General features: G+C 37.5%; 1 protein-coding gene across 1 annotated transcript; it reads left to right on the forward strand.

Annotated features, from left to right (window-relative positions):
• The first annotated feature begins 16,146 nt into the window (after positions 1–16,146).
• Positions 16,147–59,063, forward strand: GALNT3 (polypeptide N-acetylgalactosaminyltransferase 3). The gene is made up of 12 exons (XM_032409084.1): positions 16,147–16,363; positions 32,506–32,548; positions 35,919–36,539; positions 40,437–40,609; positions 45,112–45,261; positions 47,306–47,540; positions 48,027–48,144; positions 49,617–49,817; positions 52,229–52,360; positions 52,549–52,650; positions 57,149–57,301; positions 58,174–59,063. The coding sequence occupies exons 3-12, from the start codon at positions 36,028–36,030 to the stop codon at positions 58,294–58,296; spliced, it is 1,899 nt and encodes a 632-aa protein (XP_032264975.1). The 5' UTR covers positions 16,147–16,363; positions 32,506–32,548; positions 35,919–36,027; the 3' UTR covers positions 58,297–59,063.
• The last annotated feature ends 13,026 nt before the right edge of the window (positions 59,064–72,089 follow it).

Raw genomic sequence — 72,089 nt, forward strand, 5'->3', positions numbered from 1 at the left:
GCTCGATCATGACCCACCCAGGCACCCAGGTATGGAGCTGTTTAAAGGAAACTAAACATCAGCATATTTAAATTCTTTTTAAAGTATGGCTGCAATCTGTTTTCTTATTCCTAATTAATCCTCGCTCACCACCACCTATCAGTTTGCGTCTCCATGTGGATTAGATTGTTTAGCAGTGCTTACCTTAAACTGCTATTTTCTATTGAGACACTATTATCCTAGAATAAATTCAGTAATCTTCTTTAGTTTTTCATTTTCAAAAATATCTGAGTTTTATGTTCCTGAGCCTATGAAAACTTTTAATACAAGCAGGTCTTACCACAAAAATTGTTTTCATAAAGGTGATTGATTATAGTTGGGCAATTAGCTTATATGTCTTTCCTGTGGACCCCTTTTGAAACTGGCTTTCCCATATTTGTGATACTTATTTGGTCACTACAAAATTCTCCAACTCAAATAGAACCTTGTAATTTGCTATATGGAGAGTAAATAGAGTCAAATTCAGAATTTCCGAAGACATCCCGCCAACATGGGTATCTATGGGAAGCAGTTTGTATTGTGCCAGGAACCAACCTGTAAAAAGTAGCCTTTGTCTTTTTGGAATTTATCCCACAGAGCTCTGACATGGAATGATAGGCCTTAAATGATCAAATAGCAATTTTAATAGTGATTGAGATGAATTTTGTAAATCACCTGTACTAGAAACTACTATCAAGAAAATGTTTCACAGGGGCGCCTGCGTGGCTCAGTTGGTTGAGCCTCTGCCTTTGGCTCAGGTCATGATCCTGGAGTCCAGGGATTGAGCCCCACGTTGGGGGGGGGGGGGTCCCTGCTCAGCAGGGGGTCTGCTTCTCCCTCTGACCCTCCCCCCTCTCATGCTCTCTCTCCACTCTCTTTCTCTCAAATAAATAATCTTAAAAAAAAAAAAAAAGACAAACAGGAGACTTCTGTTTAAAAAAAAAGAAAATGTTTTGCAGATCTGTAAACATAATCAGTGAAGTTCAGATTCATTATGTACTTTTTTTAAATAGAAAAAGGTCATTATTTAATACTATCTTAAAATAAATGTTAATAGAATATCAAATTATTCTAAAGCAAAATGTTTATTTCTGAAAAAAAAAAAAAATCAGGGAAAATAAACCAAAGCATCAAATTTCTTTTCTACACAGAGTTTTTGCCCCTGTTCTGTGTACAATCATCACTTTGTCACTGGTGATGAAAATTGGCCTCTTTCTCTGCCATCAGCCTGTAAGAGGTATGATGAGGGCAGGGAATGGACCGGCCCTGCTCACCCCAGCATCTAGCACAGTGCCTGGCACACACTGACACCCCATAAATATCTGTTGAATGAATGGTGTCACTCTGTACTTCAAAACCTTCAGTGGCTCCCTTTTGTCTAATAATTTAACACAAATTCTTCATCCCTAGCATCCAGGTCTTCTTTGTACATAAGCTGTCCTAGCTCAACCAGGTTGAAAGAGAACAAGTCATGCCTTACGTGCCTTGAGCTTTTGGCTGCGGGGCATGCTTTGTGAAAAATCCTGACTTTCCCTTTTACTCCCCTCAAAAGATTCATATCACCTGCTTTACAAAGAAAGACTCTTCATGTCCTTCTAGCCAAAAGTATTTCTTTCCTTGGTACATCACCACAGTATGTCTCATATGGCACTTGTCACATTTTGCTTTTGATTACATGTGTTTTATCCCCACCCCCCATCTACACTGTAAACTTCTTGGGGAGAGGGACTGTGAATGAGTCCTTGTATTACTCCGCATAGCACAATGTACACAGTAGTCATCTCATTCACACGTTAAGTGTATATACCTGGGTTTTGGACCATCAGAGTTCTTAGATGTGAGAAGGAAGTTACCAATAAAAAACTCATACTATTATTTAGAATTGCACAGTATGATTAAGGACATAAGCTTCTGTATCAGCCTGCATGAGCTGAATCCTCACTTTGCTGCACAATAGCTTTCTAGTCTGGAATAATTTACATAATCTTCTAAATCTCACTTTCCTCATCTGTAACATGGTAATACTGTTACTGACCTCATAGAGCTTTTGTGCAAATTAAATGAAATAAGGTATGTCAAATGCTTAGTACACATAATAAGCATTTGTTAATATTCACTCTTTAAAAAAAAAAAAAGATTTATGTATTTATTTGAGAGAGAGAGAAAGAGAGAGAGTGTGTGTGCCTGGTGGGGAGGGGCAGAGGGAGAGGGAGAGAGAGAGAGATAATCCCAAGCAGACTCCTAGCAGAGTGTGGAGCCTGCCTTGGGGATCAATCTCAGGACCCTGAGATCATAACCTGACCTGAAACCAAGAGCCAGACGCTTAACTGACTGTGCCACCCAGGCACCCCTCATTAATATTCACTCTTAATATCATTATTATTTTAACTTAAGATGTTTGCTTTTTTAGAGGCTGATACGTTTGCTTTGCAATATTGGATTGTAGATTAGAAAGCATCTCTGCACTGAGTAGCCCTCCATCAACAAAGCAATAACAATGACCAAATAATTTAGGAACCATATATTTTTTTCTTGGATATCTTAGAAAATTTCTGCAATTCTCCGTTTAATTTTTAGCAGAGACCTCTGATATATTTCTTATCATAGTATTCAATGCCAATAATTCCTCATGAGGTTAATAGCAATGATTTCTTATAAATAACTCAGGTTACTCGTTTAGTATTTATAAAACATTATCAGTGAATGCACTACCCCACTGGAATGAACACGTCATGAAATATCTAAGCTACTGTGCCACTAATCGCGAGATAGGATTTTACAGATTTCTGGTCCTAGTGCAAGAGATCAACAGGGCGCACACATTAATCAGTTGAACACATGAGCTGGGAGGGTACCACTCAAGGAATTTTCAAGATAATATCATCACTTGCTTGATTCTAATTTAAATAATTTGGAGTTCTTACAGCATTAGGAAGCTTTGAAAAGTAGGATGTTTACACAAAGGCAGTTAAAAAATAACCTTTTTTTGGCATTTTACAAAATGTTTCTTCTGAAGAACAACACATTTTTATAGGCCTGCACTGATTAAAGAAATCTTATTAGATATAAATGAGAAGCATGTGCTTCTGGTGGTATTGTACCCAGAGGATTTTAGTTAAGTAAAGTCTAAACTTTTAGAATATTTCAAATATACCCAGTTGGGCAGTTAAATGAACCCTCTTCAACTTAAAGTGGAGGATTGTTACAAGAGAAAATAAAATTTTTAAAAAAGTACAAAAAAATTATGGAGGAGACAAAAAGACATTGAAATCTTTTCCAGTACTCCCGTCCTGATGATTTTTAGGAGTTATAGCTAAAGAAGAGCAGCTTTCCCTTGATCCCTGAAATTGGTTTCTTGCATAACACATTATTTTGAATGTCAGCAATCAGCCCTTGGACTTCTTTAGAAGACCAAAGACCAAGATTGAGAATGGAGTAAATGCCTATTTCAGTCCTAGAAATGAAGACATCGGTAGTGTAATGGAAGGCAAGTGAAAGATAAATACATTTGCTTTTCCATCTGTTAAGACATAACTAAAACATTCTTCCCATTTTTTCGTTAATATTTTGTTTCCTGGCAACAAATAACAAAAATTCCCAATCAACCACATCTTTCACAATTCTTGGTTCTTTGAAAAAGCCTCACTAATACTATTATTTAGATTTCTAGCATATAAAATTATTTTCAGAAAAGAAATAATATTTTAAAAAGAGTAATATATATAATTATATGTCTGTGTATATATATGTATATCTCTCTATGTGTATATATACACATATATGGTATAGTTCAGTAAAGGAGCATGCCATCAAAACCATAAGGATGTATTATATAACTATAACCACTCTGGAAAATAACTGGCATTATCTGGTAAATTTGCTATAACCCAGCAATTTCACTCCTAGGTATTTATCCAAGAGAAGCTCTTTCACATGTACCAGAAGGCAAGTATAAGAATGTTCTTAGCAATATTGTTTGTAATCTCTTTCTCTCTCATACATGTACCTAGAAATTTTTCAAATGTTGATCAAGAGCAGAGTGGATAAAACCAATACAGTGTGAAATTAAATAGTAACAGCTACATGAGAAAACATGTATAAGTCTCATCTAAATAGTGAGCAAAAAAAAAATCAAGTAGTAGAATATTATACGTACATTTCTATAATATATAAAATGTAAAAATGTTCCGGGGGCACCTGGGTGGCTCAGTTGGTTAAGCTTCTTACTCTCGATTTTAGCTCAGGTCATGATCTCAGGGTGATAAGATCAAGTGCTCAGTGGGGAGTCTGCTTCAGATTCTTTCCCTCTCCCTCGACCTCTCCCCAACCCGCGCACTCTCTCTCTAAAATAAATAAATAAATCTTTTTAAAAAATGTAAAAATGTATGAAAGGAGGTGAGTGGGGAGATGGATGAAGTAGATAAAGGGGATTTAGAGTTCATTTATTGTGATGAGTACAATGTAATGTCTAGAACTGTTGAATTATTATATCGTACACCTGAAACTAATGTAACACTGTAGGTTAATCATACTTCAACTAAAAAAAGGAACTGACCTGGGGGAAAAATGTACACAATTAACCAGTATTTTGTTGTATACAAACATGTGTGGCAAACTCTGAAGAAAAGGAAAGGAATGATTAATATAAAATTCAAAGTTATATAAAATTCAAAATATAAAATTCAAAGGGTAGAATCAAAAGGGTCCCACAGAAGGTATCAGAATAATATTCTTTCTCTTGAAGTAGGCGGTAGGTACGCAGTTGTTTGTTGCATTATCATTCATTGTATATTATATGTTTTAAATGTTCTTTTGAAACTGCTCAGTATTTGGTAAAAACAATAAAAAGCAAAGACTGCTACACAACCATTACCATTATTATATTTAAGAAAAATATTTTGAAAATATAATTTTCAGTCCTTTATAACTCATCTACTTGTGTATGGCCTGGGACATTATTTCCTGATTTTTGTGAGATTATGATAAGGTTTAATTGCTGTTTAAAAAAAATGGCAAAACTAGTCAGTCCAGTTCATTATGGCCTGTGATGCTACCAAAGGTCAAATTCCATAAAACAAATTGACAGGCTGTCTCAGGTCTTTCGTGTTTGACAATTTTTAGAAATGAAGAGTTATTTTAAAAATTCTCTCATTGTGATGTTGTAAAACGTATTTATGCATGATGATTCTTTTTTTTTTTTTTAAGATTTTATTTATTTACTTGACAGAGAGAGACACAGTGAGAGAGGGAACACAAGCCGGGGGGAGAGGGAGAGGGAGAAGCAGGCTTCCCACCGAGCAGGGAGCCCGATGCGAGTAGGGAGCCCGATGCGAGTAGGGAGCCCGATGCGAGGCTCGACGCGGGGCTCGAGATCCCAGGGACCCCGGGATCATGACCTGAGCCGAAGGCAGACGCTTAACGACTGAGCCACCCAGGTGCCCCTATGCATGATGATTCTTACTTTAGTCTACCTTTCACTGAATAGCTTTATATCATATGCCTCTAGAATGATTTCTTTAGTACAGCCCACACACTGCAATTCTATACATCTATCTATTGTCTTTCTATGGGCTCTAATACAATTGAATTACAAAACTCACAATTCTATTTTTTATATTAATGAGTTTTATTGTATCTTCTCAATTCACATTTTTGCTTCTGTCAAGAGATTGGTTTAATCAAGAATTATTGGCCCAAAATTCTTCACAAGTGTTTCACTCTCAACTGAAATTTGTATATTACTGAAAAGTAGGAGAGACTCATATTTTTATGTCAAAATATCAATTTGGAGACATTTACATTTTTCTGGTTATAACTAGATGGTCCAAATTATACTATTAAATAGTACAAAGCATTACTTTGGAGGATTTTATGTTTTTAAATATAACATCACCAGTGATTATATAATTATGCCAGATTTTTAACTGCTTTGGGGGCAATCTTTGTTATACTTAAAGTTATACTTAAAATGCCCAAATGAACAACTTGTGTATCTATTGTTAAAATGGAAGGCTGTATTAAGATAGCTTTGGGCCCTCTTTTATCCTCCTGTGTTACCTAGAGATTCCTGTGATCCTCAGTGTTTTTTTTTTTTTAATTTTTTTAAAGATTTTATTTATTTATTTGACAGAGACAAAGCGAGAGAAGGAACACAAGCAGGGCGAGTGGGGGAGGGAGAAGCAGGCTTTCCACTGAGCAGGGAGCCCGATGCGTAACCAGACCCCAGGACCCCGGGATAATGACCTGAGCCGAAGGCAGACGCTTAACGATTGAGCCACCCAGGCGCCCCTCAGTGTTCTGATTGTAGAAATCAGTGTGTTTGTTTTTTGGTATGACTGTTTCATAGCATCTTATATTTAAAGGAATCTCTATATGAAACAAAATTAACAACTTTGGATTTAACGTATTTGAAGATATTGTAAGATATATGTGTGGGGAAAAAACCCGTATATTGCTTAACTCTTCCAGATGTTATCATTTACAAATGAAATAGAAACTGTGAAAATAGAATTTGTCAATGAATGCCTTAAAGACAAGCTGAAGATACAAAATCATTCACCGTGGGGTTCAGGGCAAAATAATCTTATAACTTTTATGACAGGATGGGCTTGACAGAGCATGGGTTTTGGGTCTGACAGACGTGCTTTCCCAGTCCCACTCCATGAGCCATACATCTTTGATTGAACTCCTCTTGGGGTCTCCTCACTTGAGAGATTATACAGGGATTTTGTGGAGGCTAAATGAAATAATGTAGGGAGAATTGCTGGGACAAAGTGAGTACTCAGTAAATGTTCTCCCTGCCCCACATCCCAGCTCAAAGCAGGAAGTAAAATTTTCTCAGTACAAGAACATAAAGTCATATCAACAGATTATAAGCAACTTCCTTTTCATCCAAAGCTCTCACCAGTGTTTTTTGTGACATAAACCACAGACCTCAGGATGCCTGCCCCACCGTCTCCTCCCACTCCCTTCATACATGTTTCCCAACCACCATTCTCTTTTACCTTTGAGGTTTGGAACAAGAGAATGGTTGTCTCAGGGAATTAAAAAAAAAAAACCTTACAATGGAGGGAAGGAATGCGCATCACCATCAACAGAGAAAGCTTATATAAGACATGAGTTGTCAGGGGCGCCTGGGTGGCTCAGTGGTTAAGCGTCTGCCTTTGGCTCAGGTCATGATCCCCGGGTCCTGGGATCAAGCCCCGCATTGGGTCCTGGGATCGAGCCCCGCATTGGGTCCTGGGATCGAGCCCCGCATCAGGTCCTGGGATCGAGCCCTGCATCGGGTCCTGGGATCGAGCCCCGCATCCCCGCATCGGGCTCCCTGCTCGGTGGGAGGCCTGCTTCTCCCTCTCCCACTTCCTCTGCTTGTGTTCCCTCTCTCGCTGTCTCTCTCTCTGTCAAATAAATAAATAAATAAAATCTTAAAAAAAAAAAAAAGACATGAGTTGTGACTACATACTTCCTATACAAAAAGGCAATACCATCATGCTGTTTTGTAAGGTAAGAGACCAAAGGAAATCCTACTGAGGCTGAACATTCAACATAGATTTCTTTTGCATCAGTTCTGTGCTTATTACTATGGAAGGCCTTGTAGTGGGTGCTAGTTTCTGAAGACAGAATCAGATATATGAGAAACTCAATATAAAATTATTTTTTGACATCTATACCTAAGTTTAATTTCTCTTTCAAATCCCTATAACACCCGGTGGTAATAACTATCAGTAAATCTGGGACTTCCCCTGTTTCATGAGGAACACAACTGCATTCCATAGGTTCTTCCTAGGATGTTCCAAGGTATGGGACGGGAGTCAGAAAATGTATTTGTGTGGGACACTTGGCATTAGGCCATCACAAGTATCCAGGCTGTCACCTGCTGATACGACATCCTGGTCCCAATGCCCCTTTTAGTCATGGTTAGCATTTCATTTTTGTTATGTGTTATTGCAGAAAATTTAGGTTTTCCCAGCTCTTTGTGCTTCATCTAAAACAAGGATCGGCAATTTTTTTTCAATAAAAGGCCAGATAGTAAGTATCTTGGGCTTGACAGACCATGCAGTTTCCGTCACAACCACTCAGCTCTGCCTTGGTAGCATCAAAGCAACCACAGCAATAGGTAAAGGAATGGCCATGCGTCTCTTCTGATAAAATTTAATTTACAAAGACATCCCGATCTAAATCATTCTCTCCTGCATTGGGAAACATTTGGGGGGCTCTTTGAATCTTCCTGGGGCACAAGAGACCTTGGGGCTATCCAATACCCTATTTGGAAATGTTTTCTGTTCTTACCATTCTTCAACATTGGGCAAGAAATAAACCCTGGGGTCTCACTGTTCTGCAGGGTAGCTTGTTTTTTGCTGTCAGAGTCTCCTCACAGCCTGTTTTTTAGGGTCAAGTGTGCATTGATGCAATATGGCATTCCTACATGGTGACGTTCCAGAGCTTCTGCTCAGGCATGCTGCCAATGTCCCCCATCTCTCATCCCCCCTCCGCCGACTCTCTTCTCTTTCCCCATTCTGTACAAATTTTATCAAGATTTGGGGTGGAAATAGAAAGCTGATTCAGACAGGGCATATATTCTTTAAAATGTATGGTTTATAGCACATATTTTACACAGAGTCATTCAAGGCTTAGACTTTGAAAATTCTAATAAATCCAAGCTTTTGCATCTCAAAACCTTTCTCCGGAGAGTACAGAGGGTGCACAAATGTAAAAGGTGCTTATCTTCTTGTTCTTGTTGAGACACCAAGTTTAGATGAAATAGTTAAATAAATTTAAAAAAAAATTCCCCCTTAACTTAGTGGCTTAAAACAGCAATGAATTAATATTTCTCATGGTTTTGTAGGTTAACCAGGCGGTCCTTCCGCTGGTATTTGCCTGGGATCAGTAACAAAGTTGCATTTAGCTGGTGGTTGGCTAGGGTCTGAGCTCAGCTTGAATGTCTGGGACAGCTGGGCCTCTCTCTCTACATGGTCTTTCACTCCAGGCTTCTTCATAGCATGGCAACATTCCAAGAGAATAGAAGCAGAGGGTAAAAAATCACTTAAAGTGTAGCCTTGGAAGTGACATAACATCACTTCTACCATATTCTATTGGTCAATGCAAGTGGCACAGACACTCCAGATACAAAGGGTGAAGAAACGGATTTCACCTGATTGGACACCAGGTTGTTATGCTATGCCCTGCATAAAAGTATCCTGCCAAAGGGCAAGTAGGGTTGACATGCAGTCTGGGTTCCATTCAGCTCACTGGATGCCCTGGAGTAGATTTGCATCTACTTCGAGGAAGGGGTCATCCACTTGCCAAGCCATGTACTCATGGACTCTCTCTGCTCATGGATGGCATTTTCTAATTCACACAGAACACTGTTTAGGCTAGTAGAGGTCCTGCTGGGTATTATCTTACTGTGAATCAAATATACACTCTATCTCGATGAATGCTAAGATCTTTACAACAGAGTTTAGCTAATCATTCCAAAGCTGTACAGAGTTTGCAGTGAGGGGGAAAAGGAAAGAGGGAAAGAAACTGGATGATATTCCTTGTTTACCTCCACTCCGTATTCACTCCCAGGAGTGAAGCCACAGTACCGGGCCTTGGGGGGATGTGTCCCCAAAGATTCTCCTTAAGCCTTAAGAGGATGTCCCACACGGGTGATTCCTCTGTCCTCTACTCTTCTCCTCCTCTGTCATTTCTAAGCCATTTAACCTCTTTCTATAATATCTACATTCCCACTCCCCTTTTCGCTGTTATTCACCAACTGCTCCAATTGAAATAAAGAAACTTCCTTCCTAACCGTGATTTTTTTGTGTGCAGCCCCAAATGTCAGTTGCATGTCAGGAATCCCTGTCCCTGAAGCTTTGTGGAAGTGAGGAATGCACTGTGCTCTTAGAGTCTGCTGAAACCATTGGGAGTGGAGAACAGGTACATTCCAATTTTGTGATTAAATGTAGAGAAGGAGGCAGGTACCTGGGTAGCTCAGTTGGTTAAGCACCCAACCCTTGATTCCGGCTCAGGTCATGATCTAGGGTAGTGGGATCAAGCCCTGAGTCGGGCTTCACAGTCAGTGGGAAGTGTGCTAGAGATTCTCTCCCTCTCCCCTCATTCATGTGCAGTGCGTGTGCATGCTCTCTCTCTCTCAAATATAAAAAAAAGGGGGGGGGGAGAAGGTGGTATGATGATGAGATACTACTTGGGCAGTAAATTACTTTTCTCTTAATAGATTAAAAATCAAAGACACTAAGGGGCACCTGGGTGGCTTAGTCGGTTAAGCTTCTGATTCTTGATTTCAATTCAGGTCATGATCTCAGGGCCATGAGATTGAGCCTGGCATTGAGCTCCATAGTCAGCCAGGAGTCTGCTTGAGATTCTCTCTCTCTCCCCCTCTCCCTCAGTCCCTCCCCCTGCTCTCTCTCTCTCTCTCTCTCTAAAATAAATAAATAAATCTTTAAAAAAAATCAAAGACGCTGAAAAAATATAATTTCTTTCAAAATTCCCCTTCTAATATGCATGAAAAATCAATATTTCTCTCTTGAATTTAGTCACAATGATGTTATTTCTTTTGGCCTAATATCTGAGAGCTATTATGCTAAAAGAATATCCCTATCTTCTATGACTTAAGTTATTTAACAAATTATCATAACTCATTTGGCAACAAATTATACCATTTGTAGTGTCTCTCCACAATTCTGCCTTCTTGAAATTGGAGTAAGGAGGGAGGCAAGGACCAAGGGAGGAGGGAAATTTACTTTATGCTACTGCACTGGAATTAAGAAATACCAAGGTGATTTGGGCTGGTCTAGGAGGTTCCATAGGAGACTAGGGCCTTCACTGGGCTGGAGGGGATTTGGAGAAGTGAAGAAAGACACACAGATTTTCAGAGGTGGGAAGCTTAGTGTGCTATGATCAGGAGAAGGTAAGAGATCTGACTTTTCCATATTAAGGGCATACTCTACTTTCCTATTTCTAAAATGATAAGGTTTTTAAAAAATATTTATTTAAGTAATCTTTATACCCAACGTGGGGCTGGAACTCATGACTCTGAAATCAAGAGTCTCACGTTCTTCCAACTAAGCCAGCCAGATGTCCTTCTGATAAGGTTTTAATTATAATTAGTATGCTTTACATAAAGTTTTGGTAACTAGAATTAATATTTTTACACATAGGAAGTGCTAAATCATTAATATATTTTCTTTGATTTGTCTTTGTGATGTGATTCTTCTAATATCATTGTTTAGGATCTTGGGTGGTTGATACAAAGTGGCTTAACAAAGTCAGAAGAAAGGCAGTGTAAATGTTTCCACAGATGAAGATAGTGAGCACTAAAGAATGTGAGCATCATGGCACGGTTTGAATAGCAAAATTTAGCAAAATTTGAAAACAATCTTCATTGTCCAATAAGTGACTGATTAAATATATTCATACAAAAAGAAACCATGCAATAATTAAAAACAATGCTGTAAAAAAATGAATTCATTGACATGGAAAGATATGTTAAGTAGAAAACTCTGGCTACAAAACAAGATCCCAATATGACCTAGTTTTTATTTTAAAAAAACGTCTCTGTCTCCTTCTATATCTTTCATTCCACTCTCCCTCGTTTTTCAAAAGTATCTGGAGAGATAAACAGTAGAAACAGGTCTGGTAGTTAGCACTGATTTATCTACATGGGAGGAATTTGGGGTGTTTCCAACTGATTCCTTTTAGTTTATCTGTATTTTCTGATTTTTCTAAAATAAATATGAATTGAATTACAATTTAAAAAGCCATTTTACAGAAAAAGAGAGATCAATTTAGGAAAGAGTGAGTAAGAGACACCTGGAGTACATATCTGAGGTCAACATCATGCAGGACTATCACCATCTTTTCCCAGAAGAAATGCTTTGATGCCACCGTCAGAATTTAGAGCTAGCTAGATTGAATATTAGCCTGACTCAGCATGGTATTTCTTTTTGCTCTTATGCTAATGCTTAAAAGCTTGAAACACTGCACTCTACTCAATCCATTTCATCAAATATTTATTGAGCACCTACTATGCGCCAAGCATTAAGGGTACAAGATTAACAAAACATAGTTCTGTTGCATTTTAAGTCAATAAGCGCAATCATAGAAATCTGTACCTCTTTGAAAGTCGCAGATGGTTGTTCTGTTGATATTCTTAGAGGGGAAAAAACCCTCATAAGCAATCCTCATACAAGACACTGTCCAAAAAAGTTCATACTAAAAATAATCTATTCATGGTTTTACTGTTTTAACTCTTATAATATTTTAAACACAATGTAGCATTATGCTGAATAGTTATAAAAAAAAATACCCACATATTTGTGGCTCTTCACTATGGTACCAGCACTATTCTCCTTTTAAATCAATAGCCTTTCAATTCTTTTAGTAGAAATTATTTCAGTCTGTTTAGTCTTTGAGCCAAACTCTCAGTTTGACTTTGAGATCTGACTGAAGACTCCAGTTTCCACATAAGGCAAAATTGTTTTTAAAGGCTAAGCCAGGCAGGCAGTTATGTTTCAAGCTAAAGTTGCTAAGCCCTGGGTAACCAACAAACAAATTAACAAACTAAAGACATTTAAAGTTGGACTTAGTGAATCTGAATAATTTTACTAGTTATATTATATATTATAATTAATTTTATGAATTAAAATTCCTATCTCAAGGGCGCCTGGGTGGCTCAGTCGTTAAGCGTCTGCCTTCGGCTCAGGTCATGATCCCAGGGTCCTGGGATCGAGCCCCGCATCAGGCTCCCTGCTCCGCGGGAAGCCTGCTTCTCCCTCTCCCACTCCCCCTGCTTGTGTTCCCTCTCTCGCTGTGTCTCTCTCTGTCAAATAAATAAATAAAATCTTTAAAAAAAAAAAAATTCTATCTCAGTTAAGTAATTCCCATTCCTTCATCTTTGGTTTCCATTAATTGCTATTCCCATATCCAGAGGATTTTTGTTTTTTTTTTTTTGCATTACCATTATCTTATCATGGAATTTACATGAATCAATGTGTAAAGGAACTTGGTAATCACCTTGTACCAGTGTTTTATTTTGAGGAAGAGGAAATTTAAGCCCAGAAGTAAACTAACTTGTAGGAGTATAAGTTGCTTTGCAGAGTGCCTTTTGAAACATCAGGACATGATAGCTGATAGCTATTGTTACTAGACGCTTGTCCCTCAAATTCTTAGTCCATTAGTCTACTTGCCTTAGATTATTTCTCCATACTATTTGGTTAAACCATTCTTTGGAGTTGTACTCAGCGTAAGACATTATGCATGATGGTTTTTTTTCATGGTATTTACTGGATCAATTTATTAATTTAACAAATATTTATTGAGTACTTACTCAGTGTTAGATACTGGTCTTGGCATTAATTTAAATGTTAACAAAAATTATGAAACAGTGAATATTATTTTAATTCTATATAAATAAGCATTTTATGGCTAGTTCTCTCCCCCACCCCCCGCCGTGTGTAGATAGATATGTTTCTTCTTTCCTATGTGAAATCTTTCTAATTTTCTATTTTAACTGCCATTACATGCCAAACATGCAGGACTGAAATAAGCTTGTTTCTGAGAAGCATGTCTACACTAAGTCTCCTGGGTTTTATTTTATAAAGAAATACTAATTTCCCCTTTATAACACAAATTCTGTATTTCATAATCTTGAATAGGATGATACTTTCAAAAACTCTTTATCTCATTGGATTTAGGGCATTAAAGATTGCAGCATAATACTTTTCTTCTGGGCCTGCAGCATTTTGATTTTATTGTTAAGTAAAAAACTTTTATTAATTTTAAGACTTTGCTTTCAGAATGAAATGAAATAGTACCCATAATGCTGGTAGGTATGCCAGATCCCAAAAAACTGTTTTCCTTGTTTAAATTGTCTGTCTCTATTGTAAAACTGGCAGTCAATTTTTAGTAACTTCTGATTTTTATATTTGTTCTGTTCTTTTTTCACCCCTCATGCAGCATTTTGGTCTTATTTGCTTGCTCTCTCTTTTTGCAGGTCTGCCCTAGCTTCTTTTTCCAATCATTATTTGACTTTACTTGTCTTGCTGTCAATGCATCTCAGTCCTTGGATTCCAAATTGCTATTCTATATCCATTTGCTCTGTTCTGCTTTTGTCAGCCAAAATTGTTGTTCTTTGCCTGGTGGGACCTCAAAACTCTGATAATCTTCGGTTCCTGCCTCATTCAGAGATGGGTGATGCAAGGCATGGGAAACAGACTCTGTGGTTATACACTTAGGATTTCTCCCAAATTTCCCGAAGACTGAGCCTCTAATCTCCATCTAGAGGCAAACAACAAAGAAAGTTGCAGAACCTCAAAAAAAGGGGCTGGGTAGGTGGACTTGGGTAGGTAGTATTTTCAGATTTGGACCTAAGGACAAATATTATCAAGTTAGTATGGTCATACACATAAGGAGCTCTTGAACTTTTTGCAGGGGAGAGAGGGAAAGCTTAAAAATTGTTTGTAGGTAGTGATATTAAAATGTCACAAACGCAAAAAGTTTCCTTGATGCTTGCAAAATAACTACAATACAAACAACTAACCGAAGTTTTAAATCTGATTCATAGGTGTGGTATGAAATAGCATTCTGGATGGGGACACCTGGGTGGCTCAGTTAGTTAAGCGTCTGCCTTTGGCTCAAGTCCTGATCTCAGAGTCCTGGGATGGAGCCCTGCATCAGGCTCCCTGCTCAGCACAAGTCTGCTTGTCCCTCTCCCTCTGCCCCTCCCCTCCACTTGTGTGCTTTCTCTCTTTCTCTCTCTCAAATAAATAAATAAAATCTTCCAAAAAAAAAAAAAAAAAGGAATAGTACTGTGGATGCTAAAACCAATGTCAGACTAGTCAAGTTCTAAAGTTACACCTATTGATACTATACTAACCAGTATTTCTAAATTTTAGTTTTAGGTCACACATAACACTAACATACCAATAAATAGAAACCGTAAGTATATGTGTCAAAATACAGGAGGAAGACCACAGCTAAACTTTATAGAAAAACCTACCACCATGTAATTTAACATGATACTAAAACATTTTTGGCTATTTTTCTATTTATATGTACATTAAAGATAGAGCCAAATAGTGAATGAGTTTATAGGAAGGCATAAAGGTCATTTTTAAGTCCTGCTTTTGGGTGTGTCAATGTTTGTCATAACAGCAGAAGGAAGGCTGAAACAAAGTTGTAAATATCATAAAAGGAAAAAATACTGTTAGACAAATTCTGTCTTTAAAAACAGTGGCAAAACCCCCTATCTCCCTAGAGTCTGCATTGTCACCCTCCCAATAGCTGGTGAGCTTTCAAGCAAACCTACAGTGGAAGGAAAACCTCTCCAGGAAGCCAGTGTCTTTCCAAACAAGGACAGCAGGTTTCTCTCTATTGTCGCTGCTTTCTCTCTCCTCTGGGAATTGGTTTGCCTTTCGATAGCAATCCAGGAAGGGTTGGTGCCCCCCAAGTTAGTAACGCTCTGCCAAATACCAGAGGCTCTTCCCTGGAAGAGGGAGGCTCCTCCTTTGGACGTGAGGCGCCCCTACCAGAGCGCGCGCTTACAGAAACGGAAACCACTAGCTGTGCCGAATGAGTCAAGTGATGAAATCAAGACTAGTATATGGGAAGGAAGCTCACCCAATAGCTCACGAACCTAACTGGTGACAGAAGCTGCTGAACCTTGCTCGAGTAAACCGTACGAGCCAACAGTTGCAGCCGTCATGAGGTGGTTCTCCGGGGCACTGGGCCCCCCAGTCTCCCGGCAGGGCACCCCTTCATTTTGGCGAACCGTGGAGAGGAGCAGAAGTGTGTGAGGGGAATACAGACCTTCTGGTTCCCCAAGGACCCAGACTGACTTCTGGTTACAAGGTGACCACTGCCACCAGGTCAGGGCAGGACTCCTCAAATGTAGACGGACAGAGACGCGCCTCGCTTGGAGAACCAGCCTCACGGTCCGCGGAGAGAAGGGGAGCGGCGGCTGCGCTCGGCGGGGACAGCGCCCCCACCCAGCGAGCGCGGCGCTCGATCCTCACCTGGCGCGCTCAGGTAGGGCTTGGGCGGGGCGGGAGCCTGGCGCGCAGGCGCGGGGCGGGGGCCTCGCCCCTGCCGACGTCGCAGGCTGGAGCTCACCTGGGAGACTCCGAGAGGAAGCGGAGCCTCGGTTCGGCCTCTCCTGGCAACGCAGGAGACCCAGCGGGAAGGCAGGAGGCGGCGGCGGCGGAGGCGGAGCTGGACTGAGCGGCAACTGTAGCGACAGCAACCGGAGGCGCCGCCGCCGCCACCACCTGCACCTGGCGCCCGGCCCAAGTCCAGCGCCCGCCCGGCCGCTGCTTCCCGCCGTCCTGCCGTGCCCACCCGCCAGGTAAGCGGGCGGACCGGCGCTCGGGCCAGGGGCGGGGGGACCAGTAGACCCTGGGCAGCGTCGGAAGGGGCGGTAGGACGGACTCGAAGGTTCACGTGGTGGGAAGAGGGGTACGGTCCCAGTGGCCGGTTGGAGGTGGTCTCGAGAGCAGTGTTTCAGTTGCCCCTCCCGAGACGCCGAAAGGGGCGCCTGAGGCCGGGGCAGGTGGCGCGCCGGGGGTTAGCCCTGTCGCCCCTGGCAGTCTCTGTAGGGAGGCTCCCGAGGAGCCGGACCCGGTCAGAAGTCCCGGTGGCCCGCAGCTTGACCCTGGGAGAGTCTCAGAGTTGGGGGTGGGGGGAGGTCTGAGGGGCTGGGCTAGGCGCGAGACGGCCGCGTTTGCACGCGTGCTAACAGGTTGCTGGGCTCCTCTCGTCCCGGTGCCGGGGCGGGCGGGGGTGGGGGGTGGGGAACAAGTCCGCGACGGGAAAGGGCATGGCTTTGCCGGGCAACTTTCCCAGCCGGACCCCAGACAGTCCTAGGCTGGAAACCGCGGCCGCCCTAGCCATTTAAATGGTTTCCGAGTGGTTTGGAAAGCGCTCTGTGGTCGGGACGCGGACATCTCTCTCTCTCCCTCTCTCTGGTCTGTACACTTTTCCGGGTGCACTCCCTAAGCCAGAGCTGCGCCCGCTTTCCGGTTTGATCGGGAAGAGTTATTTTCTTCGTGGCAGGAAGAAATCCAACTGCCACTCACCAACCGCACACTATCTCGTGAAAGGACCTGTTGACTTAAGCCCTGTATATCGCGGCTCCGGTTTGCCTGTGGCGTATGACTCAAAGGTTCAGAAAAACTTTGTTTCAGGATCCTGCCACGACTGAACCTGGGTGTGCCAGGCCCAAATTCCTTTCCCTGCCTAATTAGGCTTTTCTGAAGCTTAAGAATTGAGGGTGAAACGGGTGCTTACCTTAGCCTTTTATTTCCTTCTCTCTCAAAACTCATCAAAAACACTTCACTTCAAACTCATCAAATAACTATATTTGTTTTTAGAACCCCATAGAGTTAACAATTTTTCTGATTTTAGAAAATGTGATTAAGCCAGTGTAACTTGCTATAAAAGTTATACTACATAATGAAGACATTTAAATTCAAATTCTGTTGTTAAAAAATAAGAAAGTTGCTGTGTTTTCATTTGAGAATTTCCGGTTGTGAGAAAATCTGTTGCTGCTTTTACTGTATACATTTTCTTTGAGTCTGTGGCTAAAAGACATGAGGTTAAAGTCATACCCTACAATTAGAATTCTTTAAATTTAACTTTTACTTTTTAATATCTGAAGTCTAGCATACATATTAGTTTAAACATTCTGCAGCTTATTTGTACCAAGCATCTTTCTTTTTATATCGCTTTAACTATAGCATTTATACATAGAGATTTCTAATAATAAATGGCAATTCCAGTGCCTACATTTGTTTATGCTATATTTGCTGGTTTTTAAAAATATATTTTAAATTTGCACACTTAACAAAATACCTTAGGCAAATCCTATAGTTTGTTGTTGTTTTTATTAAATATTTTGTTTAAATTCAAATTAACAAATACTGTATTATTAGTTTCAGAGGTAGAGTTCAGTTGTATATAACACCCAGTGCTCATTCCGTCAAGTGCCCTCCTTAATGCCCATCACCCAGTTACCCTATCCCTCCACCCCCCTCCCCTCCAGGAACCCTCATTTTGTTTCCCATAGTTGAGTCTCTTACGGTTTGCCTCCCTCTCTCTCATTTTTGTTTTATTTATTATTATTTTTTTAACGTGCAGTTAAAGATAAAAAGTCAGCCACACAAACAGGACGTCATTATTAATGATATTTTCAAGCAATGCTTTCTGCTTTTGTCAAAAGAGCCTGGCTGGCCGTCCTAATCTCTCCATTCAGAGAAATACATATGTTAAATACTATTTAAAAATTAGAGGTAGGTGTTGTTCCTCAAGTTTAGAGTATTAATTTAAACTTCATTGATTATTGACCCAGATGTCATTAGACTATCTTTACTCTTAAGGGAGAAATGTAACATGTTTACATTAGCTAGAGTAACAGTGTGCCTCAGTTAAACTATCTGTAAAATAGAAAAAACAAACAAACAAACAAACTTCCCTAGATTAAGATAATGAGGCTTTAAATCAGGAATCTCCTCTTGTCCTAGCATTATCAGGATGCCCTTCTCACTTTGGATATTTAGTCAATCCATCCAGTTTGTGATAAACCAAAGCTGAGAGAGGTATTCTAACTTCAGCAAGTTAGCAAGTTAGTGGTAGACATGGCATTATTATTCCAGAGACTTGACTCAAGGCTCATGTTATCTTTTCACCACCTTTAATCCCACTTATCATAAGATGTTTATCTTTTTGTCTTTCATATAGTTTGTAAGGCCTTTATGAGTACAGAATAGTCCGTTGTTCTTTGTCCAGCTCTGATTTACCCTAATTTCTACTTGTCCAGATGATGCCTAACTCCAGGAAGAATGAGTGAGGATGTCATTCTTCTCTTACTGTGGATCACATGTGTATTGAAGATGCCATGTGGATTGAGATGTTTAATCCTTCCTTGGTATTTCAGAGCCACAGTTAATTTTTTAAGTCAACATGGACAACATAATTTAGTCTTCTGATCTTTTATTGTATTGGCTTAAAATATATTTTATGAGGCAGCAACCCAGGGTCATCCCTCCATTGGCAACACTCTAGATTTTGGGCTGGCAAGCACACTTCTTCAACATTAGTATTTTTAAAACTTCTTTTTGGACTGTAATCCTCAATAAGAAATGTATTCTATGCTTCAGTGCAGTACACTCTGTGTGTGTGTGTGTGTGTGTGTAACAAGGCTCACAAAACAATAATTAACCTCACAACGTGGATTTTCTCTATTATTTTAAAAATACTGGTTTCAACACACTGGATTGATTTTTATGACCACAAATGGCTGGAACCTACAATGCAAAAAATGGCATCCTATTGAATTTGCGTTTTTAAGGCTGATTTTTCTATTAGGATACTGTGTCATATACACACACATATTTGAAAGCAAGAAAACCAAACTGTACATTTTTAAAAATATAGAATTGTACTCTAATTCTCATTAAACATTTAGGACTTGAGACTCTAGGACCTGATGCTAGACTAAATCTCTCAAACATAGGAACTGTATGAAATTTCACTGTACATTACTGTGTTTTAAATGGATCCTTCAACATAGTGTAGTATGTTTGGGGACAGGCAAAACGAAAAGTTTTTCTGAGGGGATTTTGATGGTAACAATTACCAAGTGAAAGTTTGAGAGAGAAAAATAATTCTGTCCAGCTCTGTTCTAAGTTCTAAATTTTATGGCATGTTAATAGTGCTAGATGGGATGTTAAAAAAAATTATTAAAGTAAACATAAGCCAGTTTATTGTTGTAGTCTGTTCACATTTTATATATATTTTTCTTTTACTAAACAGATATAAGAGACAAATTCTAGGAATCAGACTCCTAGCCCCTAAAAAGACTAGATTGGGAGATTGAGAGGTTGGATGAGGTCCCTAAGTGACCTGTAGGGACATAGGCTTGGAAGCTCTGATGGGATGATTAAGCCTTCCATAGAAGCTTTTAATTTTCACTCCTGATAGAAAGAATTTTTCTCTAAAAGAAAATAAGTATATTTAATATTTTGCAAATGATCAATGCCCAAATCATCTTGAGAACATATTCAGTTCTCTGGTTCATAAAGTGTAGAAATGCATTTGTTATGACAGATCTTTTATGGTTAGAAAATCTGATAGAGAAGAACATATTTTCAATCACCTAATTATGCATCAGAATTATGCATCAATATCAGAATAATTCATTTTCTATAATTTGGGTAATTTTAACACAATTAATGTACTGCTAATAGCAACATTGAATTCAAATCGGTGCCAGCAATGGCAAGAGACCAGAATGCATTAATTTATGTGGTACAGCAGAGACAAGGAGGACTCTGAATACTGGGTCATTAGTGACTATTGACAGATGAAATTTCCTTGAGTCATTCTCTGAGTGGGGCTCATATTTTTGGCACCAAATAGAGTATTTCCCCGAGTTTACATTTTCCCTGTAATTGTTTTAGTTTCAAGCTGTCCCAACCAGTTTGTTCATCTATCCCAATCCCCGCTGGACATCTTTAAGATGTCATAATTATCTGAGATTATACCTGAGTAAACCAGAACCTTCATCCCATCAAAGACAAAAACAACCTGTTTTACTTCCTATATTTTATTTGTAGGTGTTACTACATTTAACATTTCTTATCCACAATTCCAGAACCAAAAAAAAAAGTCTCTGAAAACCAAAATGTTTTTGGTAACTCATTTGTCAGCAAAACTTGAACTCAATTTGCTACAAAACCTAAATGCACTGTCAGGAAGCTATTTATCATTTATTCCACTTGGTGGGATGTGTCTTCTACAGATATGCTGCTATATTTGATTACTTGGTATTGTTCCAGGAACTGCTGGGGGTACACTGTTATATTGGGTATGTAAACCATATCTCCTTTCTAACATCCAAAATACTCTGAATTTTTTTTCAAAATATTCTGAATTTTAAAACATATTTGGCTGCAGGGATTTTGGAGAATGGCTTATGGATCTGTACCACTATCCAACTATCATGGCAGAAATCCAGAAGTCATTTTTTTACTCTCTTTTCTTAGCCTCCACAACTATCAGATCACTGAATCTGTTAACGTTTTCACCCTTCTTTCCCCCACAAATTCTACTTCTCTAGTTCAGGGTCTCATCAACTCTTAACTGGGGTACCATAGCCACCTGCTACCTGAAATCTTAGCAGATGGTGTTAAGCTCAAATCCGTTCTCAGCAGAACCCCTCAGCTAATGATCTCTAAAAATGTAAACCTGAATTTCTCCTCTGCTTAAATCTTTTAGTAACTTCTCATTGCTCAGGATAGAACCCATGGTCCTTAAAATGGTCCCACAGAATCTGACCCTTGTTTAACTATGGATCTGTACTCCGTAAACCAAAATTTTATATTCCAACAACAGAGTTCATTGTTTTTTCCTGTGTGCTTTTCTCTTGTTACTCCCCCCCTGCTGAGATACCTTCCTTTTATCTTTACCTCTATAACTCTTTCTGGTTTTTAAGACTCAGTTGAGTTCTCACCTCACTTAGGAAACTGTACCCCACAACACACACACCTCAATATACACCTGAGCTGGGGGGAGATGTCCTATTCATAATTCTATCATGCACTTTACATATATGATTGAATATAATCTGCTTTTGTGCCTGTGTTCGTACACACACACACACACACACACACACACCCCTTTAGATATTTGCAAAGCATGGAATATTTCTCTTTCCTCTAAGCCTATTGTGGAGTAAAAATATTAGGGTAAAAGTGGCACAAGGAGGGGAGAGGCATCGGGCAGGCAGGATATTTGCTTTTTTTATGGGCAGCAACCACAGAAATTGAGGAGTTAGGAAACTTGTTTCATGTACATAATTAGTCTATTGAATTTAGGTTGCTGTTATTTCCATCTTATTCCTTTGAATTCTATATTATTTTTGTGCCTTTTGGTTTTGTTCCAAGACCTGGGTTTTACCATTTAGAAGTGAAGAGTTAACTTTATGATTGAAATGTCTTATAGTTTTTGTTTATGAATGTTTTACAATTGAGTATATTGCTGTTGGTGAGGAGTTAAGGGGGGCAGCTTTTACTTAAATCATATAATCAGACTAGACCAAAAAAAAAAAAAAAAAGGCATTTTGTCAGTTTTACCTCTTACATAAATACTTTTTTTTTTTCTAAGGTTTTATTTATTTATTTGACAGACACAGCGAGAGAGGGAACACAAGCAGGGGGAGTGGGAGAGGGAGAAGCAGGCTTCCCGCGGAGCAGGGAGCCCGATGCAGGAATCAATCCCAGGACCCTGGGATCATGACCTGAGCCGAAGACGCTTAACGACTGAGCCACCCAGGCGCCCCTTACATAAATACTTTTCAAATCTATCTACTTTTCTCCATTCCTGTCACTACCATCATCTCTTGCCTGGATTTTTGCAAATGGCCTCCCTATTGATTATCTGAATTCTTGCTGGTTGGTTCCCCATGCTGTACCCAGAGGGATCTTTTCAAAACATTCAAAACTGCTTAAAGCCCTTCATTACCTTAGGATAAGGTAAACTCCTTGACTCAGCCTAAAGGCCTGGCACGATTTTGTTCCTGCATAGTGCGCACACCTCTGTCATGTTACTCTCTGTTCTGGCTCTGCTAGCCTTTTTTTATCACCGTGTTCCTCCTGCCTTTGTCTTTTCAAGGGTCATCATCCCTGCCTGGAACTCTCTTCCCTCCTCTTTTGGCCTATCTAGCTAAAACTCACCCTTCAGATTCTAGTTTGAGCTCCCCCTTTCCAGCACTAAGTAGAATTTTTCACCAGTCTTCTCCTCCCCCACCCCCACCCCTAACTGTGGATTAAAGTGAAGACTGTAGTCTCAAGAAATAAAGTCCAACTTAGTACCTGGGGGTGTTAACTTTGTGAGTTTTCTCACAGAGGGAAAAGACTTTAATATGTGGCTCCTGTTTTTAAAATGAGGTTTTAGTTATTAATTAATGTCTTTATATTTTTTATTAATTAACAAGAGTTAATATTTGTTGTCTTAATAAGTATTAGCCCTTATTTACTATTTTACTATTGAGCACTTATGTGCCAGGCATATTTTAAGCAATTTACGTGAATTAAACATTTAATCTTCAAAGCCACTCAATGAGGTGCATGCTATTTTTCTCCCTATTTTAGAGACAAGAAAATTGAGAGATTAAGTAATTTGCCTCTATGAGGCCAGTGAGATGTCAGAGCCAGTATTCAAATCCGGGCTGTCTGATTCCAAATCCTGTACTTCTATCCTACTTATATGTAAGTAAAATTAGAAAGAATTATTAAAAGGCTCACAACAGCAATAGCAACAAAAATCCAGTCAACTCTTTTTTTTTTTTTTTTTATTTAACTTATTGTGGAGATAAAAATGATGCTTTAATGTGCAGAGTCATTCTACTAGCATACTAGGGTATCTGTGGGATCCCCTGGGTCCCCGTGTTGGACTCCCTGCTCAGTGGGGAGTCTGCTTCTCCCCACTCAGTCACTCACTCTCCAATAAATAAATCTTCTAAAAAAATTAAGAATAAAAAATTTTTTAAAAATCCAGTCAACTCTCATCTCCCCCAGTCCTGCTGCCTCTAGGCAACAACGTCAACCTCTTTTAGGTGTTTTTTGCGGTATTTGTCTTTTGCAATAATGTGCATATACTGCTATTTCTTAAGTTATCAATATTTGATATTGTCTACTGACTTCCCATTAAAGGAGATAAATATTTAGCTCTCTTACACACATTCCCCTTGCTCTCCCTTCTTCTGCCTCCCAATATAATTCTCACATTTTTTGTTTCCATTTTAGTATTTACTTATGATGATTATGTACATATTGTTTACTGAGGCAAGTATATTGTGAGTCTGAGTAAAATTATTTTAATCATGGAGTTAATAATTAATTCATTTAAGAAAAAGATAGCTTAGTTTTTCCACATATCAGTTTCTATTTCTATATACTCCCACATCTTTTCAGTATGATTTTTCCACATAATCACACCGATTTATTGGTTTCTTCTGAAGCTCTCTGTCCTCTCGTTCCAATTTGGACTATTGCTTGCTAGAGCTGTTCCATAGCAGTTGTTTGGGATTTTTCTTTACTGACATTTCTGATGGAATCCCTATTTCTTAGATACGGATGATTTTATTGTTTATTTACTGTCTCATGTAGATGGAGTACATTCCCCAGTAGCTTCTTGAGAAATGGGATTAAGAAATTTGAGATATTACCTGTCAGAAAATCTTTATTCTATCTTCACTTTTTTCCAGCTTATTTTTTAAGTAGTCACTCTCTTCACAGGGTCCCAAATTTTAAAAAAGTAAGGAGGTGTATATGATAAGTCTTCCTTTCATTGTTGCCCTCTGACACCTGATTTTCCTCCCTGTGAGCAAACAATGCTCTCTTTGTGTGTGTGTGTGTGTGTGTGTGTATGTGTATAAAATATATAATATATATAATTTGCATACCTAGGACTTCTGATGCAAATTATTTTCTTTGTTTTATTTGAGCTTTTTGACCATGACCTTTGTTTTTCTCAGATATGACCCATTTTTTTTGAACTGATTAAGACTTGTTGCTGTCATTACCTCAGTCTCCTTCTCATACCCTTACCCTCTATCATGACCTCTGTTAGCATTCATGGCCTCTTGCCCTGTTATTTTAGCTCCAGGTCCTCCTTTGCAGATAATCTAGAACAGAGAGTGTTCCTTAGCTGGTCTTTTTCAGCAAGTCAAGAACCCATCTTTACACACTTCACCATTTAACAACCTTCCCAGCCTCCACATCAATTCATTTGCTGAATTCAACTAACCCTGACTCCCAGATCTCTTACCAAACCTCCACACCCCTTCTATTCAATCTCTCACCTGGATTACTTTTAATAGCCTCCTAATCACCTTCAGTCTCCTTTCTGGCTTGCCCCTCAGCCCCCAAAAATCTATATGCAGCACAGCTTTAAGAATAAGCATTTTAAAATTTCAGTTGTGGGATTAGGTCATCACCTTATTTAAAACCCCTCAGGGCCTCTCCCCTTTACCTAAAGAATTAAGTACAAATCCCACAGAATTAGGTATCCCTCTCTTCCCTATATGGAGCTTGGCATTCAGCATTCTCATAGACCTCACTGTGTGGTAACTGACTATGTATGGTCCTGAGGAAAATTATCCTGTTTGAGGTTGGCTTTTGAGAGAAGAATTAAAGTTTAGTCTGACACTGGTTTATTTCCAACTGAAACATGTATTAATAAGACGTTTTCATTCTTTACCCATGAGGGGTGGGTAATGCAGGAATTTCAGATGGTGACTAGATAAGTGGAGGGATATTGTATGTTTCAAAATAGGTGCAAATATCGCCTAATCTTAAAGGCAGACATTGATTTTATGCCTTTTTTTTTTTTTTTTTAATGATGTTACGGGTTTGTGAAGGACTATTTGGTTCTTTTATATCTGGGAATGTGGAAGTTAATGGAGACTGGGTAAGTACAGGGAAATATGTAAATGTTCAGGTTGAAGACTTTTTGGATTTCTAGACCAGGAGTTGGGAAACTACAGCCTTTGGGCCAAATTCTATCCACCACCTGTTTTTGTAAACAAAATTTTATTGGAACTGGCTGTGCCCATTCATTTGTCTATTGTGTATGAGTGCTTTTGCACAACTAAAATAGAGTTGAGTAGTTGTAGTAGAGACCGTAAGGTCCACAAAGTAAAACATATTTACTCTTTAGCCCTTTATAGAAAGTTCACTGACACGTTTTCTAGAGAGGAATGGAAGCTGAAAGGTGGAGGATGAGTACCCATTGAGTTGTAGATAAGCCTGTAGAAAGGTGAATGCAAAGTGATAGCAATTGAGCAGCAAGCAGTCTTCCTCACTTGCTCCCCCATTCCCTTATCCCTTAATATTCTGAGGCCTCAAAAGGGAGAATGAGTGGATAGAAATTGTCTACTAATTGTGAGTTTTGGGACTCCTTCATAAAAGGAATATTCGCTGAACTTACTGTGTGCAATCTGCATGCCTATCCTCTAACTATGTTCCATGATAAGGCCCAGTATACTCTCCCTTTACTAAGATATTGAGAAAAACATTAGTGAGGGAAGTCCCTGCATTAGTGGGGGAAAAAAATCTGTGGTTGCTCTCCTTTGTAGGCTATTAAGATTGGCTCCCTGGTTTCAGTGGAGATGATGGGATCCCATAGTAGCAGAAGACAAGTGGTAGCATTTAATCACCAAAGACAAAGAAGGGATATATGCAGTAATGGAAATCGGGGACAGAGATGTAATCAGAAGGCATTGTTTTGCAAATGGAATGAATGAAATAGATGGGCAGTACCACAGTATCACTTTGTGTATATACCAGAAAAAACTAGGCCTGGGGGCAAAAACATGGACTTTGGTTGCCACAGTTGAGCATCATTACCTCTTACCCAGTTTCCAAATGTAAGTCACTTCACAGGCCCAGAGCCCTTTGATTGAAGTTGAGGCCTAGTCTTGAGGAAGGCTGCACAATTGCTTCAAGCATTTACCACAGATCTTCCTCAAAAGCCTTCTCCAGAGAGACATGTAGCCATGCTTTGGGGAAAAGAAAATACTCAGACCTTTCATACGAATTCCTAGGGAGCCAAAATACCATTTGTGGCCCTCTAGTCATAATGGGGAATTAGAGTAGTTAGGTAATAGATGGAGTCTTTGCTCAAGTCTGACTCACAGGGGGCCCAGGTGTCAGCAGATCTACCCTGTGCTTATTTCTCCATTTCCTTAATGTGTAAGGAAGACATTCTGGATGACTGGCAGAATCCCTATATTGGTTCTCTAAGTCATAGATTGAGGACCATTGTGATAGGAGAGCTAAGTGGAAGACCTTAGAACTTCTCTTCCTTCTAAGATAGTAAATCAGAGATAATACTGTATCCCCAAGGGGATTGTTGAGATCAGTGCCACCGTCAAAGATTTGAAATAAGACTTGAGATATCTATCACATCTCGATTAGCTCATTTGGCCTTTGCAAAAGTTGGATGAATCTTAGAAAATGAATGGACTATTGTAAACTTAATCACTGGATGATTCCAAATGTGCTTGCTGTCCCAGATGTGATATCTTTACTTGATATAATCAACACAGCCTCTGGCATTTGGTATATAGCTATTGACTTGGTTAATTGCTTTTTCTCCATACCAATTTACAAGGACCACCAAAGGCAATTTGCTTTTATCTAGCACAGCCAAGGCCAGGTCAGTTCTCCTGTCCTAGAAATCTTAATTATCCCAACAACCCACAAAATATCACCTTGATTTACTATGTTGATAATACTATGTTGATTGTATCTGATGAGCAAAAAGTAGCAAGTACTTTAGATGTCTTTGTGAAGTCTATGAGAACCAGAGGGTAATCAGACCCAGAAAAATTTGGGAGCATTTCAGTAACATTTCTGGGCATTCAGCTGGGTCACTATACTTAATAGACCTTTATTTTTGGAGGTGACATTTTCTTCTCTCCTTCCCATTTTCTTCTTCTTCTTTAAACAAATTATTACATTGGAATTGTTTAATATTAAGTTTATAATTTAGTCTTTAGGTAACAGAATATTAGGTGGGATTGTGACAGAATTTGAAAAGTAATTCAGAATGTCACAGTAATGGATACAATGGCTATCGGCACTCTGCATCTCATTTTGAGGTTTCCTCTTCACTTGTAAGGAGGATGCTTGCATCTTGTTAGGTAGAATATAGAGTTGTTTTGTTATTGTACAAGAGTTCAAATGTGTGAGAAAGTGTGTACATATGGAAACTGAGTAGTCAAAAGGGTAGACTATGCTGTTACCAATTTATTGTCTCTCAGGTCCAAATGTAGTCTCTTCTGCTCTGTAATAATGGAGCAGGGCCCTGTAAATATTTCTCCTTTGCTGACTGGTATTGATGTTAAGCCTTACCAGTAGAGGGCACTGGAGGGACACTGGAAATAGAAGGTGCTTCCCTTCCTGGTTTCAGGGTGGCTTCCTGGTTAGGCTCTTTCTGGGCATATTTTTTCTCTATTTCTCAGCCTCCACATAGTTTTCACTAGTGTTAGGTAATTGTGTGGCACATCTTTCTCTAGAGTTGGCACACCCCTACCCCCTGCACTTTCTCCAGAGCTTGACTTGGGCAGTAGTGTTGTACCCTGGAGTTATAGACATCATGGACCTGTTCCCTTGCCTAAGTCACCGATCCCCACACTCTGTGTTTAGCCCCACACATGTGCACTCTGGGGGGCCCACAAAACTGGGTTTCTAGGGAGCCTGCTGCCCAGATTTTATCCCAGGAACCAGCCTGGCGCCATATTGGCCCAGGCTATACATGAACGTACACTAGACTCTTGTAGAAGACAGCTTCTTAACTCCAGGTGCCATCAGCAACCAGAAGCAAGCGGTTATCCTCAGCACCTAGCAGGTTCCAGGGTTTGACACCTCGCTATGACTGGCTTCTTCTGGGACTCCACAGAGGGCAGATTTTTTTGGCAAGTCTCACTAGTGAAACACCTCTGTCACTTTTCCACCATCAGGGAGCCAACACTGTGCTCTCTCTGTAGAGATCTCTGGATCTCAGCGCGGTGAGGGGAGGGTTCTTCCTTGGGCCCTCATCTCAGCCTTGTGGGTAGTGGTTGCCCCTTGTATCTACTTCTATAACATTTAGAATTCTCTTTCACTCACCCACCAATTCCCTGTTACTCCAATCCTCTCAATAATAGATTAAACTTTCCTTTTTCAAATCACTATGTAGTTTTTGTCTCCTTACTAATCCAAGAGCCATCAATTATGTTTACAAGGTAAATACACAGAGAAATCTTTTAAAATGTAGTCCTTCTGCCCAGGGGAAGTACTAGTTAAGTGGGTAATCTGTGGGACCACTCAAATCACTCCTCAAAATTTCTCTACTGTCTAGTATGTCATAAATTATCAGTATATATCTTTCACAGCTGCAGATTCATTCACAGTAGCTGGAGAGTATGTGAGCTCCCCTTCACCATCATCCTACCCTCTCCCCAAAGTGTATTATAGTTCCATAATTACTTGTTTGCTCCAAACTGTAACGGTAGAATTGGCTGGTCCACAAAATCAAGATCCTGTCTATAACCTTTCACCTTCAAAGATAATATTGTTAATGGAGATGCTTATCTGACCAGGTTTAGCTGAGAAGTTGGATGTTTGGCCACACGCTTTTCTGTATTAAAACCTGTGCCTCTAAGTTGTTGGAGGTCAACTCTGTCACTAGGCTCTTTGTCACATAACCTGCAGATACTACTGTTCAGAAAGTCATCCTACTCTATGACAATTACATGCAATTAGTTGTCCACTGGTGGCATTTTCCAGCCAGCCAGAGCTACTCTACTTTGTCTTTAGCTGGGATCTTTGGGATGTTTCTGCCTCCTCCATCTCGGTGCAGTTTGCTTTGCATCAGTGTTTGTCACCTGTCATACATCCACAAGTCACTTCCTGCTCAGAAGAATTGCAGGCAAGGATGTGGACATGGACTTAGACATAATCAAAACTAACAAACCACAATAGCAAGTCACTGTGAAATTTGATTTTACCAATGAATACAAGCAGAAATGACTTCCTGCCACTCCTCCCTTCCCTAACCAGCAGATGAGGGCACTTAATAAAATCTCTGCCCGAGCCCATAAGGTTTATTATTAGGACAAGTTTTTTGTTGTTGTTGTTTTGTTTTGTTTTGTTTTAATTTGATTGGGAAATCTAGATGATAATGTGTGGCAGTGATTCAGTATATATTAATTTTGCAGTGCTATACTTTTCTTAATCTACAATCTATGCTACATTTTAGGTATATAGTTTTGTAATTTTTTGCTTTTTGTGATTACCCTTAACTCTTTATATCATGCTTTAATTCTTGCAGTAGCAAGCACATTTCATATACCAATTAGGCTTTGTGCCAGTTAAAGTCACCTGGAACCAGACCTTAAATCCCTGGGGATGTAAAAGTTTATTCTCTTGAATATAGGAACAAGAAATGGAAAGAACCACTTTCCTCTTATTTTATTAAATGTTACTTTCATGTGCAGTTATGAAATGCTCTGTTTTTACTGCTTTAGAAGATTGCTTCAGTTGGAATTTTTAAATTAAACTAACAGCTTAACTAATGTTTTTGCAATGTGTCCTTTTCCACCTGGAAGGGACAACAGAGACTAAAGATGGATCTTATCTTGATCTTTTCCCATTTGAATCTGCATTTAAACAACATTCTCAGGTGATTCATTGTCACACTAGAGTTTGAGAAACCATAGTCTACATAACTGGTAGCCACAGCTTTGTAGTTGGATTATTTTAATTTGTGGTATTTCAGTTCTTTCTCTTCAGAGAGAAACATATTTTTACCCCTGAGAATAATCCATTGATTTTAACCCAGTCTCACAGACTGTTAGAATAATGCATATTGTTTTAGCCTTATAAAATATCATTTTGTGGATATTTTTATTTATTATTAATGCCCTCTTGTAATGTCTACATATAAACTAGCATATAGATATTCTTTAAGACCAGGGGCTTCTGAATTTTATTTTATTTTTCTAATTTTAGACATTTATACTTTAGAATTTAGAAGGTCTTTGAATTTAAATTAATTTTTTCTAGTTTAAAAAACAATTTCATGGTATTCCTATCTCCTGTGAATCTGATGTTTTATAATTAGCAAGTGACCATTTTAGATAGGTGTATTTAAGGGTTTAGAAAGTACAATAAGAACAAGACCTTCATCAGCTCGTTTCTATATCCTGAATTTGCTGTTGTGCTGATTTTTTGTTTTTTCATCTCTGAAACTTCTGAGTTTAATTGGAAGTTGATTCTAGGAGAAATTTGTTTTGTTTCACTGGCTGTTTTCACATAGGTCTTCAAATTTGGTAAGTAGTGAGGTCTAGGAACATGATGTTATTCCCAGGAATGGGAATTAAGAATTCTGGTTTTCTTTAACTCATTCATTTATTATGTTGGATTATGTGTTTTATTGTTCAGAATATGGGTTTTTCCATCTTTATAATGGGAATAAAATATTTTAAAAATGATTTTACAACACTATAATTAGTAATAAAACCCCAGTGCCTCATTTATATCACCATTAATTTCTAAGCCTTTTCAGGAAACTTTGGGCCATTCATGCTTTGGATTTCATCTAATCTATCTAAGTCAAAATAACTTTTGGTCATTTTATATCAAGAATCTATTTTGGGGGTGCCTGGGTGGCTCAGTCAGTTAAGCGTCTGCCTTCGGCTCAAGTCATGATCCCAGGGTCCTGGGATCGAGCCTCGCATGGGGCTCTCTGCTCCGCAGGAAGCCTGCTTCTCCCTCTCCCACTCTCCCTGCTTGTGTTCCCTCTCTCACTGTGTCTCTGTCAAATAAATAAAATCTAAAAAAAAAAAAGAATTATCTAGAGAGCCTAAAATAACAACAAAAGCAGGCCCTATGTATGCCTTGCCCCTGGAACAATTAAATCAAACTCTCTAGAGGGGAAGCCTAAAGCACTCTTTTTAAAAGAGCTTTCTGCTAATGTGTATCCAGAGTTGAAGACCGCTGATAGAGATGCTTAATGTTGAGTGTAATTTTCATTAATGGAATCCTGATACTGCACATTAGCAGCAAAGGACAGAAAAGTCATATAAAAATCCCTGGGAGATTTATGTTGGAATCTTCAAGTGATCAGCAATTGATAAAAGACTATTCCCTTCTGAAATAATCTGAAAAGAGGAAAGCATCCTGTTCCTACATTAGTAGACTCTGCTACTGAAAGGACTCAATCTGTTAATCCTCCATTGTTAAAATCTACAATCTCATCCTCAATCTTTATTTCTAAAAATACGCTCTGAAAACAGTTGTGTGGGTTTTTTTTTTTTCCTTTTTAACTCATTTGTCCAGAAAACCTTACCTGATATGAAGCTATTTGTAGTTCTTTCCTTAGGTTTTTCCCTTATCTCCTTACATTTAGAATATCAATTCTTCTTTAAAAAAAAAAATTATTTATTTTAGAGAGAGTGCACGCAAGCAGTGTTAGGGGCAGAACGGGAGGGAGAGAGAGACTCCTCAAGCAGACTCCCCTCTGAGTGCAGAGCCTGACTCAGGCCTCTGTCCCAGGACCCCAAGATCACAACCTGAGCCGAAATCAGAAGTCAGCCGCCTCACTGATTGAGCCACCCAGGTGCCCCTAGAGTATCAATTTTTGACCCTTAAAGATCTTATTTCAGATAAGTTAAAAGCTCAGTAATTTAGTTCAAATTTGAACACATTTGGGAGAATGCTACCTTTCCACTTAAACAAATGGCATTGGCCAAGCCCCTTAATCAGTTTGACATTCAGTGTTTGTCAGTAAAATGGGAATGACTTCACAAGATTGTTGGAGGACTAAATGAGAACCTGTGTAATGTTAAAATATCAGGGACCTAATCAACATTTAACAGAAATGAATTATTGCTTTATTATTTCTAATAATGAATGAAATCTTGGTCCTTCTTTCCTTTTCCAGTCAAACCTATATTGGGTGTGTTCACTGTGTCACCAACATTCTGGTAAGTGCCAGAAAAACAACCATGAATGAGGGACACACTATCTGTATCCTACATGAGTTTTCCTTGACTCCCTCATTGGAGACATCCTAAACTAAAACCTACTAATTGAGTGACGTCTTTAGATAGAGAGACACACACACACACACACACACACACACACACACACACAATGATAGGATTATTTGTCCGATTGATGAAGGACTTTTCTAGTTTATAATTTATTCCTAAAAAAAAAAACCTTTCTTCCAACCACCTCATTAATTCCATCCTTCTTTCTCATTCCCGACCCTACCCACAAATATGACTTCTGGCATATAATATTTTGGGAAAACCATCATTGTTATAGAAGTATCTAGTTCTGTCATCTCCCTTTACTCTGTACTTTCCCTGAACCCTTTCCTGATTTATGTGTTGTTAAAACATCCTAAGAAGACCAGCTCATTCCTTCTCAAATTCCTAATCTAGCTTATATCTGGCTGCTCAGGAGATCTAATATCACTAGCAGCACTGGGGAAGGGGATTTTTGGTGGTTGACTCAGGGACAGGAAGGAGGGTGAACATAGGTTGATTTGTATCTATTTATCAAACTGTGATTAAAGGTGATCAGGTAGTATTTCATAGGTGACCATTATCCTATGAAGCCTCAACTTTTGCCTGTTCTTATCTTCCTAGAACCTCTTAGATCAGGTTGTTGCCCTATTATTCTGAATGCACCCTAGATCCTAAGCCCTAGATGTTGGAGGCAGGACTATAACTAGTCTAGTGGATTCTCTGCCGAGGTTCATTCCTGGTTTTGCACTAAAGCCCATTGGACTAGGTCTAGTGCAGTTTACTTTTAAAGATGAACCAACTGTCAAAGAATTAACATCTCTCAAGGGTAAACTGCAGGTTGTAAAATCTATATCCACATGACATGGATACTTTATCTGTTAACCTGTTTTCCCTTGACTGTCCTCTATTTTGTTTTCATATTCCCCCTGATCTATCTTTCCAGTTTATCCTTTTTCCTCCCACCCCTTAAATGTAGCTATTTCTCTGGCCTCTTTACTGTATATACTGTCGGTGAACTCTTCAGTACCCCAAGACTGACTCCCACATTTTCATCTCTAGCACAGAACTTTTCCCTGATTTTCAGTCCTATGTATCTTTTTGCTCATGAGAACTCACCTTGGAAGTCCTATCAGCATCTCAAATTTGTCTCCCAAACTGAACAAATTATCTAATTCCCACCCCAAGTCTACCCTTCTTCCTATATTCCCTGCCTTTGTTAATGTCATCACTTCAGCCATCCACCTTCCATTCTCCCTTTCTTTCACCAAGTCCTATTTGATTCTACTTCCTGTACTCCTGAATTAGTCCTCTCCATCCTTTCTACCTTCCTCATTTCTTTGGTATTCATCACCTTTACTGGTGCTGAGGAACCTGTGACTTATCTAAAACATAAATATGATTATGATTCTTCCTTAATATAATCCATTTCCTTCCACTCCGAACAAAATTGGTGGATTCCAGACTCACTTTGTGTGCTAGTCTTTAAGTGACCTCCCAGCGTCCCCTCCTGCTATTTCCTATCTGTGTCTTCCACTTGGACTGCCCATGTCTTGTCTTGCTTTTATGTGTTTGCATCTGTCATTCTCTCTTTCTCTTCTCTCTTGTCCACCTGCCTAAAAATTGCTTATCTTTTCAAGATTCTGCTCACCAGTGTTATCTTTGGCAAAATTTCCCTAACATTTCTCCTTACCTCCCGTATTGCTTTCAGTCTTCCATCTTAGCACATGTTTTATGGTTGCACGTTGGCATGCCATATTTCCTACTAGTCTCTGCTCCTTGAAAGTAAGAGCTATCTTTAATTTGGTAGCCAGAGCCTAGCACAACATTTGATACATAAGAATTTGCACAGCAACATTTGTGTGGTTCTAAAACTATTTATATTATGTCTTTAAATAATGTAAAAAGCTAACCAGGTCATTTTAATTCTTACATGCGGCTCTTGAAGCAACCCAAATTCAGTAATATTGAAATCTCATTTTTATGAGCAATATACATTATAATTGAGTTATCTTTTGAAGCCAAAGTGTCTATTCCATACATACATACATACATACATACATACATATACATCTTTCCAAATAGAGGTAGTATATAGAACTAACTATTCAAGTTCTGCGTATTTTATTTATTTAGCTTAAAATGTCTTACTAAAGGCCAGAGAATCCATCTTAGAACTTGGCTTTTTAATTTTAAATTTAGCAATATCTTTGGAAGAGAAACTGAATAAAGTGTCAAACGTAGTTTTCACTTCTATAAATTAAATTTGACTTAAAACATGGTTAGGATTTAGGGAAAAAGTCATTTTCCTTCCCCTTTGCCCCTGCAAATAGGATTGAGTATAATGGTGCATGGTATGTAATTATATACTGAAACCCCTTCATATTGCCTTTTTTAAAACTTCATCATAAAGAAAATCAACCCTCACTGTGACTCAGGCTGTCATCAAAGTTCTCTTTTTTCTTTTTCTTTTCTTTCATTTTTGGTGGCCCATATTAGAGTTTAATAAACATGTTGCTCTGTTCTTAGGGTCAACTGCAAGCAGTATTTTATTAAACCAAATACTGCTTTTGTAACTCAATGATCTTTGTTGCCTTTTTAGAGTCACTTCAAGTAAAGCTTAGTGCCATCTTCTTTTTGCTGTTAGATTTTGTATTTGTGTGAGTTGTTGAAAATAGCTGTGGTTAAAGAAAAGAAAATAGCTGTGGTATAAAAATGCAATAGATGCTCTTAATTTTCTAGTCTTTATTGGTTCTGTCAGGATTCACAAGTATTATCAGGTAAACAAATTTGAGAGCATGCCAGTTTATAATCTTAACTGATTCGTTTGGAGTAGAGGTTCATACATTGAGGGCAAATTCCATAAAATAAAAGCCACTATTTTAGATGTATGCCTAACAGTCCCTATATACCTTTGCTTTCTTATGGATTTCCCCCTTTCTTTATAATCAATTCAATGAAGTCTTTTGGCCCCTTGGTCATTGAGTTAAGATACCTTTTTAAAAATTCTCTAAATTTGTTTATAAAAATAATTATATGCCTATCATATAGTAAATATTAGCCACAGCTTACAAGGTTTTTTTTTTTTTTTTTTACTGGAGGGAAATCCCTAATGTTTTATAGCCTTAATAGATTATAACTAATTATAGCAATGTGTTCTTCCAAAAGTGTAATTTCTTGAGGGCAAGATATTTTTGTATTTTTGTTAACCATAAGAGTACGTTGTTTATACCTTATGTTTAGCTGTTGCTTGAATGAATGAATTGACCCCTGCCTATAGGAATGAATAGCTACTAATGCCATTTATCATTTCTGTTTATAGGTATTACCATTTAATGAAATCTTCTTGCCAGCAACTCTATGATAAAAAATATAAGTAACAGAGGAAACTATAACTGTTATTTGTCAAGTGGCAAGCTTTTAATGTCAGAATGGCTCACATAAAGCGACTAGTAAAATTACATCTTAAAAGACATTATCATAAAAAGTTCTGGAAGCTTGGTGCAGTAATTTTTTTCTTTATAATATTTTTGATTTTAATGCAAAGAGAAGTAAGTGTTCAATATTCCAAAGAGGAATCAAAGATGGAAAGAAATATAAACAAAAACAAGATGTTTGATTTAATGTTAGAAGCTGTAAACAATATTAAAGATGCAATGCCAAAAATGCAAATAGGAGCACCTGTCAGGCAAAGCATTGATGCTGGTGAGAGACCCTGTTTGCAAGGATATTATACAGCAGCAGAATTGAAACCGGTTCTTGACCGCCCACCTCAGGATTCCAATGCACCTGGTGCTTCTGGTAAAGCATTCAAGACAACCAATTTAAGTGTTGAAGAGCAGAAGGAAAAAGAACGTGGAGAAGCCAAACACTGTTTTAACGCTTTTGCAAGTGACAGGATTTCTTTACACCGAGATCTTGGACCAGACACTCGACCTCCTGAGTATGTTGAAGAATATTCATTGTTTACTGTTTAACATTAGGGTTTCTGGGGAGGGGCATTAACTAAAGAATGTGCTTGTTCTTCAGCCACACTGAGGCAAATATCAACAATTGCTGTTTAATTTGTTTAATTATGTTTTTGTTTAGTATTGAGGCCAACCATATCTGTGCTTGGTGAGGCATTGCAGACATGAAAAGTTGTTACCTTACAAATTGGAAAACTAAATTTTAGATCTGATTTCTGTAGAACCACAAAGAAATCCTTTATTCTTAAATGCTTTAGTTTTCTAATCTATTAAGTAGGGAATATGGGGCCGTTTTTATGGGAAATGTGGGAGGCGGAGGAGCTGTCTCGGTTCTCCTCTGTGTATTGCTATAGAATAAATAGAAATGTTTAAAAAAGTGCCAAGATTTTGGAGCTATTAGATAAGAATATTCTATGAACTAAGTCACAGACTTTGTGGCTACTTTCAGTACTGTAATTGTATTTCACAATGCCCTGTAACCTTTTGTAACCTTTCTTTTAAGGAACAATATTGTTAAATTGCTAATTCAATTATGATTTTTTTTTTCTCCAGAGTTTTGTTGAGTATCATATGTATAGAAATGTCTCCCTTTAGCTTCTGAGAGGCCAACATTGCTTTTTATGTCACTTTGTTTACATGTTATCTCAAGTACACAGTATTTTTACTATGGTTTCCCTCCAGATCCTACTGTGCTCTCCTTAGTTAACCATTTTGTTATCTTTGAGGTTGTGTTCAAATGCTCTATCTGAATTCAAATAGGCTAAAATAAATTCCACCACTTTCAAACCACCGTTGATTGGTTGAAAGTGTAAGATAGACAAACTGCAAGCGAGCGATGCCTACGTATTTGCTTTCTGGTTATGATAGAATTATATTTGGAAGTGAACCTGAAGAAAAGAACTTTTATAGACTTAAGTCTATGGCTTCACTCATATTTTTCTAGAGTTATGATCATGAATACCTGTTCTAACTATGAATCACTCAATATTGAAGTTGTGTAGATTAGACTTCTGTCTCTCTATTCTAATCTGTGTGATTCAAAGTTAAGGTGCTCATCATTTTTAAATGAATGTGTGAAGAAACAAATGGATGTCTGTAAAATATTCTACCTTCATAACAAGGCACAGAATAGTTCCTTTCTTATGTTAATAGTTAAAATGCAGTATTGCATTTGACTGATTTGGGGAGAGGTCTTGACTAAAAAGCAATCCACATCACAAATCAAGAAGCATAATTTTTATTCTTTGATGTGACAGTCAATGTCAGCTCAAGATAAGTTTTTCCCCCCAATATAGCATTAAGGAGCTACAATAGTATTCACTAATGAAATTATTGTAAGTGAAAAACAACTAAGCACTCAAAAGAACCTTTTTTGGATAGGAATTGGATACCTAGAACTGAAGAACTGGTGAAGATTTAACACTTTCTTACTTCAAATTTAACCTATATCAGCAAGGAACACATTTTCTGAAGAATTGCTGATCTTTTCCATGCTCATTAAAAATATAGATCCAGGGTCTCCCAAAGGCAGATGTTCATGTAATAATTTAAGCACATATCTATATGTCAGATTTTACAAATGGTTTGACTGGGAATATGCAGTCAGTTTGGTAAGTTGTTTGATTTCACTACTTTAAATGACGTGAAAAAATTTCTAAAGCATAAGTTAAACATACTTTTTTATTGTTTCAGAATAATTGGGGTTTATAAAATCATACTGTGAAATTTTATTATCACTTGCATTAATGTTATAACATGACACCTTTACTTGGTATTAGTAGTTATCAGTTAAGCAGATAAATCCTAGCTTAAACTGAGGGAAAGCCTTGTAAGATTAAAGTGATCAGATTTTATTTATGAGAATTTTTGTGAGGTTTTATATTTAAAATTCCAAAACCTTTTTGTAATTCTCAATTAATATTATATTTATTAGTCCCATGACAAGTAAATGTAGGGAAATTTTTTTTTTAATCCCCAAACTCCTCCCCAAAATGCTTATAAGACAATTAAGTCATAAGGTTTTTTTTTAAAGGAAAATAGCATGGAGTTTTTAATAATTTTTACTTTTAGTTTATGTTGGTTTGTAAACCTTTATGTCTTAAAAATACAAGCTTATATTTAGTCATTTGTTTCTGTGTAATTGTGAGTCAAGAGTAATTATGAATAGGTAGTTTGTGTTTGGACTTTATTTCTAATTGGTAGTTTATCCAAAATTCAATCTAAAATAAATGGTTTGCTTTCATCTGTCAGTGAGGATGAATGTGATTATTTGCTTCTGATTATGCATATATATTTGAAATCATGAAGGCACGAGAGAGCAAAATCACTTTCACTTATAACTTTCCTCTCCTTTTCTTACTCAGCAGTGTTGACACACTCTGTTAATACTCTATCCTCAATCTAATTCCTTTTTTATCACTACAAATATTCCACCCTAAAGACCTCTTCTCAGAAAAGGATCTGAAACACATTCATACTGAGGTATGGCTATGAAAGTGATTCATGAGAGTTTATAGGGTATCTCTCTTAGGGTGGCTTTCCCAGGCCTCTGGTATCATACTGGGGGCTCTGGTTTCTCCACGGACCCTCACAGAGTATTTGAAGCGTGCTAGACTCTTATCTCCATAAGTGAATGATTTACTTCTTTATCTTTGGGTTTGAACAGCACTGTTTGATTGTTCACACACTGTATTTGTGGTGCCTTTTTACTGTGTGGGAGGATTTTATACTCTATTGTCTATAATTGTACAACCATTTATGATTTTTAAGTGAACTTAAAGATAGTTATTTTCTTTATTTATCTTTACCATAGACCACACATCTTTTGTGTCCCGGGGTCACTTTGTTTGGTTTTACGGTGGTCTGAAGCCCTCTACTATATGTTGTATCTTTTGATCCCCACCTCAACTCAGTAGGCAAGGGACTGTGGTCAGCTTCAGTCTCCAAGCCTGGAGACCATACAGATCCACCCACACCTAACGGCTTCACATGAAGATTATTTTCATTGAGGAAGATGTTATTATAAAAATGAATTCAAGGTTAATCTGTAACTAATGTGTTTAACTAATGGGTACTACCATTAATCAGCCAAAAACTACTTCTCTCCTTGTGCCCATAATGTTTCATAAGGTAACAGGATCACAGGACTTTTTAACATGGATTTAGGATTTTTATTTAAAATTCTTAAGTTTAGTATTGTAAAATGCTAGGTCTTATTTAAATAAACTGTGGATCAGATTATTGGAGCAAAATCTTTAACACAGCATGGCATATGGTAGCAACTTAATAAGTCTTGCTGAGTCATAAACACCATAAAAAATAGATTTTATGGTAAGCCATTTTTTCCCTTTTGGTTCAAGTATAGATTAAGTAAATTGATTTTAAAAACTTGAGAAATATTACATAGGAAAATAAGAATCTCTGCAAAGATAAATATTCATTTAATAAAGTTGCACTGTTTAAAAAATTGCAAGTAATAAGAAAAAGGGATGATTTCTACAAGGAAGGAGAAAAACTTGGTTTTTATTTGAGCAATTACAAGTATTTTCCATTTTTACAGGTTTGTGTCACTTGTAGGTTATTTTCCCTTTTTGAAATGCTATTTGTGTTTTATATTGTTGAGAAAACTTACAATAGCATATTTTAATCCTTGACGTGTAATCTGTGTCAGTGGACATGATCTCTGTGTAAAAAAATTTGTTGTGATCTATTTATATTCCCATAGCATTAAGATCAACTTACATAGAAAATATTTGTCCACTATTGTTCCTATGGTGATAAAGGTTAAATAATGATAATTTTAGTAATGACATAGCTGTGAAATAAAGTAATAAAATTCATAATTGTTCTTCTACTTCTTTGACTTCTTCTAGATGTATTGAACAAAAATTTAAGCGCTGTCCTCCCCTGCCTACCACCAGTGTCATAATAGTTTTTCATAATGAAGCCTGGTCCACGCTGCTTAGAACTGTCCACAGTGTGCTTTATTCTTCCCCCGCCATACTGCTGAAGGAAATCATTTTGGTGGATGATGCTAGTGTAGATGGTAAGAAAGCACATGCAAATTAGATTGTTTCCCAAGTAAATCCCATCTGATGTTGTCCAAAGTCTATTTTATTATATTGTACTCTCTGTATGCCACCTCAGAACTTGAATATAATACCTTGAATGGTAGGTATGATGGATGAAAGGAGAACCTAAGTGTGTCCATATTTAAATATTTTAGAGTTCAGAAATGTATGAAGTACCATGATTCATAACTTTGTAGTCCTCGGTGTAAGACTTTTATTGTAAGGCATCGTGGTTAAGAACACAAACTTGAGCCTTGAGTCAGGCTGCCTTGGTTTGAATCCCAGCTCTGGTCCTAACCAGCTATGTAACTTGGGCAAATTACTTAATTCCTCTATGTCTCAGTTTCTTTCTCAGTAAAATGGGGAAAACGCCATATTTCATCAAATGTATTGTATGATACATCATTAGTTTGTTTACCACTTGAATAAAAAACCCTCACAGACAATTAAAACAAAGATGCCATTGATTATAAGAAGTTTCCAATTGTGCAGCTTAGAATTGAGGAAATACGTAAGTAGTGCATAACTCCTAGGGTTGTTTTGAAGATTAGATGAGTTAATATAAATAATATATTAATAATATAAATGAGTAGTTAAAAATCATTAAAGAGTCGCTACATTCTGTTTTACTTTGGCTGCTAAATATGCCAATATTGTTTACAAAGTTAGCTAAATTCTTTAATGCATTTATACTTAAAATTACCAGTCAATTGTCAGGTCCTAAATTACACATTTTAAATTGGAATCACAAGGCTAATCAGACAAATACCCTATGTTGCTAAATTTTCAAACATTACAAGTATTTTAAATATCAGTCAGATACAGATTATTTCAATGATCACAGAATTTATTCCTGAATGAGTTGAGTTTGGATCCAAATTCTTTAAGGTCAAATTCCAACTCTAATACTAATTAGCTGTTTCCTCATCTATAAAATGGAGATAGTAATACTCTTTCATCAAATCCAAAGCAACATCTATTTTAAGATAAACCATTACTTTACGTACTATGAAAAAAGAAAAAAAAATACTGCTTGTTAAGTGACGTCATCAATAACAAGATTTATCCAGACTTAAGAAATGATAATAAGTGAATAAAACATAAAATTATTAACCTGGCTTATTTAATTATTTCTACATACAATCCTAAACATTTCTATAATTTCAAAATATCATGAGTGAACTGAGATTATGTTTTGAAGTTACATTAACATCTAAGTGGAATAAGGTTGCTTATCACCAGAGATTTTTGACCTGGATGTGAAATCAATTCACCAAATGGGCAAGTTTTATAATTCAAGTCTCCTCCTCATGGGTAACACTACATACAGATCTCTGACTTGAATTTCCAGTCCTCCTACCCAGGTTATATCACCACTTAATTGTAATCAACTAATTTATTTACTGCTTAAAATGTTCAGAATTTTTTCTGATTCTTTCCACTTGGTCTGCAGTCCATAGAGTTTTAAGTGACATTTAATTAAGTTCTGCATGTCTCTCATAGGTTTTGTCGTTAAAAAAAAATTCCTGCTCTGGTTTTGTGAGCTTTCTTCTCAGATGATTTTTATTTTGTTTGATTTTTCAAGCAGTGAGAAATCGGGGCCACAGTAAGGCTACTTGTAGTAAGCCTTCAGTTGAAAGTAACTTCTATTATTTAATTGTACAAATAAAATTAATAGATTTAAAGGAAATCAGAAAGAAAAGTGGGGGCCCTGGGTGGCTCAGTTGGTTAAGCATCTGCCTTTGGGTCAGGTCATGATCCCAGGGTCCCGGGATTGAGTCCCACACACCGCTCCCTGTTCAGCGGAGAGTCTGCTTCTCCCACTGCCTCTCCCCCTGCTTAAGCTCTCTCTCTCTCTCTCATGCTCTCATGCGTGCACACGCGTGCTCTCTCTCTCAAATAAATAAAATCTCTTTTAAAAAAACGAAAGTGATATCCAATCATAATCTTCCTATTTCATTTTAATTTTTCTATTTCTTTCTTAATCACTGTCTAAATAAACATGTTTATCTAATTATATCCATGCCAGAAATCAATTTTGAAATCTGACATTTTCATATAATATTATTATTAGCCCATTTCTTTCACCTTCAGAACTTTATTTTTGATGACCATGATGGACCATTTTACTTAACCATTCACCTTTATTCACTCTACAGTGTTTAATGAATATCCTTGTGCTTGTGTTATTTTCCTCCATTTGAATTGTATCTTTGGGTAAGTTAGACTGCTTGGTCAAAGGGCCTGGATATATATATATATATATATATATATATATATATATATATATATTTCAAGATTTTATTTATTTATTTTAGAGAGAGAGGAGAGAGCATGAGATGGAGGGAGGGTCAGAGGGAGAAGCAGACTCCCTGCTGAGCAGGGAGCCCAATGTGGGACTCAATCCTGAGACTCCAGGATCATGACCTGAGCCAAAGGCAGTGGCTTAACCAACTGAGCCACTCAGGCACCAGGGCCTGGATATTTTTATAATTCTTTATAATAATTAATAGTTTTCTTGGTGAGGGATATCTTTGCATACTAATGTAATTAATTTGTCTTATTGAATAAATGGTCTATCTAATGATGAGTACCCACTATGGAAAATGTGTCCCTAGTCACTGTAAAGGAGTGTGTGAGGTAGAAATGATAATCCTTGATTTCAGTTGGTTTAGGGAAAAGCAGCAAAAATATGTGGATAATCAAGTGACAAAGATAGGTAAGTCCCAATGATAGTAAAACAAAAGATAATCAACATTGTCAGAGCATAGGTCATGTGGTAAGCCCTGTCTTAAATGCTTTATTTGTATAGTAATTTTTCATTTTATCCTCCCAGCAATCCCCTGTGAGGGTGTTATTATCCCCATCTTAGAGATAAACTGAGGTACAGGTAAAATAAAATAACTTACCTAAGGTCACACAGCTAAAAGTAATGGTGCTATAAATAGATAAACCCAGGAGATCGGATTTCACAGCTTTGTGCTCTTAACCTCACAAAAAGATGGGTATGGATGGGGACTGAATTTAAGGGGCAGATAAAAATGTATAGGAAGTTCAGAAGTTGTGGGTAAATGAAAAATTCCTTAACAAATCAAACAGTGAGACAGTTTACTGAAGGAATCTGTAGTGACTCCATTAAAAAAAAAAAAAATCAATCCCCATTAAGACCTTTGAAATGTTTTTATATAAGTTTTTATTTTACAAGTCAAATCTATGGTTAAAACAGGAATATCCATGATTTATATTTTAAGATAAATTACAATCCTGCTTGTCTTTCAGAGAATTAATTCTGAGGTACCTGAGAAGGCAGTTAAAAAGTTAGTCTGTTACTCTGTGGCAACAGTGTTTAGATTTATTTTCCACAGAAGTTGTTCCTGGACTCTCACCTTCTTTATGAATGTTTAAGCTTTGAATAAGCAACTCATTTATCTGTACCACTGGAGAATAGAAAACAAACAAACAAACAAACATAATCACAGATGAAGTCATCTGTACTTGCTTCTGAAATCTGGCAGAAGCAAACATCTACCCTAGGACATTTATTGATGTTCTCAGCATTCCCAGATCTTTTTGAGGCTGTACTATGAGCCTAAGAAGGCTACCTGAGGAACTATATTATATACTCAACAAAAAATCATGAATTTAATGGTGAAAAAGCAGACTTAAGAAGTTGTTTCACGATATGAGCAACACCTGACTGATGTGATTAATGTGTTTTCTTTTATCTACTGTTTTAACTCTTGCTTATCATGTCTCTCATCCAAATTGGAATGAATATCTTAAATTATATACCCATTAATAAGATTTAGCCTGTTTTTAGCTTCATTCCTCACCTACATGCTCCCTTCTTCTGTCATATTTTTACTGGAAAAAAAAATTGTGTGTCAGGGGACTCCAGAGCTTTCAAAAATTTTATGCTGACTCTGTAAAAATATTCCCAAACTGCGATAGCCTTGGACTTTGCTATTTGCCATTTTCCTCAATGTTTTGGTTTTAAATTATCACTGCCTAAGTATCAGAATCCTTTTGATACTTGTCATTGTTCTTTAAATTTCCAGATTTAAATCCCAATTTTAAAAAAGTGTCAAATACGTTTTTGGCCAAATTCAGTTTCCCTCACTCCCTTAGCTAATGTTCTTAGACCCCTAAATGAGTCTTCTTAACTCCTGAGGTCTACTCCATTTGAAGTCTCTGCTTTCTCCCAAATATATTTATTGATATTTCATGTACAGGAGAAGTCTGTGTTAAAACGTTTTGTGTTATAGTAGTTCAGAAGTTAAGATTTGCATATATAGCTATATTTTTTTTCATTAAAGAGCTAAATATACAATTTTTATCTTAATGGAAGAGTGTGTGCAACTGTTAAGACAACAAATGTGGAGATATCATTGCTCTGTGGTTTTTTTAATTAGCCTTCATGTGTTATATATGAATATAAACTTAGGAAGAATTAATCCTGATATTTTTTTTCTTACAGAGTACTTACATGATAAACTAGAAGAATATATAAAACAATTTTCTATAGTAAAAATAGTCAGACAAAGAGAGAGAAAAGGTCTGATCACTGCAAGGTTGCTAGGAGCAACAGTTGCAACAGCTGAAACACTCACATTTTTAGATGCTCACTGTAAGTATATATGTATAGACATAGTTGTAACATTTTCCCTCTGCTTCCCTCCAATTTAAAAATTGAAGACGACTTTTCTTTAAATGACTAATTGTATTTTCTTTAACATCATTTTCAACTGGTGATTATAGCAATGATGGCCGAAGCAGATTACAGCTCTGGGTAGGAACCTCCTTTGACTTAATGGAGTTCTTACCTCCTCTGTGTTTTAGGCTCCTCAACTCCAGTATCCTTCAGTGACCAACTTCCCCAGCAAGTTATCCTTGCCTGGGCTTTTTTTTTCAGATGCTCATTCTGTCAAAAAAAAAAAAAAAAAGTTTTTCCTTATTACTGTTGATTCTTAACAGTTTAAAATGAATGAAAGTTTTGTCCTGGTCCTGATACTTTCAATTTCTGTATTTTAGTTCTTTTTTCAAAGATTTGCAGACTCCTCTTGTGCTGTGTTCCAAACTCTTCTGGCATTTTAGAATGAATATTATCCATTTTTGTTTTATTGCTACTGTTTTTTTCCCTTTTATTTTTTTATTTTTTATTTTTTTTAAAGATTTTATTTATTTATTTATTAGAGAGCGAGCGAGAGAGAAACAGCATGAGAGAGGAGAGGGTGGGAGGGAGAAGCAGGCTCCCCGCTGAGCCGGGAGCCTGATGTGGGGCTCGATCCCAGGACCCTGGGATCATGACCTGAGCCAAAGGCAGTCGCTTAACCAACTGAGCCACCCAGGCGCCCCCCTTTTATTTTTAATGGTTTTGTTCTCCAGTGTCAATGATTTTAAAGAAAGTATATAGTATTTTTAGAGTCCATGTTTAAAGTACATGTTAGGGAGGGGCGCCTGGGTGGCTCAGTCATTAAATGTCTGCCTTCCTTAGGCTCTGGTCTTGATCCCAGGGTCCTGGGATCTAGCCCCGCATTGGGCTCCCTGCTGGGCGGGAAGCCTGCTTCTCCCTCCCCCACTCCCCCTGCTTGTTTTCCCTCTCTCCCTGTCTCTCTCTCTCTCATTCAAAAAATAAATAAAATCTTAGAAAAATGAAAAAATAAAAAAAATAAAAAAATAAAGTGCATTTTAGGGATTACTAAAATGTCACTTAGTCCCTCAGCTATAAATTTAGTGGGTTATACTCTTTGTATGAGCATTTAGTTTTGAATTGAATTGACTAGCCCTTAGATTATGTTTGACCTGGCAAATGGTTTGGGTTATATGCTAATTGTTACAGAGGGCTTTTGGATTTGCTTGAGTCTCTTTAGAGCTATCATATCCAGTACTTTCTTAATACCTGGCTCTTAAATGAAGAGAGAGGTGTTTAAAAAAGGAAATGGTTCATTCTCCAATATTTCCTCTCCTGGTCCAAAATTACAATTATGTCAGACTGGGCATTCTTCCTCTCAGGCAAATGTATTTGATGGATCTCCATGATACCAAGTGGTCCTCCTAATAACTGCCAAATTCTGCCTGATGGGGAAACCTTGGTAGGACTGAATCTCCCGAATTCTGTGTGTTAAGTGAGCCTGGCCAGGCCAAGACTTTTTTATGGCATTCCTTTGCCCCCACTTTCCATTAGGGCTGGGGCAGGTTTGAATGGTCCTTCTCCAACTGCTGAAATCAAAATATTCTGACTCCTTGACTTATTTTTTCCTAAGACTCAGTCAGAGAAATGATGATTTTGATTACTACACCTTACTCAGGGAGAGTTTAATAAATCAGAACACTTCTGGGTTTAGGTGGCATGGATCAGCAAGAAGTTACCTTTGATTCATAGCTCGTTTCAGAGGGAAACACAGCATCTGAAACTTAAATACTCCAGTGTCATTTTACTTCCTCACTAAGGTAAAAAAAAAAAAAAATCATCTCCTGTATACAAACTTTCCTAACTATGCTGAATCTTGCTTTACCCTCATCGTATCACAAGAAACCTTTAAGAAATCTCCTCGATGTTAAATGTTCAAAACACAATTGACTATTATTCATTTCTCTAAACTGTCTTCAAAAAACAAAGGAGAAAACCCTCAGTGTTTTCAATGGATTGATTGGGATTATGTTCCTTCCAGGTGAGTGTTTCTATGGCTGGTTAGAACCTTTGTTGGCTAGAATAGCCGAGAACTACACAGCAGTTGTGAGTCCGGATATCGCATCCATAGATCTAAACACGTTTGAATTCAACAAACCTTCTCCTTATGGAAGTAATCACAAACGTGGAAACTTTGACTGGAGTCTTTCATTTGGCTGGGAATCGCTTCCTGATCACGAGAGGCAAAGAAGGAAAGATGAAACCTACCCAATTAAGTAAGATGATTGCTCTCAAAGTCTTATATGCAGTTCAGTTATTTAAACATGTAATCACTCTTTCCTTTTTACAGTTTTTGCCTGCAAGGTAATTCACACTAACAAGATAAAGAACATACACATTCTATGTAGGGAATGAAAAGCCATTTATATATATATTTACGCATGATATTACTGAGCAGGAAGTAGAAGTAAGTGAGGTCTTTAGTCTTCCTCATAAATCATTATTTCAGAATCTTTAGGCTTGGTTAGAAGACACTTCATAATTCTGTTCTGCTGGGAAAAGGATATTTAAACTACTACCCTTCACCCCCACAAAACTTGACTCTGAAGATAGCATTTTTAGTTTTTATTAACCTATGTAAAACTTTTGAAATTGTGATCTCTCTTTAATTTGTTTGGGAATTTGATTCAGTTGCTCTTTAAATAAGTTCTTCTTTCTTATTTAATTTTTATAACGAAGTTTGACAATGGATTATTTTTCAGAACACCCACTTTTGCAGGAGGCCTTTTTTCCATATCAAAAGAATATTTTGAATATATTGGAACTTACGATGAAGAAATGGAAATCTGGGGAGGTGAAAATATAGAAATGTCTTTCAGAGTAAGTTTATAAATACAGTACATATTAAACAGTAAAATACACATTTTGTTCTAATTGGCTGATACAGATTATCATAGATGTGTGCTGTCTTTACTTTTTGTGCTTTCTAAAATTTAATTGCTAGAAATTTTAGAATAAGGGTATTTCTTTTAAAATGTAACTCATTGCTGCCAATGTAACAAGAGGAATCAGTTAAACGCCTGTGTTCAGCCAATAGCACCAATTAATGCACTTGTAGCTACTGAATTCCAGCCAAGATAAATATAATTCAATCTAGTGCTTCAGGAAATGAGTTGATTATCAAGGGAGTCAGGATGGAAAAACATTTGTGTATAATTTTAAAAAGACATTAACTCTTTGCATTGAATGAGCTTTTTTTTTTCCTCTGCATATTAAAAGTTAATATGAGAAACAAAACAAAAACTTTGGATGGTCTCCACGTACACTTATTTGATTTCATGAGTTCATTTTCTGCAATGACTCTGTCATTCATTTTTCATCTTTTAGACTGGAATTTAGTGGGAAAAGAACTGAACTAGGAGTTAGAAGATTTAAGTTTTAGTTCTGGCTCCGTCACATAATGGCAATGATGATCTTAGCCAAATTTGAACTGCTCAAGGGAGGGCCTTTTTTAATTCATTTAAGTATTCCCAACCCCTAACACATGTTAGATTTCAGGCACAATTTGTTGAATTAAATATACCACTGAGTTTTCTCATTTGTTTAAAAAAAAGAATATGACCTCTTGCCCTAATACTAGCACAGACTATTTAAACATGTCTTCATTTTAGATTTTTTGCTTAGTGACTACAGCAGAACTGATTGCTGTATTAAAGATTTTTAAGTGAGTAGGTATTGATTTAATAATTTCCCAAATAAGTTTTTTGACCCTCTATCTCTAAATAGGTATGAGTTTTTTATAATGACCAACTACTTCACAAGACTGTACTTGGGTATTATCTGGAATTGTTTTCTTAATTACAAAATTGAATATGCAAGGAGTAAATAGAGTCTGGGTCCACTTACTCCAAGACTGCTAGTTCCTGCCATAGAAGAGAGAATCTTTGGTTCAAGTGAAGTGACCATGTAGCTTGTGTAAGAAGGTAGAAGTCAAATACAAAAGAGCCTTTGGTCTTTGGTATATATATTAGAGAGCTTGCATAATTGTTTGCAAAAAAAAAAAAAAAAAAAGAAACGTGGGGCTTTGTTTTTATGAAAGATCTGAAATCACTATTTTATTAAATTACTTTCTGAAAATATGCCTTTTTGTCTTTAGTTTTTGTACCATTTCATAAAACTGTTTTTTATTATTTAAGAATTTAAGTTGAACTGGAGGGGACAGAGACTATTTGTGGTTATAATAAATTTCTTTTCTATATTTTGTTTTTATTAGTATCTTAAAGATGAACTTAAAAGCAGCACTTTGGTTTTGTAAATATACTGTAAATTAAACAAATATCATTAATTATCAGGTATGGCAATGTGGTGGGCAGTTGGAGATTATGCCTTGCTCTGTTGTTGGACATGTTTTTCGCAGCAAAAGCCCTCATACCTTTCCAAAAGGCACTCAGGTGATTGCTCGCAACCAAGTTCGCCTTGCAGAAGTCTGGATGGATGAATACAAGGAAATATTTTATAGGAGAAACACAGATGCAGCAAAAATTGTTAAACAAGTAAGTTAGAGCTAAATAATTAAATTACAATTAAAATCCACACCAAGTTCACATATTCTTTTATTTGAGTCAGTTCAAGTACAAAACATTATAAAAAATTATGTTTGAATTTGTTTTTTTAAACTCAAAATATATCTTATTGATGCCAGTTTTTTTCTCTTTTTAAGGAAAAGTCAAGTAAGCTGCTTTTTAAAAAAATTAGGCATTCCACTTGATGTTACTCTTTAAATATGGAAGATATTTTGTTTTTGTAACTGCCTTGGTTCAGGATTTTCCTCAAAGAAAAGTAAGATTAAGTGGAACCACTTTTAACTGGTTTTAGGTGATGCAATTAACACCTAAAGAAAGGTGCTAAGTGGCTTTTTGAACTGGGGATGGACACAGTGTCAGAATGTGGCAGGATAATAAACCAGGAATATCAAGGCTTTTTAAAAAATATTTTTTAAAGATTTTATTTATTTATTTGAGAGAGAGGGAGCACAAGCAGAGGGGAGAGGGGAGAGGCAGAAGGAGAAGCAGACTCCCCGCTGAGCAGGGAGCCTGATGTGGGGCTTGATCCCCAGACCCCCAAGATCATGGCAGACGCTTAACCAACTGAGCCACCCAGGTGCCCCAAGCCTTTTTTTTTATTTCAAGTTCTGGTTGCACTGCTTGCTGGAGGGGTTACCTTGGCAAAGCCCCTTTGAGACTGTAGAATGGGATGACACTTCATAGGGTGGTTGAGAGGTTGGCCCAACATGGGGTGTGTGCTCAGCCAACCTTCTTCTTTCTGCTTCTCCGTCTTGAGAGGTGAAATACTTGCCTATCTCCCAGAGTAGTCATGAAATAAAGAAGTAAGTGTTCGCAAATGTATGGCACTGTTGTTACTGACCTGTCATGGATAAAAGCTTTGCAGAATTGTGATGCTTAATACATTGGTACTGAGGTCCAACGGGTTCGATATTGGTTGTGGTAAATGAACTAGACGTTTTAGGAGTGTGCCTCAGTGAATGGCACCCAACCCTTTTTAAGAAACAGTGCTGATTTGCAGGGGGTATATATTGAGATTAAAGGGCATTAGCATTTTGACTGTTACAACAAAAGGTCTGGTTACCTCTTTCCAGCTTTTCTTTGGTCTCCAGTATCTCCCTGTAACATGTTAGTAAGATGCAAAGTCAGAGCACTACTGGATTAGATTGTTATCTGTTTATGTAAGGCCGGCAGGACAAATTGGGCAGACTGTGTACTGCACACGGGTACTTGGCTAAGCAGGCAGGTGGACGCTAACTGCAGCTTACACTCCCTTGTCACCCACAAAGGGGCAAGCGAGCCAGTAAACCCTTGTTTTTACCACAGGGCAAACAGATCTTGTGATAAAATGCCTAAGTTAGCCAGAAGTCCTTTAGAGTTTTACCCTTTTTGCTAAAACCCCTGGATTCAAGACATTGATGTTGGCAGAGAAAATATTTACCTTAAGTTGAAATGGTAAGCTTGAGTGTTTAAACTTTGTATATATTTAGGTACTAAATATAATTTTTCTTTAAAATTTTGCCTATAGACCAAATACCTTTTCAGTTTAACAGTGTTCTTTAAAATTTTTTTTTCTTAGTCTTTTTAAAATAAAGGAAAATAAAATGCAATTGATTAAAAACTTGCCTTTTTCTATGAATACTTTGTTATTGTTAAGGAGTAACACCCTTAAAACTAGAAAAAAAATTATGCCCCATTGTGTTGTCTTTTGTAGTCTTGACTGGAGAAGAGATACGAATTAGATTGTATTGGCAACTGTTTATTTTATTTATGTAATTTTTTTGAGAAAGAGAGAGAGAGTGGGGGGGGCGAGGGGCAGAGGGAGAGGGAGAATATATATAAAATACATAAGTAGCTTAAATACTCAAGCTTATCATTTCAATTAAGGTTAAATATTTTCTCTGCCAACTTCGATCAGTGCAGGGCCCAAGGTAGAGCTTGATCCTACAACCCTGAGATCATGACCTGAGCTAAAATCAAGAGTCATGCTTAACTGACTGAGCCGCCCAGGTGTCCCGGCAACTGTTTGTTTATACCTGCTTCCTCACACCTCACTTCACAGATAATTTTTGGGTGTAAAATGAGGATCAATTTTGGATTCTCCCACTACCATTTCTCTAAAGATCTTTGCCTCAGTAAGGGAGGTTTGGTAGCACAAAGAAAGAATAAAATAGGCTTACGTCAGCACCCACAGTGGTAACTTGATTCTCTTTCAAGGCAGAAACAAGCAGGGAGGCGTACTTTTTGCCTGAATAAATGGTGAATGCAGTTAAATTGCATCTTGCATTTTGGCCCAGAATTCTTTTTTTAAGACCCAAATATAAATACAAATCATAGCATTTGAACTCCTTTGTCAGTGCTGTTTTGATTAAGCATTCTTTTTACTTCTCATCTTTCTCCAGAAATCATTTGGTGATCTTTCAAAAAGATTTGAAATAAAGCACCGCCTTCAATGTAAAAATTTTACATGGTATCTGAACACTATTTATCCAGAAGCATATGTGCCAGACCTTAATCCTGTTATATCTGGATATGTGAGTATTTTCGGCTCCTTTTTACTTGGTATATGCCTCGCCACAAACATTTATGTGGTTCAGGGAAAATTGGAATACTTTCTGGTTTATGGCTTTTGAGATTTTACATTACTATTGAAATTAATTGAAAAAATATATCAACCACATAGATTAAAATTTTTTTCTATAACTTGAAAATTTTCCTTCAGATTAAAAGCATTGGTCAGCCTCTGTGTCTGGATGTTGGAGAAAATAATCAAGGAGGCAAACCGTTAATTTTGTACACATGTCATGGCCTCGGGGGAAACCAGGTGAGCCCTGAACTAAAAGTCCTCCCTTTTCACTGACACAAACACGAGTAGGTTGTTAGAAGTCCCAGATCAGCTTTGTATTCAGGTAAATGGCTGTTTAAAATGTTTTAGGTTAAGTTTGGCAATTAATATTAAAGTTGCTGAGTACTTGATTTTGACTCTCCTTCTGACTCTGAAAACAACTTGAAGTGGCTTACCCACTCAGTAGAAAGGCAGATGAGAAAATAATAGAATAAAGCCATTTGAAGTTAAAAAATGGGATCTTCTAAGTGGATCTTTGATGTTAGGGGACTACTGGCAAGGTGATTTTGCAAAATTATACATAAAGGCTATATTTACTTAACTGCATTCAATAGCAAATTATATTAAGTGTTAATACCAAAAGAGCAGTATTAGAAGTTATCTTTGTGGGTCATGATATTATTTCAATATGTTGTTAAATAAGGGCATGTTTTTGATTATCCTTCACCGATGATATATCTGCTTGTTACCACTCTTTGACTGTTTCAACAATCAAGACTCAAATGTTACATGTCACTCTTTGGCCTACTATGGGTACAGAACTTAGGAAAATATCATTTCTAGTATTTAGCTTCCTTGCCTTGCCTTTTACAAGTTAACTCCTGGAAAGATTGGACTCTCATTTGTTCATTCAACAAATTCACTGAGTGACCCCTGCATGCCAGATGGATATTCTGCTGGGTTCAAACAATTTAGATTTTGACTCCTCCAGGAAATCTACATTTCAACGCCAGTGGTTACAGTCAGCCTGAAAAGATCTGGGATAAAGCATTCAGAGTACTTCAAGAGTATGAAGGAGGGCATATGAATGAATTAGACTGGGTGCCCATACATTTTCCTTGGAGAGAGGACATTTGAAAACATTTTTTGGAAGGTGCATAGGAGTTAGTGAGGTAGCTGATGGGAATGAGAACAGGATGAGAAGAGTATGAAGAGGAAGGTACAAAGGAGAGGAGCTTGTGTGTCTTTTTTTCTGTGAATTGCAGGTATTTTGGTAGAGAGTCCAAGATGGGTGTAGAGGATTTTTGCAATATTAAATACTTGTGATGTCCTATTTTAAGAGGATGGAACTTTGGTGATGTCAGTTTTAAGAAGAAAGAGTCAGTTTATCTCCTGGTCTATCCTCTTCCATGATTCTCCCTACTCATTAGCCTCAGCTTAATTTAGTTCCAATCCCTGCTCATCCAAATGAACCAATCTACTGAGGGTAGGTGACGCAGATGCCCAGAAGCCGTAGCTAGTGAACAGGATCCATCTCTGGATGATTAAGGTGTAATTCTGAAATGGAATGAAGATACACACACAGATATATATATATATATATATATATATATATATATATATATATACACATGCATATATATATACATGTATATGTCTACATATGTGCATATGTGTGTATGTGTGTATGTGTATATATATACATACATATTTTAAAATTTCCTTCTATATATTAAAAGAAAAATAATTATATAAATAATCGCATTCTTTTGGAAATAACAATGGACTATGCTAGTTAAAATTAAGATTTTGGACAATGAGAATTATTTTGTCATTTGTAAAAATCTTATCGCTAAATATAAATACTTTCCTCAGGCTTCCTCTAGCGTTACATTTATTTTATCATAAAAGTTGAAAATATATGTTGTTTTATATGTTTTTCTCTTGTCATTGCCATAAAGATGTTTGTATAGTCTTGTCTCTAAAATAATTTGTAAATTATAAATACAATATAGCTGTCTTTTAAAAATTCCCTTGGGAATGGAGAAGTAGGTCACATATTCTTTCAATAAATATTTGTTTAGAGACTATAATGTCACTTGCAGTGTTACCGTAGTGAAAAAGGCAAAATCTCTACCTCGTGGAGCTTGTGATCTTGACGGAAAAGAAAAAAAATACGTAATTTTGGGCATAAAGAAACATGAAGCAGGATAGGTGGTAAATGTGAACCTGGGGAGTGGGAGAGGGGTTTGTTTTCGGAGGTTCAGGAGGACCTCTTTGAGAAGGCGACCTTGGAGCAAAGCCCTAAAGGGATTGGAGAGGAACTGTGTTCTAGGAGGGGCGCATCCTGGCAGAGGGAGTGCAAGGCTAGAGGCCGGTGGCGGGTCAGTGGAGGAGTCAGAAAGCTAGTGTGTGTCTGCAGCAGAGTGGTCCAGGAAGACAGGGTGGGAAACAAGGTCAGAGACGTAGATAAGGGGCCTGGTCATAGAAGGCCTTGCAGGCCTCCCCTAGGAACTTGGATTTAATTCTCAGTGTGACAGAAGCCATCTGAGGGTTTTGAGCAGGAGAATAGTATTTCCTGGTTTATATTTTAAGAAAAAAGTCTTCTGATTTCTAGCACTGTAATATAGCCATCAATTTTATTTTGTTTTATTTCCTTTAAATTTTTTTTTCAGTCAAACATTGCCTTTAAACTGCTCTGCAAATTTTAGTTCCTTGAGTGCTAAGCGTTTTTGAGATATCATCCAACTTGAGCATTTCTTTATGCTCCCTTTTACTGTTTTGAGCAGATAGTGATATTTGTATAACATGGAACTCCAGTGTAACAGTATTTGTATATGCCAAGTGAAAGTCAGTATTTTGATAATGTGACCGTACAGGACCAATATACTGGTGCAGGGCAGCTAAGTCATTATGACTTTGTAGCACTTAGTGCTTTGCTTCGTTGGCTTCCTATTCCAGGGTATTTGTCCTGGTTCTAGCTTATGTCTCTCCAGCGTTCCCAGGGAGCTAACTACATATTCTTTTTGGCTGGCTAAGTATCTTCAACTACTTCCTATTCCTTATAACTTGCCTTTTAATGATTTTTTTTTAATAACGTGGGTGAAATAAAATATTGGACAGACTTTCCTACCACCTTTGATATCCTAAGATTTATCTTTCTTGAAGAAGTATAGCCAAAATGCGGTTTTCATGATCTACACTCATTTTCATTCAGTGTCTCCATCTGAAGAACTATCAGGTTATAAAAATGATGGATGTATTTGTGGAAGGAGCTAAATTAAGCATGAGGCCAAGACCAGGGGAACTCAAGATTAATTCAGCTAATGTTTGTGGAGTGCCTACTCCAATACACATAAAGGGTTTAAAACAGTCCCTGCTTAGCACATAATAAGGGCTCAATAAATTTTAGTGCTAAGACTAATTATTTCATTATTGAAAATCCATTATGTTCACTTATTTTGCCTTTGGAATGTCAACATTATGGAATATTTGATTTGTAATGGATGTTATTACTAGATACGCTGCCTGGCTTTGGTCTGTGGTGAAGCCAGCTAGCTACATGCACAATTCCAATAGAGTGCTATAAAAGTTATTTCTGATGTACTATAGGAACCCTGAAAAGGGTGTAATTTTGTTCAGTAGGACAAGCTCAGGGAAACTAAAGAAGCAAAGTAACATTTGATTTGGCTTTTCAAGGATAAAAAAGGAATTAGCTAGGCAGAGAAGGATTCAGAAGGATATTTCAGTCAGCGCACAGTAAAGCAGTCTTAGACTTATGGATGCATATGTTCTACATTGGTAAAATTGTGTGAAAAGAGCATGGTGTAGAGTTCAGGCAGTGGTTGATGTAAGATTGAAAATGGAAGAGCTCATGGACTAGTTAAGGAGTGTGGACTTCCTCTTAGCAACAGTAGTGACTCACTCAAGTAAGGGAGGTAGGACATCGAATCAGTGTTATGAAAGACTAACTGGCAGCCGAGTGAAACTGTAGAAATTGCAGGTTAGCTGGAAGTACTACAGTAGAGATTCTGAGTGCTGGAAAAAGAGAAGTGAGGTACAGAGCAAAGTACAATGGTGACATCTGAGAGGGAAATTCAGTGGAACTAAGGGGCTAATTAATTAATTGGACAAATGGGGAGAGAGAAACATTAATCCTAGTAATAACAGCTAAGATGAATTAAAAGCTTACCATGTACCAGTTATTTTTCTGAGTGTTATACATATATTAGCCCTTTTATCCTCATAACCCTGTGGGGCAGGAAAACTATTAAATTACCCATTTTACAGGCAAGGAAACTGAGACATGGAGATTACCTCATTTAATTGTTCCTAGTGTAAGTGAAAATGCCATTAATTGAGATGAGTAAGAGAGAAGGAACACTTGTGGAGAGGGAGAGGCAGTTAATGTGTTTGCTAGAAGTTTCCAGGTCCTTTTCTGAGACGTACCTGTCCTAGCTAACCTCCATTCCACCTGGTAACTTCCCACTTCTGACACGGGAGGGAGACGTTACTTTTTCACGTTAACTACCTGTGGTGATAGGCTAGAAAAGGGTTATAGCATCTGCTGTTGTAAAAGCTCAGCTTATATTTCTAATATCTATTTTTATTATATTATTTTGTTGAGTGTATACACATGACTTCATTATTCAGTGAGTTGCTGGTTTTTTTTTAATTAGTATTATTGGACCATTATTTTGCAGCTGAGGATACAGGCTGAGGATACAGGTCAGTAACAGCATTCTTCTTTTCACAGTATTTTGAATACTCGGCTCAACATGAAATTCGGCATAACATCCAGAGGGAATTATGTCTTCATGCTGCTCAAGGTCTTGTTCAGCTGAGAGCGTGTGCCTACAAAGGTCACAGGACAGTGGCCAGTGGAGAACAGATATGGGAGATCCAGAAGGTACCTCAGTGCAATTAATTCACCCCTTTCTATAATTATTTTGATTAGCTCTAATTGCTTATCTGGGAAAGTGCATGAAACATAGCATTATTAATGTTATCCATCAGAATTTCTCTTTTTTAACTTTGTTATTGTGTATGTCTACCAATGTGATGAGAGAATGTATCTATGAATTCAATACTCTTAGAAACAAGTTGTTTAATGAAAGCATAACTTATACAGATCAACACTTTTGTAAATTATTAATAATAGTTGCTCATATTTGTCTCTTTAGAGTCTCTTACAATTCTTCTGGCAACAGTCACATTTTTTTTTTTTTTTTATAATGGCAGAGAGACAAAAAAAATCATTATCTTTTTCTCACCTAAAGTGATTCATTTCTCCTGTTTCAGTAGTTTTTTAAAATGAATTTAGAATTGAGAGAATACAAAAAAGATCCTTCCTGTTTTTAAATATATGTGTTAAGGCTTAGCTGGAACACAGCAATTCTTACCTAAAAATTGTTCTGTGCCATACTAGAACACTAAAAGACTGATTTTTATAATTTATAAAAAGAGTTTGTCACTTATGGATATACCAATGGGATGGTTCTTATTTGAAAACTTGATTCAGACCTTACTCTTTATACATCTCTTTATTTATGTAATACCTCCTATGAACTGAAAAGTAGTGGTATAAATGGTATTGTTCACACCAGAAACCAACGAGATTTTATCAAGACAAGGTTGATCTGAGAAAGATTAAAAGTTAACTGTGTACCTTTGGTATGTGAGTCTCCTTTAGCTTCGATGAGACCATAATGTAGTTTTCATATTTATCAGTTAACCATGAGTCTTGAAATTTAATGTCTGTTGTGTTTCCTTTTATTCTAGGATCAACTTCTATATAATCCATTCTTAAAAATGTGCCTTTCAGCAAATGGAGAGCATCCGAGCTTGGTGTCATGCAATCCATCAGATCCACTCCAAAAATGGATTTTTAGCCAAAATGATTAAGTGTTCCTTAAAATTAAGGAGTTGAAAAAGGAGATATTCTTTCTCATAAAACTGTGACTAGGCATACACTGTAGTTTTTGAAAATTATGCAAAAGCAGCTAATTGTAACTTATTCCAAGTGCATTTTTCTTATTTATATCTTAAAATGTCTATGTAGCACTGCTACAGAAATCTTTTAAGTTTCCGTTTCAAAGCACAATAACTAATAATACCAAAGACTATTTTGAAATGTCCAGATGTAGGGGAAGAGATGTTTACAGTATGATGAAAATAATTTTCTAAGTAAAGTGATATATGTGTGTTTTGTACACTTAAAGATATGCATAGCTCCATTCACACACTCACAATTTAAAATATTTCTTCTAGTTTTTTGGGGGGAGGGAGAAAGATTTGATACCATATTTTTTTAACTACATAGAAATGGATCAGTGAAGGTCAAGCATTGGCCTTTGTGTGTAAACCAGGAAATTTTTATAGATCTAGAATTTATTATATAAAAATGCAAGTAAACTTTTTTGCCTTTTGTTTACTTATCTGTCATAGGTTTCCTTAAACATGAAATTAAATGATTAAGGAGAATATTTTTAACACTTCAGTATCTTGGCAAATTTTAAAATATTTTTTAGTCTGAAGCCCACTTGACTTAAAGCACTTAAATCTTGCTTAAAAGATATTTCTTAAATAACTATACTGTGTGTTTTCCCAAAGCAATATTTAAAAAAAAAAAACTGTAAAGTACTATCTGTTGAAAAGGTGTCTTTTTCCTTTCTGCTAGTCCTTTTTTCTTACCAAATTCACTAATCTTGAATGTTTGTGAAATTGAATTTCAAATGCAGAATACTTGACTCATTTAAAAGCTAAATTTTATTTGTTACTGATTCAATTTAGATTGTCTTTGTAAAGAATTTTTTTCATCAAAAAAATCCTTCTATGTGGAAAACACAATAAAATGAATCCTTATCACTGTTGTAATTATTTGATTTAAATTTCTTTCTTCTTTTGGATAAAATATATAATTCATATTAGATGGGGGGGCATGAATTTTGTATACTTAATTTAAGTACCTATTGTAGAGCCATCAGATATTTCTTAAGGAAAACTCCAGTATTTTGTGGTAATGGCATAAAAAATGGGGAGTGGAGGATTCTACGTTAGATATTTTGAAAATTTTGTACTAATTTCTGATATTCCTTGAGCATCTAATAGAGTAATTTTTTAAAAATGTGATGCCTACATAGATTTAACACTTTTCTTTTTGGTCCATTTTATATAGAGATCTCTTGTATTCTTATTTAAGAAGTAAAGTAAATGATTGGCTTCATATTTTAAATGTTGCTGAGCCTCAGTTGTACAAAAGAAAATATTTTAAAATTATTGGTTCCTTCACTTCATTGTTTGTAACTTTGAACTTGCATTAAAAGACCTGCATTCTTGGGGACTTGGGACGCCTGGTTGGCTTAGTTGATTAGGCAACTGACTCTTGGTTTCTGCTCCGGTCATGATCTTGGGGTCATTATCTCCGGTTGTGGGGTTGAGCCCAGCATTGAGCTCCAGTGTCAGGCTCCGCACTCAGTGCGGAGTCTGCTGAAGATTCTTTCCCCTCCTTCTCCCTTCCCCTCTTCTCCTCCCCAACTCACATGCATGCCCTCTCTTTCTCTCAAATAAATAAATGAAATCTTAAAAAAAAAAAACAAAACCTGCATTCTTTAATTTATTACAATGCCAACATTTATTTCAATTCAACTAACATTTATTATATGTCTAACTTGTGCCCAAAGTTATGGTAGGCAGAATGAGTCTTATAATGCCTTTGAGCTTAGATCTTATGGAGCAGAAAGACCAATAATTTTGAAATAGCATAAGCCTGGGTGGCTCAGTCAGTTAAGTGTCTGCCTTCGGCTCAGGTCATGATCCCAGGAGCCTGGGATCGAGTCCTGCATCGGGCTCCCTGCTCAGCGGGGAGTCTGTTTCTCCCTCTCCCTCTGCCTGTCACTCCCCCTGCTTGTGCTCTCTCTCTATCTCTCTGTCAAGTAAATAAATAAATTTAAAAAAAACCTCCATTCATTCTTCAACGACCTCCAATCTATCTTCTGTCACTAACAACTTCCAAGTTGCCAAATCCAATATTTCTTTTTATGTCCTCAAATATCTAAGTTCTGCAGCATTTGAAATGATTGACTACAAACTCATTTTTAAGTTTTTGAAATTCTCTCCTCTCTGGGCTTCTATGGCACCACAAGCTTCTATCTCCAGTCCTATTGCTCTTCTCCAAACCATCATATCTCACATGGACCAAGATCGTCTCTTAACTAACTTCCCTGCTTTTTTCTCATTCCATTAGCTGATTTTTTTTTTCCACAGAAACTAAAGTTTGCTCTTTAAATAAAAAACACATCACCCTCTTGCCATTGAATCTTCCAAGGGCTTCCAGTTGTTCTTAAAATAAAAACAGTGCTCCTGGCTTCAGCCTACAAGACCCAAGATGACCCACTCTTTGCCTATTTCTCCTGCCCCGCCTATGACCACTTTTTCTCTGGCTCGTGCTCCAGACACAGCAGGTGTCTCTTCTAGTCATCTCATATGTCATTGTTCTTGCTTCAAAGCCTATGTCTTCTTTGTATGGATGCTCTTCATCACAGTATTTTTATGTTTCAGGTTTCAGCTCAATGACATTCTCAAAAGAGACCACCCTTTATAAGGAACCCAATTATTACTGCACTACCCTGTGTATTTCTTTTATTAAATTTACCACTACCTGAAATTACTGTCTTATTTTATTTGTGAATTTGTCTTTTGTCTCCACCAAAATGGAAGCTTCGTGAGGGCAAGGTAAGGAGCAATGAAATTCATGTCACATTAAATTTTCAGTAATTCAGTATACTTATACATGAAACAACTCTGTATTTTTCAAGAATACTTATATTAAACACAGAATGTGTATGAATGGGGAAAGGCTATGAGCATAGGAATGGAAGATGAACAGGAAAAATGGGGGGAAAAAAAGGAGAGAACAACATAAAAAAAGGGATTTTGCTTGGACTGATGAAGATAGATCCAAGTTAAAAAAAAATCTTAATGGAAAAAATTCTCTGAGTTTATGTATTATTTCTTCCAAAGGTGTTTTACAGAGTCATAGATTTATTTATAAAATCCAGTGGTATAAGAATAATGGAATCTAAACATAAAGGTACTAATTCACATAGGAAAGAGTAAATCCATGAAACTCTTTACCTAAAGAGTTTATGTAGGTGGAAATTTTGAGTAGATATAAAGTAGATTCAGTAAACTGATGACTGATAAATTCACAACTGATAAGGAAAGGTAGGATGCTTAACATGTCTTGAAGCTCTTAGAGTGACACAGAAGACAACAGCATCTTGAGTACTGCATATCTCTTGAGTACTCTTGAGTACTATAGCATAGACCGAATACTCCCTTGAATGTTAGCTATGTATTTGTTTCTACTTAACAATTTTTTTTTTTAACTTTAAGGTTTTCCTTTAGAATCTCAGTCATCCACTGTGTAAATTATTATGGGAGAAATCTAGTTTTTTGCCAGTGGATATTTTGAAAATGTCTCCTCTTTTAAAATGTAACATTAATTGTGAAAAATACTTTGGAAGCATGAATTGAACTCAGGATGTTAAATTATTGAAAGTAACTTAAAAATTGTTTTAAAAGACCAAATAACCTTTTAATAACCAAACTTTTAAAATAACCAAATAGGGGCACCTGGGTGGCTCAGTCGTTAAGTGTCTGCCTTCGGCTCAGGTCATGATCCCAGGGTCCTGGGATCGAGCCCCGCATCGGGATCCCTGCTCCGCGGGAAGCCTGCTTCTCCCTCTCCCATTCCCCCTGCTTGTATTCCCTCTCTCGCTGTGTCTCTCTCTGTCAAATAAATAAATAAAATCTTTAAAAAAAAATAAAAAAAAAAAAAAAATAAAATAACCAAATAACTGGGAGGAACATCATTTCTGCTGTTATTCTATGTTCGAGTGTTTTAATTTTATTTTCCCAACAGGGTCTTATTGCCGGCAAGAAAAATTAATTCTGGATGATTTCGGTGAAAAAGGAATTTTTTGAAAAGGTATTGAGGAGTTTATAGAATCATTTGGAACCCTGGAGAAAAGGCTAGAAAAATGGGCAGGGGAAAGCAGAGCACACAGCTTTGAAGTGAACATTAAGCGGTAGAACTCATCTGGTGAGGACACTGCTCCTGCTGTCACCAAACACCAGATGAATGGTTTGCACCTGATTTCCCCCCGCGGTGGCATTGCCCACTGCCGGCACTGGCTACTGGATGTCCCCCCCTCCACTGCTGCCGGAGCTGTGACTGTGTCCTCCAAGCTGCTGCCCCTGCCAGAATGAATCCCCACAGCCGGCTTCTTTTCTCAACAGCTCCCGGATCAATCTCCAGCTGGGTGCAGACGGACTGAGCCTGTTCATGCGCCCTCTCAAAGCACTGGAGCTTGGCTTTGGGGCTTCTGCAGCAGAAGGCAGACATTTCATAGACTTAGGAAAGAAGTTCAGATGCCAGGAAGCTAAAAAAATGCAAATGACTTTAGTACAAATCCTAGGATTTGTAAACTATAACATGATTTGCGTTCTTTCCTTACTATCTTTTGCTTTAAAGTGTAAAGCAAACACATTTAATTGGCTATGCATAGAGTATATATGAACATGCTTCCACTTAATCCATCATATTATGAACATTCTCACTGTTTTTTGCCTCTCAATTAGGTCAAAATATTTTCTGTACTGCACAGAGATATCATATTCATGTTTTCTTATAGCAACAAGTTTTAGTTTGCTTTAGAAAATTAACTTTTTATCAAGATGTAATTTATATACAATAAATTGCACAAATCTCAAGGGTTTGGTTTGATGAGTTTTAACTTATAGATATCCTTGTAACCACCACCCAAAACTAGATATAGAATATTTCTATCATACCACAAAGTGCCCTTGTGTCTCCTTCCACTTAAACTTTCAACCCAGGAAATGACCACTTTCTGATTTCTATCTGCATGAATTCATTTTTATTTTTTCCACTTTATATCAATGGAATCATACATTATATATCCTTTTGTATCTGTTTCTCGTTCATCATACTATTTTTGAGATCCATCCATGAAGGTTTGTGTGTCGATTCATTGCTGAGTAATATTCCATGTATGGATACACCACAATTTGTTTATTCATTTTTCACTGATGGACATTTGAGTTCCAAATTTGAGGCTCCTTTGAACAAGAGTACTATAAACATTCACGTATAAGTCTTTCTGTAAAGGTATGGTTTTACTTCTCTTACACAGGCACCTAGGAATGAGTTTATAGAATTGATGAGTGAAAGATACTGCCCAATGTGTGTTTTTTTTTAAATCGTAATATTTTATATTTCCACCAGCAGCACATGAGAGTTCCCAGTGGCTCTGCATCCTCACCAACATTTGATATTTTCAGTCTCTGATTTTAGGCATTCTAGTGAATGTAGAATGGTATCTTATGGTGGTTTTTATTCTTATTTCTCTGATGAATAATGAACATCTTTTCATGTCCATTTTGGACAGTCATATCTTTTTTGTAAAGTGTTTTAACTTTCTATGTATTTTATTGGGTAGATTTCTTTATTACTGATTTATAGAAGATCTTTTTATATATTATATAAATATATGAATATATATTATGAATACAAGCCCTTTGTTAGACACATGTAACTATTTTCTTCCAGTCTGAAGTTTGACTCTTTATTTCCTTAATGATGTGTTTTAATGTATAGAACTCCTTATTTTTGATGAATTGTAATTTATCACATTTTATTTTATATTTAGTTCTTTTTATATACCGAGAAATCTTTGCCTGCTCCAAGGCTGTGAAGCTATATTTCTATATTTCTTTTAAACACTTTACTCTTCTAGATTTTATTTTGGGTGAATCTTGAAATAATTCTGATCTTGAAATAGTTTTTGGAGTGACATGGAGGTTGAGATTTATTTAATTTTCCATAAAGATATCTAGTTGTTCCAATACCATTTGTGATCTTTCTTTCCCAAAAGAATTGCGCTGGTGTCCTTGTTGAAAATGAATGGATGCGCTCTGTATGTGTCTCTTTCTAGACTCTATTTTATTGTTCTACATGTCTTTCTAGGCAATACAAAATGTCTTGATTGTTGTAGTTCTACAGCAGGTTTTGAAATCCTGTGGAATAAGTTGCTCAACTTTATTACTCTTTTTCAAGATTGTTTTGACTATTCTAAGTTCTTTGCATTTGATCTTGTATCCTGTATTTGCATTTGCATTTACCTTGTATCCTGCACACTTGCTGGACTTGTTTATTAGTTCTATTTTGGAAGACTTAATTGGCCAATATTTTGTTAGGGATTCTGTATCTGTGTTCAGGAAAGACATTGGTTTGGAATTTTCGTGTAATGGCTTTGTCAGGTTTCATTATCTGGGCGTTATTTCGTGCTAGTCTCACGAAACTAGGAAGTTGTTTTCTCCTCCTTTATTTTCTGAAAGATATATTAAGGACCTAATTCAGGATCGTCCATTGCATTTAGTTCTCATATTTCTTTTTTTTTTTTAAAAAAGATTTTATTTATTTATTTGAGACAGAGAGAATGAGAGAGAGAGAGCACATGAGGGGGGGAGGGTCAGAGGGAGAAGCAGGCTCCCTGCCGAGCAGGGAGCCCGATGCGGGACTCGATCCAGGGACTCCAGGATCATGACCTGAGCCGAAGGCAGTCGCTTAACCAACTGAGCCACCCAGGCGCCCCAGTTCTCATATTTCTTTAGTCTCCTTCAGACTGGAGCAGCTCCACAGTCTTTCCCTGACGTTCGTGTAGCTCACAGTTTTAGAGTTATAAAGAATGTCAATCAACCTAAGGCCTTGTGGTATTTCCAAATGGCCAGACTCAGGCCGTTAATTCTTATCAGGAATAGCACAGAGATGATGTTGTCCTTACAGTATTACATCAAGAGTCCTTCCGTGTTGATCCTTCCTACCACTGGAGATGTTAACCTTGATAACTCATTCAAGTTGTAACTGCCAGATTCCTAAACCATAAGGTCATCATTTTCCCCTTTGTGGGTGGGCTTTGTTAAGAGATACTCCAAGACTATGCAAACATATAGGTTCTTCATGAAGCTACTACCCACTGGCTTTAGCATCCACCGATGACTCCGCTGTGACACGTGTCATCGTTCCTGCTCCATGCATTTGTTGGCATTCTACTGAAAGAAAAAGCTTTCCTTTCTTTCTTTTTTTTTAAAGATTTTTATTTATTTATTTGACAGAGACAGCAAGAGAGGGAACACAAGCAGGGGGAGTGGGAGAGGGAGAAGCAGGCTTCCCGCCGAGCAGGGAGCCCGATGCGGGGCTCGATGCGGGGCTCTATCCCAGGACTCTGGGATCAAGACCTGAGCCGAAGGCAGATGCTTAACGACTGAGCCACCCAGGCGCCCCAAAGCTTTCCTTTCTTATTCATTCCTTCATCCTGGCCTGATGGATTTTTGCTTCATTCAATGGGTTATAATCTGATTACTATCATTATTTATTCTGATGCTCTGATTGTCCCAAATTTGGCCACTGAAGCCTCTTCAAGCTGACTCCTGTGATGTTTTTTAGCATGTTCCCATCATTCTCTGAGCATTTCTGTGCTTTCTGACTCATTTTGTACTTTCTCTGTCCCAGCCTTGGAATCGACCATTTCTCCACAGAACGTGGTTCCTTTTTGCGGAGGCATGTAGAAATCAGTATCTGGGTGCTCAGTGTGCTCATTACTGGTAGGGTATTATTACTTCTTGCCCTCTTGGCAGACACAGGTATGTTTATTATATCTATGTTATTTAATTATATATCTGTACACATATCTTTATTTATTACTATATAGCTCTCTATCTCTCAGTTGCAGTCCAATACCTTAGCCTTCCCCATTTCTATTTTTATAAATCCCTTCGTTGATCATGAGAAACCTGGCTCCCATTATCTTCGATGTATTTACTTATTAGCTCAATCTCCCTGCAGGTGAGCAGCCTCCTGACTATGCCCTTGCCCTTCTTGGCCGCCCTTCCTACCAGCATTTCCTCAGCCCCTAGCAATGCCATTTCCTCCTTGTCCTTCTAACCTCCTCAGCCCCCAGCCACCTCCACGAGAAAGGAAAGGAAAAAGAGAGGAGGAAAACAAGAGGAAACAATCTCTTGTTTTTTATAAATACTTCTCAAAACAGAAAAAATATATATATTTGAAGCCAAACTAGACCACTTGCGTTTTGGATCAAATTTTATCTGTTTCACTGAAATTGAGAATAGAAGAAATATAGTGAATACATTTTAAAAAGCACAGTTTGATAGCTTTTAAAGACTCTGTGTATAAAAAATTGAGAAAACATTTGCAACGTGTGTATCCGTTTCCTATTGCTGCTGTAACAAATTACCACACACTTGGTGGTTTAAAACAACACAGATTTATTACCTTACAGTTCAAGAGATCAGAAATCGGAAATGGGTCTCATTGGGCCAAAATCAAGCTGTTGGCAGGGCTGTGTTCCTTCTGGAAGCTCTGGGAAAGGATCTCTTTCCTTGCTTTTTCTAGCCTCTAGAGGCCACCCACATTCTTTAGTTCTGGCTCCATTCCTCCATCATCCAAGGCAGCACTGTAGCATCTTGAAATCTCTCTCTGACTCGGGTCCCGCCTTTGTCTCTCTCTTCCACTTTTATGACCCCTTATGATTACATTACGAGTCCGCTGGATAATCCAGGATAATCTCCCCGTTTTAAGATCAGTTGATTAGCAAACTTAGTTCCACCTGCAACCTTAATTCCTTTTTTGACACAGAACACAACATATTCAGAGGTTCTCGGATGCTAGGAGGTGAACATTTTGGGGAGGCTATTATTCTGCCTACCACGATATAAGATGGACAAAAGATTGGCATCTTTATATAAGTAATTCTTAGAAACCAATAAAAATAATGTTTTATCAAAAAAATTAGTAAAATATATTCACAAGTAATTAATAAAGGAAAAAGTAGAAATGACTCAAAACTTATCAAGTGTTTGATTACACCGTAATTAAAGAAATTCAAATTAGAGAAAATACAGAAGACAAATTTTCACTAATCAAATTGGCAGAGATTTTGTTTTTTTTTTTTTCATAATTATGGTCAGTGTTGGTGAGGACAGAGAGAGAGGGACACTCAAGCATTGCTGGTGAGGATTCAAATTAGTAAAACCTTCTGGATGGGAGTTCAGCAATATATATTAATGACCTCAAAATTATGCAAACCATTTGACTCAGCAATTTTATTTCTAGAGATTTGTCCTAGGATAACTATAAAGGTATTTGTAATATGTTTTAGTGTAAGAATATTCATCAGTGTTGTTTAGTGAAAGATTGGAAAAATATAAATGTTTACTGGAAGGAGTTTGCTTGAATGAATTTTGATGTATCTATATTATAAAATCGTCTATTTGTGTATAAGTTTTATAAACAGTATATACGGTATAAAAATAATGAAATATTAATATCTCTAAAGTCATGGCTAGAATCTTCTCAAAGCCAATCCCCTTTCAATAAAAACACCCACTTTTCTGAATTTTGTGTTTATTTTCCCGTCTTTTATTATGATTTTATTACACATGTATGGAGTCATATACAGACATTAAACATTACTGCTTTAGAAGTGCATTTATTGAAATGGGAAGAAACCCAGCATATACTGAATAAAAAAAATCAAGTTGAGAAACAGCATATTCAGGATGATCTAAGTTTTTTGTGAAAAAAAAAAATTAAATCTGGAAGGATAAATAGCAATGTAACAGGGTTAATTCTGGGTGATAGCAATAGCTGATAATCTGGAAAATTCTTTTACTAATTTTTATAGATTAGTTAATACGGTAAAGGTACTTACCATCATAGAAAGCTATAGTTAGAAAAGATTATTTAAAAGGTAGTGGCATTCTTAATATTTTGTTCACCTACTGTTTACCTCTTAATTATGAGAGTAAAACAACCTCCAGCTGTGCTATAAAAAGTAGAAGGAAATGAGAAAATCAATTACACATGTGTTTGGTTTTAGGGCTAAATAAAGTGGGAAATATTTTTTAACATCTTTATTTCACATGCATCACTGTGGAAAGGTCTCGTTGCCGGCGCAAATGACACAGTCACGGAAGTACCTGCCCAAGATGTGACATGCCCAAAGACAGGAGAAGGCGAAGAGGATGCACACTGGGGACGTCAGGGAAGCTTTAGTGGAAGACATGAAGTGAGCTGTCCTTGGAAGGACAGCTTAGACATTACACCAGTAATCTGGAGTTTATTCTTTGGATAAGGTAAAAGAGGGTGATCTTTCACCTCCTCTTGAGAGCAGGGAGTGGGCCTCGGTGAACGTAGAAGCAGAGAAAACAGAGTTGCCCTCTGTCCTGGCCCATCACTGCCAGACCTCCAACTCCAGACTCACCCCTCAGATGCCCTAACTTTGGCAGGCTCACTTTCCCGGTCTATTTCCCTCTGCTTCACTATTAATGACTTTTGTAAACTCCCAGGGAAACTGAAGCCACACTAGGATGGAGAGCCCTTTGTCAGCTTATTTTCTTCCGGGAGAGGTCTTCTATCAGTGGCAATATTGATTTTTTTTTTTCTTACACAGATGGGCTTGTGATTGCTACTGAGTGTTTTAACACTAAATGATGTATCCTTAGAGAGAAAGAATAGCAAAAGTCTGGGTTACTACAAAAGTCAGTGAGTAACACAAAAGTTGAGATCGTGGTTACCTTGGAATGTGGAAGGACAGGGATGTGGTTGTGAAGGGACACGCAGGCATGTCTAAGGCACGTTCTGTTTCTTAAAGTGGGTGCACAGGTGTTCATTCTATTATTATTCTTGAAAATGAAGATTTATATATATTTTTTAAAGATTTTATTCATTCATTTGTCAGAGAGAGCACAAGCAGGAAGAGCGACAGGCAGAGGGAGATGGAGAAGCAGGCTTCCTACGGAGCAGGGAGCCCGACGCAGGACTCGATTCCAGGATCCTGGGATCATGACCTGAGCAAAAGGCAGCCGCTCAACCCACTGAGCCCCCTAGGCGCTCCTGAAGATTTATATTTTATATGGTCTTAGGTGTATATGAAGCATTTCATAATTAAAAGAAAAAAGGTTAGGTGAAAAAAGCAGGAACTGGAAGACGGTGAGGAGGTAAGGGGGGGTGTGGAAGGAGGCATACACATCACTCACAAGGACGGTTTGCTTTGCTGACCATTATTTTATCCTTATTTTCTTTAAAATGGCCTCGTCTCTAATTTATCACCGAGCATGAATTATAAATATTTGTTTATCTGTAGAAGAGGTTTTGCTAAGTAAAATGCTTGATGAATTGGATGTGGAACTCACAATACTTTAGAAGAGCCTGCCGAATATAACCGCTGAGAAGCCAAAGCAACGAGCATTGAACAAATGCCGCATAAAAGGATTTGCATTACGTTGCAAGCAAAGAGCAAGTGCATTTACTGGAGTTACAAGGGGGCCATGGGAATTGTGTGTTTATATGGAGTTCAAAGGGAGTTGTCGCCGGGTCAGTGAGGAAAGGTTTTGTGGAGGGGGCAGGATGGCTGGAGCCATCTGATAGAAGAAGCAGGAGAGTTTGAACTGGAGGGAAGAGAATGTTTCAGGCTTTGAATTATTTGTGGTCCTGTTGCTATTTTGACTATTAGGGAGCAGGAGTCCCCAGCATGGTGATCACCCCGGGCCCGCTGCGGATCGTCCAGGAATGCTCCGCTGTGGCCACCACCTCCTCTCTGGCAGTCCTTTTCCCAAACCACAAAACCCAAATGAATGTGTGTTTCTTCTAAATGGGCATGGCTTTGAATATGAAACCAAAATTTCTGGTTTGAGAAGAGTCAACATTTTGACGGCATTTATATTTCTGGTCTTTATTTTTCAAGCCTCACAGCAAAGATCAACTGTCCTCTTCCATCTGTGCTTACATCTTTTTATGGTTCACTGAAAAGTGGACACCGCAGTGCTCATCATGTTTGTCACCCATTCGTGTCTGCTTGTTACTTATTTTTAGGATCCGTTTCTCTCAACAATGGAAGCCCGCCTGCCCCTCGGCATTCCGATTCACTTTGTGATAGGAGAAGAGAAAAAGTTAGGGAAGGCCTTATGAGTCAAGGTCTGGGAAACATGATTTCAGCATTGTCTCCCCAGCTCTGCTTTCTGCTTCCTCTTCTCCGCTCTTGTCTCTTTTCATTGTCCTTCCTCCTCCCCCATGTCCCAAGCTCCTCTTGTTCTTCCTCCCTCACTCTAACAAAAGGTTTCACATTTGGAAAGCCTCTGATAAGTTCCTCACTCCCACCCTGTCACTTATTACAGAACAATTTTTCCTGCACCATCCACGGGATGAAGGACGTAATTATAAAGAGAAGTTTAAACCATTGTTTAAAATTGGCAGCAATAAAGGAGTCAACTTATTTATTTTTATTTTTTTAAAGATTTTATTTATTTAATTTGTCAGAGAGAGGGAGAGGGAGAGAGAGCACAAACAGGGGGAGCAGCAGGCAGAGGGAAAAGCAGGGTCCCCACTGAGCAGGGAGCCCAATGTGGGACTTGGTCCCAGGACCCCGGGATCATGACCTGAGCTGAAGGCAGACGCGTGGCTCAACTTATTTATTTTTTATAGAAATTTTATCCAGTCATGGTAGAGGTAAGAGGGAATTATTATTTTTTTTAAGAACTTATTTATTTGAGAGAGAGAGAGTACGGGTGGGGGAGGAGGAACGGGGTGGGGAAGGCAGAGGGAGGGGAAAAGAATCTCAAGCAGACTCCCCACTGAGCATGGAACCCAACGCAGGGCTTCACCTCCCAACACTGAGATCATGACCTGAGCCAAAACCAAGAGTCAGTCACCTAACCAACTGAGCCACCCAGGTGCCCCAAGAGGGAATTATTTTTATATTCTCCCTGTAGAAAATGACATTACAAAAATCATATGAAGAGAGCATGCAGCCAAAAAATGCAAGAAAAGTATTGTAAAGGCATGTTAATTAACAAATCTAGTATGTTATTATTATTGATTTTGTGATATTTATGCTATTTGTCAGCCCCTCAAAATTTGCTTATTTGTTGAGGTTTAAATTCTCTTTATAGATATATTTACCTTGGGACTCTATGTTCATAATTTTATGTTTATTTTCATAACAAGAAACCCCTGCATTGTAAAAGCATCAGCATCCACAACACTTAGATCTGCCCTCGGTGCTCAAGGAAATGAGCAATTGCAAATGCGAAAGATGAACAATCAATGAAGGAAGATTATTTCCATCTCAACACAGGGAGATATGTAGCCTCTCTGATGCTGTACTTCTGCTGTTTCTGGTTCTGCTTTATAACGTATCTTTTTCTACTTCCTGCCATTGTGTAGAACCGTTTTTCCAAACAGTCAAGTGCATGTTACACTTACTCTTCTCAGAGCGTCAGCCACTCTCCTAATTCAGAACTGTGCTTCTTGATTTACTGGAAACCCGCCCGGTGGGCATTGCCCTTGTGTACCCATTTGATATAGTGCTTCCACGAACTGATGTTTAGTAAATATTTAATAGGGTGTGTTCAGCTGAATTAGGTCAGCAGCTAAGGTGGGAGGGAAACGATATATTTTTTTTACTGCTCACACAGCTTTGGATGTCAAAAAGCGTTAGAAAGCAAAGGCCCTGACAGGAAAGACAATAGTTACTGCCCTCTTCTTCTCAAGAGACTCCAGAAGCTGCTCCAAATTTCCCGAGGAGATGTTGCCG

The sequence above is a fragment of the Phoca vitulina genome, unplaced genomic scaffold, assembly GCF_004348235.1.
Source record: "Phoca vitulina isolate PV1807 unplaced genomic scaffold, GSC_HSeal_1.0 scaffold1, whole genome shotgun sequence".
NCBI classification, from domain to species: domain Eukaryota; kingdom Metazoa; phylum Chordata; class Mammalia; order Carnivora; family Phocidae; genus Phoca; species Phoca vitulina.

Bases quoted from the DNA above. Each gene is read 5' to 3' on its own strand.
- GALNT3 (XM_032409084.1), top strand. From the start codon at position 36,028: ATGGCTCACATAAAGCGACTAGTAAAATTACATCTTAAAAGACATTAT. The intron at 40,610-45,111 runs GTAAGAAAGCAC...TTTTTCTTACAG, and splicing joins GGATGATGCTAGTGTAGATG to AGTACTTACATGATAAACTA. The intron at 48,145-49,616 runs GTAAGTTTATAA...ATTAATTATCAG, and splicing joins ATATAGAAATGTCTTTCAGA to GTATGGCAATGTGGTGGGCA.